The sequence below is a fragment of the Gastrolobium bilobum genome, unplaced genomic scaffold (assembly GCF_033153095.1).
Source record: "Gastrolobium bilobum isolate Gb01-03AN ecotype WA unplaced genomic scaffold, APGP_CSIRO_Gbil_v1 utg30012, whole genome shotgun sequence".
In the NCBI taxonomy this organism is placed as follows: Eukaryota; Viridiplantae; Streptophyta; class Magnoliopsida; order Fabales; family Fabaceae; genus Gastrolobium; species Gastrolobium bilobum.
In genome coordinates this window covers 5,458-76,967 of record NW_026899913.1, presented here as the reverse complement: position 1 = coordinate 76,967, position 71,510 = coordinate 5,458, and the positions used below count along the sequence as shown (strand labels likewise).

The 71,510-nt window shown below is 35.4% G+C and overlaps 1 protein-coding gene, 1 long non-coding RNA gene and 1 pseudogene across 2 annotated transcripts; 2 read left to right on the top strand and 1 right to left on the bottom strand.

The window, feature by feature from the left end:
* Window positions 1-18,909: 18,909 nt before the first annotated feature.
* LOC133294178 (uncharacterized) lies at window positions 18,910-20,285 on the top strand. The gene is made up of 3 exons (XM_061492824.1): window positions 18,910-19,171; window positions 19,265-19,960; window positions 20,056-20,285. The coding sequence occupies exons 1-3, from the start codon at window positions 18,910-18,912 to the stop codon at window positions 20,283-20,285; spliced, it is 1,188 nt and encodes a 395-aa protein (XP_061348808.1).
* Window positions 20,286-30,867: 10,582 nt separating this feature from the next.
* LOC133294177 (BRASSINOSTEROID INSENSITIVE 1-associated receptor kinase 1-like) lies at window positions 30,868-43,807 on the top strand (annotated as a pseudogene).
* A 19,478-nt stretch (window positions 43,808-63,285) lies between these two features.
* Window positions 63,286-67,753, bottom strand: LOC133294180 (uncharacterized). The gene is made up of 3 exons (XR_009749163.1): window positions 66,887-67,753; window positions 64,003-64,087; window positions 63,286-63,519 (listed from the first exon to the last, which is right to left on the bottom strand). It is a non-coding gene; the product is annotated as an uncharacterized LOC133294180 (long non-coding RNA).
* Between the last annotated feature and the right edge of the window lie 3,757 nt (window positions 67,754-71,510).

The following is a 71,510-nucleotide window of genomic DNA, read 5'->3' as shown; positions in this document are numbered from 1 at the left end:
GGGAGCTACAGAATCCTCACCATCAGGAGCCTCCTCAAAATGAGGACAAGTTTATAGCAGGCGAAAGCCTTCTCAAAGTGTGAATAACCCAGAGCCTCTACACTGCCAGGATTCTGAACCATGTTCTAGTTCCAGCACCCCAATACTTGAGTGTCATGGTGAAAATGATCTACACTTGCCCATTGCTCTCAAAAAAGGTACTCGATCTTGTACTACTCATCCTATTTCTAATCATATTTCATATGGAAAGTTGTCCCCAGGGTTCCGTGCTTTCAATACTATGTTGGATAGTACAAAGATACCGAGAAATATACATGAGGCTCTCAATGATAAAAAATGGAGGGATGTTGTCTTTGAAGAAATGAATGCTTTAGAAAGAAATGGAACTTGGGAGATAGTGACCCTACCCAAAGGAAAACAGGCAGTAGGATGCAAATGGGTGTTTACAATAAAATTCAATGCAGATAATAGCATCAACAGATACAAGGCAAGATTGGTTGCAAAGGGTTTCACTCAGACTCATGGGATAGATTATCATGAGACTTTTGCTCCGGTTGCTAAAGTCAATACCATCTGAGTTCTCTTATCTCTTGCTGCCAATCTAGATTGGCCTCTGCAACAGTTAGATGTGAAGAATGCATTCCTAAATGGTGACTTACATGAAGAAGTCTATATGGATCCTCCACCTGGTTTTGAAAAGGGAAATGAATCAGTGTGTAAACTAAAAAAGTCTCTATATGGATTGAAACAGTCTCCCAGAGAATGGTTCGACAAATTCACACAAGCAGTCAAAAGAAGAGGCTTCATTCAAACACAGACTAATCATACTCTCTTCCACAAACACTCTAAGGATGGTAAAATTGCTATTCTTAGTGTATATGTAGATGATATAATTCTTACAGGTGATGATATTGAGGAATTGAACACCTTGAAGAAATTTCTAGCAGCTCAATTTGAACTCAAAGACCTTGGCACTCTCAAATATTTCCTTGGTATGGAAGTTGCTAGGAGCAAAACAGGAATCACTCTAACACAAAAGAAATATGTTCTAGATCATTTGTTGGAAACAGGAATGTTAGGGTGTAAACCTGCTGAGACACCTGTGGAACCTAATACCAAGTTAGGTATTGAAGATGGGAATGAGGTGGATAAAGAACAATATCAACGATTGGTTGGTAAACTAATCTACTTATCTCATACGCATCCTGACATTGCCTTTGCGGTGAGTATGATTAGTCAATTCATGCACTCACCCAAGGAGAAGCATCTTAGTGCAGCCTATAGGATGCTTAGATACCTCAAGAACACTCCAGGAAGAGGATTATTCTTTAAAAAAGGGTATAAAAGGACAATTGAAATCTACAATGATGAAGATTGGGCAGGCTCATCAGTAGACAAGAGATCTACCTCAGGCTATTGCACCTATTTGTGGGGAAATCTTGTTACTTGGAGAAGCAAAAAAGCAAACAGTGGTTGCAAGAAGTAGTGCTGAAGCAGAATTTCGAGCTTTAGCTCATAGAGTTTGTGAAGGAATCTGGTTAAGAAGACTTCTTCAAGAGTTGAAGATTTCATATTCCCTACCAATAAAACTATATTGTGACAACAAGGCAGCTGTTAGCATTGCTTAAAATCCTGTGCATCATGATCGAACAAAGCACGTGGAAGTTGATCGTCACTTCATCAAAGAAAAAATAGATGATGGAAGTGTACGTTTGATATATGTTCCAACCAAAGAGCAAACGACATATATCCTTACCAAGGGCCTACACCGTCTAGCATTCAAAGACTTGATTGGCAAGTTGGGAATGATCAATATTTACCTCCCAACTTGAGGGGGAGTGTAGAAAATCAGAATTCAAACATGTTTCCGTTTTTATTTCCTATTAATTAGGATTGATTATGATTGATTCGGATTGATTGTGATTGATTAGAATTGATTGTGATTAGGATTGATTAGTCATCGCTTAGTCATTCTTAGCGATTCTTTCTTGTATAAATACTCACTCATGTAATTTATTCAATATCAATATACAGAAACTTCTTTTCAATAGCTTCAAGCCATACAACGCCTTCTTTAACCTGCAAATTTTATTATCTCCATTTGCAGAGTTAAATCCTGGTAGGATCTCCATGTAAACCTCCTCTTCTAATTCACCGCTGAGGAAGGTATTTTGCACATGAAATTATTTCAAATCCCAACTAAAATGAGCAGCGAGGGACAATAGAACTCTTACAGTGTTCATTTTGGTCACTGGAGCAAATGTTTCTTCGTAATCAATGCCATAGGTCTGTGTGTATTGCTTCGCTACTAGTTGACCTTTATACCTCTCAAGAGTTCCATCAGAATTATACTTCGGAGTATACACCTATCTGCACCCTACTGCCCTTTTTCCATTTGGCCTATCAACAACTTCTTATATATTATTCTTCTCCAATGCATTCATCTGGTCATGGATGACTTGAACCCAATTATCATCCTTTAATGCTTAATGTACTAATTTCGAGATTGAAATGAAGTCAAATCTGTAATAAAACTTCTATGCTGCATAGAGAGATTCTTAGAAGAGACAAAATGAGAAATAGGGTGTTGGGTAGAAGACTTTTTCCCTTTTCTTACAACAATGGGTAAGTCATCAGAATTATATCAGGCTTAGGAATAAAAGAAGTAGTGAATTTAGTACTTACCAGCAGTTCAGGCGATTGCAGTTCCTAGTGAGGTAGTGTGGGTTGTTTCTTCCTTTGGTACAATAGTTCGGGTGTCTCAACTTTGCGTACTTTATGTCTATCAATAGGAGGCATGTCACATGAGGAATCAAATGAATTTTCATCTTTAGCAACTAAGTCTTCCTTCTCATTGTCATGTAGTGTAACTATTGGGGTAGGAGACTCAGACTCGAAGAAAATAGATGAAGCTTCTATACCGTTCTCTCCCTAAAGATGAGGGTGTAGAAAGTAGGATTCGGATTCATGGAAACTAAGATCCATAGAGACAAAGAATTTACGACTTAGAGGATGGTAACATTTGTATCCTTTCTTGTTGGGAGCATAACCAAGGAAGACACACTTAAGGACTCTAGGCTCTAATTTGCTTTGATGTTGTTTATAGATATGGACGAAGGAAACACATCCAAAAACACAAGACTGAAGATTCTGCATAATTGGAATAGAAGGAAAAAAAGTGGTCATAAGATCAACAGGGCTTACATGGCTAAGGACTCTGGAAGGCATGCAGTTGATCAAATATGCTGCAATTAATACAGATTCTCCCCAGTAAGAGTTGGGTACAGATGTCTAAAATAATAATGCTCTGGTAACTTCAAGCAAATGTTGATTTTTTCTTTCAGCAACCTCATTATGTTGAGGAGTATCCACACGTGTGAGTTCATGAACCATTCCTTTGTCTTTAATAAAATGGGAAAGATGCTGATTAACATATTCTGCACCATTATCTGATCTCAAGTGTTTGATACTTTTACCAAACTGGGTTTAAATCATAAAATAAAACTGGATAAACAATTGTGTTACTTCTGCCTTATCTTTCATCAAGAAGATCCATGTTATCCGAGTATAATGATCAACAAAAGAGATAAACCACTTAGCACCAGAAACATTAGGGACCTTGGAAAGCCCCCAAACATCAGAATGAATAATGGTCAAAGGTTAAACATTTTTTATTTCACTAGAAGGAAAGGATACATGATGATGTTTTGTAAACTGACATACATCACAATTAAAAGACTCAACAGACTGCGACGCAAACAAAGACGAAAACATAGACTTAAGTAAACTAAAAGAAGGATGACCTAAGCGCTTGTGATGAAGCCAAATAAGAATCTGAAGTAGATTGACGAGTCATCAAAGTCTGATCCATGGTACCTTCACAACAAAATCTAGAACCAGATAATATAACCCACCCTGCTCCTTAGCAATTTGATGCTTTCCGGCAAGTATACCGATCGCACAAGTAATATAGAAAGTAAGTAAAGTATCGTCTCCACAGGGATTGGGTCGAATATCAATTAATATTCCTTTCAAGAATGGAAGAATTCAAAAGGGTTTGTTTGTGACAATTAATGTCGATTTGTGTGAAATTGAGAACTGAAATAAAGACTTATTTTTGTAATTTTTCTGTGATGAAGAATAAAAATAAGAACAATAAAATGAGAATTGATTTGTAAATGTGAGAAAAGCATTGTAGCCAGAGCACACTCACCTTATGATCCCCACTTATTACTTTGGATTGATTTAAAAATACTTATTTAAATAAATACTCAGATAATTATCATCTAGAATTAATTAGTTAAATTCCAATCCCTTGGCAATTTAACCCTTTAACCTCAATTGGAATCCTAATCCCTTAGTAACCCCTCATGAGAATTAAGTAATGAACACGATAATTCAAACATCCGCAATTAAATACACATCTATTCCTAGCATGAATAATGATTGTTATCTTACCCCCTTTCAAGATGAAAACCCCAATATTCCTATCTAGGGTTCTAACCCTCAAACTATCCTCAACTATTAGATTGATCAAGTCTAACAAAGAAAATAGAAAATACGCACAGGGTAAAGATAAAGATAAATTATATAAACGAGCAATTATAATTCAATCCGTCGTAACAAGGGTTCACATAGGGTTTGTGACCCTAACTACAATAAAAGGTACTAGCCAGACATAATCATGGCTAAAAATCCAATATTCGATAAAAGCATAAAATTAAAGAGAAAGGAGAAGAAGAACTTGATCTGCGGAATCCTCTCGGAGCACCACCGTCGTCTCTATTCAGTAGAATAGGTCTCCTTTTTTAATTCTGTCATAAGGATCCTGTTTATAAGCCTCTCTTCCTTCTTCCAAAAATACCCTTCGTACAGCACGGTATTATTTTCCCGCAACCCGGCGCCAGTCAGCGCCGTGCCTCTGTCTAAATTGAAAAACCGGACATCTTTCCTTGTAAAGTGGCGCCAGTTGGCGCCATAGTGGCGCAACTTGGCGCCATGCCACTGACAATTCTTCACAAGTTTGGCGTTAGGTGGCTTGGAGGGTGGTGCCACTTTTCTTCTTTTTTGGGCGCAAGATGGCGCCATGAATGTCTTCATTTTGGCGCCACTTGGCTCCATTTTGGCGCCAAGTGGCGCCATGCTATTGTGGCTTTTAATTCTTTCATGAATCCGGCGTTGGTTGCGCCATAGTGGCGCCAGTTGGCGCCACTTGCAAAGTACCGTTGTGAAATCTGAAAACTGGCGCGGGTGTGCGCCAGTGTGCCGCCATTCCGCGCCATGTTGCTGGAACTTGTACTCCTCTAAATTCGTGTAGAATTGCGTTAACAGGCTTTTTATAATTTTCACTTCTTTTTCCTGTAAAAACACAACCAATAGGTGAGAAATATTATTGAAAAGAAAGAATCAATATAATTAGCAAATATGAATTTAAGTTGCTCTTTTATGACTCAATTCTTATCAATTTTAACACAGAAAACTACACTTGCCAGAGGCACATCACAATTCCAACCGTCTTCCCCGTGGTGAGATCCTGAAAAATAGAATGAGTAGGGAAAAAGGATACAGTGCAATTCAAATTTGTAGTTTATGAGTCGAAAGAAGATTGGTAGAAAGTTGGGGAACATGAAGAACATTCTTGAAACACAAGGAGGGTTGGATTTTAATGTTACCAGAACCTGCTACTGATGTGTGTGATCCATCAGCTATGGCTATAATACGAATACCAACAGTAGGATTATGAGAAAGAAAAGGATCAGTGCAACAAGTCATAAGATCAGTAGCACCAGAATCCACAATCTATGAAGTTTTGAAATTAGTGCAAGAGGCAATAAAAGAATGAGTGTGTGAGTTCTTACCAGTCATAGCCAAAGTACTAGTACCTGAAGGCTTATTGAGAGATTCAGATACAGACCTAAGCCGTTCCAATTCCTCACGATGAATAATAGTAAACTCATCAGGCATCTGTGAGGTCTTATTCATAGGAGGAATGTCTGAGGGGGAAAAGAAGGATTGGCCACGTGAGGTCGACTAACCAAGCTTCTCCAAAACCTGTTGCTTTCCATGAAGACGGTAACAAACCTCTTTTGTGTGACCTGATCTTTTACAAGTTGTACTAATGCCCCTCTTTGCTGGGCTTAGAAGAAGAGGACCCCTGAGGTGGCTTAGCTGAGATCATAGCAGACTAGTCAGTGAGCTTAGAATAAGAAAGAGCTAGGCTTTAGATGAGAGCATGACAAATCCTTCGGATAACTTAGCATCCGTCATGATAGCCCTGCAACTTTCTTCAGCCTTGACAGTGTAAAAAATTTCAGAAAGAGAAGGTAATTTTTCCTTACCAAGAATTTGAACATGAATAGGGTCATATTTTGAGTAGAGGCCATAAAGAAAATCGAAGATCCGATTCCTTTCAACTAAGGTGGCCAGAGTAGTTGCATCTTTGCTACACTCCATATTTAAATTCTGGAACTGATCCAGCTCTGTCCATAATCCATACATAATGCCATAATATTCTGTCACAGAAAAGGAGCCCTGTTTGGTTGAAAAAAATCCTATTCCTCAGATCATAGCAATTGGCGGCATCTTGCTTCGTTGAGTAAGTCTGTCTGAGAACATCCCAGATCCCAAGAACAGTAGGTAAGAACATGAAATGTTGAATAACCTCAGGAGTCATAGAATTCCATAGCCACGTCATAATAAGAGAGTCTTCGTCATCCCAATAAGCAAATTTTGGATATGTTTTGGTAGGAACAGGTCCTTCAAGATGAGCAATCTTATGACGCTTTTTGAGAATCGTACGAACAAGCTGAGACCATTGCAAATGACTTTTTCCATTAAGACGATAATTCTGATGGAGAGCAGGCAAATAATTTGGACTCAGAGAAGCCATAGAGCATGTAGCCCATGATTGAATGGTTGAAGTGTCTTCAACGTCTGACATAAAGCTTGCTAAAACACAAAATGAACAGAACTGTCAGTAATCTTTTGAATCTGGTCTGAACAAACAAACCGGAGAGCAAAAATAATGCAAGTGGTTCGCAAAGGAAAAAGATAAAGAGAAAAAAAAGCTATTCTAATGTCGAATCAAACAAACGAGCACAGATCCAAAAAGGGTAAAAAGAGGCGATCGGAACCCAAGTGTTCCGCGACAGAAAGTCACCGTCACACGCCGGTGAAACTGTCAGCACGTGGGCGTCATTCGCAAAAGGATTGGTGGTGCGTGAGAGCGTGTCTGAGGTTCGCTGGAGCTGGGCTTTTCACGGCAAGGTCGTTCGGTGAGCGCGGACTTGTCTGTGGCTGGTGGGAGTCGAAGTCAAAAAGTCGTCGGAACAGTGTTGTTTGGCGTCGAAAAAGTGTTGTCTGGTCGTTATGGAGCTGCTTTGGTCATCTGGTGAAAGGGAAACTTCCGTAGAAAGATAGATCTGAGAAAACAGAATGAAACAGTAGTCCTCTTGGTCCAAAAGGTCCCAGAAAATTTTTCCAGTAGTGGCAAGAGGCAAATAGGGCTTCGCCTTTAAAGGAGGAGGTTTGCGAAAGCAGAGCCCTCAGAATCAAGAGCTCTGATACCAAATTGAAAATAAGGATTTGTATATTATTGAGTTATAAGAAGAACTGTACAAAAACTCTCTATTTAAAGAGACTAAAAAAACCTAATGGGCTAAGCCCAAATAAGTTTCTATAGTATTCAAACTATTACAAAATAATGATACAAAACAATAATCAAATAATTCTAATATTAACAATATATATCCTGGTCTTCCAATTTAAGTCAGCAACAAGTTATTATAGCGCAAACACTCACCACACATGCTACTTGACAATTGGTTGCTATCATGTCTTGTTACTCTTCTCTATCAGTAGTTTATTATCTGCAAACTAATTGAATTTGCTCCCTAAACTAGGCGCCTCAACAATAACAGCTTGTCTGGAAACATTCCTATGTCTTTGACCAATGTTACTACCCTGCTAATCCTGTGAGTTTCACTCATATATTTAGATTTTTCATGAACTACTCCAAATGTAGATACCTTGTTATAGTGATATAGTTTTATTTTTATGCATAACCTGACACCATGGTAATTGTGGAATATAGTGATTTAGCAAACAACAACTTATCAGGAGATGTCCCAGTCGGTGGTTTATTTTCAATGTTTACTCCAATCAGGTTGGTGCAAATGAAATTGTTTATATCATTATAATAAGAACTTTCAGAGAGCAACAACACAAAAGCTAGCCATTGTAGTGGGAGAACCCAAGCCCCATATAAACCTTTCATCAGAATCCCATAGACCCATACTTATGACGCGGGACTCGAGTCCCTTACCCTGCAATTGGATCCTAACACATTACTATTATTATTGAGGGATGAGATACCAAAATTTTTCTAATGCCTGTGTTCCTTTTTACAGTTTTGACAATAATCCTTTCTTGAAGAAGAAATCCCTTCTAGCTCCACCACTTGCTCCGCCACAACAAACTACGTCAGGTTTGTAAATATTTGTTTCTTTGTTGGTAATAAATTAAATTTGTAAAGAATAATTGACCTAAAAACATAAGCTCATAATGTAACTCTTAACATGCCCCTCATGTGAGAGTCCACAAGGCTTGAAACATGAAAAATACAGGCTTACCACTAATATTGAAAGCAAAATCAACTTTGTTACAAAATTGTAAGACTGAGGGCAACAATCAAACTCTACACCACTAGGTTAACTAAAAATTGGTACCATGTAAAAGAACCACTTGACCTAAAATTTTAAACCACTAAGATAAGAAAAGGCAAAATAATGGTGTTATAACTCATAAAATTAATACTAGGTAAAAGGTTTTCAATTTTTCTAGTAATTTGCTTTTGTTTCTGTTCAAGCTGCAGTCATTTGATTCCTTTTCTCCAAATGCTTATTCTGTAATTTTGGATGGCACCTATGACTGAACCTTTTCATTCTTAGGGTATCTCTGATGATGGAGATACCTTAAGCATAGCTTCTTATGCACGCTTAAATATATAGCTTCATTAGGTGGATGGTCAAATTCAAGAGAGGGAATTAATAATAGAGTTATACTTTACCATTTAATTCGTTTAATCCATGTAGGTAGCAGTGCCACTGGGGCTATTGCTGGAGGAGTTACCTGCAATTGCACTTACTTATTGCCTTAGAAGAAAGTCAAAGGACTATTTCTTTGATGTTCCTGGTTAGCTGACTATCATAAAATATGGTATACATACTAATTAAAGCTGAATATGATAACCGTTGCTGATTTTCCCTACATTTGTGTGTCTTTTACTGGCAGCTGAGCAGGATCCTGAAGTTCACCTTGGTCAGCTTATAAAGTTTTCACTGCGCGAACTGCAAGTTGCAACAGATTGCTTTGATAAGAAAAACCTTCTTCGTACAGGTGGATTTGGCAAAGTTTATAAAGGACGCTTAGCAAATGGTTCTCTTGTAGCAGTAAAAAGACTTAAAGAGGAACGCACCCAAGGTGGGGAGCTACAATTCCATACTGAAGTGGAAATGATCAGCATGGCTGTGCATCAAAATTTGCTTCGGCTGCTTGGTTTTTGCGCGACAATTACTGAGCGGTTACTTGTATATCCTTTCATGGTTAATGGAAGTGTAGCATCTTGTTTACGAGGTATCCTTATTAGTCTTTTGAAGTTGTTTTGGATCATTTTGAAGAAATGCATAGCTTTTATTAAAACGTGTTCATACTAAAAATGTTCTCACTGTAAAATTTTAAATCATGTGTTCATGCTAAAAATGTGTTTATATTGATTTTGTTGTTGTAGCGCGTTCAGAATCACAACCACCACTTGAGTGGTCAATAAGGAAGCATATTGTCGTGGGAGCTGCTAGGGGCCTTGCCTATTTGCATGATCATTGTAACCCGAAGATTATTCATCGTGATGTCAAAGCTGCTAATATATTGTTGGATGAGGAATTTGAAGCAGTTGTTGGAGATTTTGGTTTAGCAAAGCTTATGGATTACAATAAAACTCATGTTACCACTGCTGTATGTGGTACCCTTGGGCATATAGCGCCAGAGTACCTCTTAACTAGAAAGTCTTCAGAGAAGACTGACGTTTTTGGATATGGTGTTATGCTTCTTGAACTAATAACTGGAAAGAGGGCTTTTGATCTAGCACGCCTTGCCGAAAATGATGATATCATGTTTTGATTGATTGGGTAGGTATTCAGTTTATGAAAAATATGCCATTAGTACCTGTTTGATGTTATTTATTGTCGTATAAATATTTGGGAATAGATCCTCTCAATGTCTTCATTTTAATATAATCACATCATTTAAAAAATCTAAGCCATTAATTGATAGGTCAATAGACCATTTCTCGACACGATCATAATAAAATGAGACATGAAAGCATCTATTCCCATAACTATTCTTGTTATTTGTTGTGGTATAACTAGCCTTTGCTTTAAAAATACAATACAATATTGATTTGGTTGTTCCTATTTCTATGCCAGATTCTAGAATCTCATCTTCCTGGCTATTGTTTGGTTCATTGCTGTTACATTGGTTATATACACATATTTAACTCCAATGACTAACGGTGATTGTTGGCAACTGACATTATTTTGTGCCTAGGTTAAAGGACTTCTGAAAGACGAGATTGGAGACACTGGTGGATGCAGATTTACTGGGAAATTATGATGAGGAGGAGCTAGAACAGTTAATCCAATTGGCCTTGCTATGTACACAAGGCTCCGCTTTGGAAAGGCCCAAGATGTCTGAGGTTGTGAGAATGCTAAAGGGTGATGGTTTGCCAGAAAAATGGGATCAATGGCAGAAAGAGGAGATTATCCGCAAAGATTTCGACCAAACCCATCAGTATCACCTCACTGGTGATTTGATAATGGACTCAACTGCAAATATGCAACCAGATGAACTATCAGGTCCTAGATGATCTTCGAACAGTGTACACTATCCTGCCTAATGCAACACTCTCTGCTTGAAAGCTATATACATATACTACTTATTTGTGCATATGATTTTCATCTTCTGGGAAATATAATTGCAGAGGATAATAGAATAATGAGATGTTTCATTATGACCTTGTGATCATGACATTATCTGGTGTCAGTTGAAAATACAACCATTAATAAGAAGTAAAAAAATGAAATAAGGCAGTGACTAATCTTTAATTCTATTATATTATAGAAAGCTGTAAATCCAGGTAATCAATTTTCTCAAACGAAATAGCTGAGAGCAAACTAAATGACACCGTCCAAGTTGTAGCATAACAGCATTCTAGCCAAGCAAATGACTACAAAATAAAAGAGAACTACGTACTATTTAGTTTGATCTGCAAAACTTTTTAAATTTCAAGCGATGAATGTTTTTTATTCATAAATACATTGAGTTTTTGATATGAAGACAAAATTTGATATCTTTTTTTTGTAATCTAAGAGGGTTAACAACAACACCCCAAAGAGATCAATTCAATAAAATCGTTCTGAAATTACAAGATAAAGACAAATTAGCCTAATATAAAAGCCAAATACCAGGGGGAGGGTTTGAAAAAACCCAAAAATTATTCTCAACAGTATAGTCTAAAAGATATTTAGAAAGTCAATCTGCACAACTATTTCTTTCTCTAAAGACATGAACTAGGTGAACTTCCTAATTCTCTTGTAACCATGCTCGAATCCGAGTCACTAAGCGAGACTCTCGAGCTACTCTTCCACTGCTGGAGAGCAAAGTGATAACTGAGCTTGAATCACTTTCTAGGATGCAGCGTCTCCAACCTCTAATTCAAGACCCTTGAGGACGCCCCATAATTCTGCAACAAAAGCTGAACAATGGCCAATATAGTAAGCAAACCCTTCTTTCCAATAACCATTTTCATCTCTTATAATTCCTCCACAAGCAGCACCCCTACCATCACTCCTGGCTGCACCATCCGTGTTTAATTTCACCCAACCTCTGTTCGGAGATAACCATCTAATAGGAACAGAAATGTAATTCTTGGTCAGCTTTGTCCCCTTAGAAATTATCCAGGCTTGTGTATACTCACAAACCAGACTCTCTGCGGACTGCACCTTGTATGCTTTCCCGTTATTTTCCACACCATGCACCTGATTGTTTCTCCACTGCCAAGCTAACCAAATAGTAACAGCAAAAACCAACGACAAGGGGGCATCAAAGCACAAAATAGATACATTTTGAATATTCAAGGAAAGCCAAGAATCTAAATTAGTATCAAAGAAATTATTTATCAAATCTGGCCTCAAAAGATCAGACCAAACTTTCTTAATCTGGGGACAATCACGTGCCACATGAATAATGGATTCCTCATGAAAATTACAAATAGGACAGCTAGGAGGACACAATCTAAAGTTAGCCAGGAAGCTCCTAGTTGATAGGCGATGATGAGCAGTCTTCCAAAGGAACAAACTTATCCGATTGGGCCCTTTTAGATTCCAAATGGCTGACCAGAATTTTCTGTCAATACCATTAGAACTATTCTGATTTAGAAATGTAAAATAAAGATTTTTCACAGAAACTTCATCTGATCCAACTAAATTCCACCATTTTCTGTCCATACCATTAGATTCATAAGGAGGCAGCATGCTTCTAATAATTTGAACACAATCATAAGGAAGAAAATTAGATATATTCTCACAATCCCAAGTTCCATCATAAGTATCATAATCAATTACTCTTTTACCAGCCTCTGTTGGGAAAATTTGAACAATAGCTCTGTTTGCAAGTTTTTCCCCAATGTTCACCCAACAGTCCTCCCAAAATAGAACAGAAGATCCATCACCCACATCCCAAACCAGTTTGGGTTTAAGCTTATTCCAAACATCACACATAAATATCCAAAGACGAGAATTACCATTCTTCCAAGTTAAATCAGTCTGAGTATTAGATGAAAAGAAAAGTGATGATCCAAAAAAAATTGTGCTTAATAGGAATGATTTTTTATTCTATTATTTGTTGTGTTATCAAACGCAATTCTCATTCTCGGAATAAAAATAAAACATGTTATCAGACACATTTTTTTCTCAGAGTTTTTTCCAAGGCACAGAAATAAAAAAAAATTGTTTCTTTTCAGAAACAGTGCTAGGGAACAGAATGGTTGCCATGCACACCCTAAGATGCATATGTTTCTTCCTTTCTGTATCACCCCATATGAAGGCTCTTTGAAGCTATTCCAATTCATTACAGACAGCTTTAGGAATCATATTGCTTTGCATGAAGTAATACGACATAGTAGACAACACAGATTGAGAAAAAATCACTCTCCCCGCCTGAGAGAGAGACTGAGATTGCTAGCTAGATAATCTTTCTTTAACTCTCTCAACTATACCAGCAAATAAATTTTTAGTAACTCTACCATGATGTATAATTGCTCCAAGATATCTTCCTATATTTGTTACTCTTTTGAATCCACTCACAAAATTTGATATCTAATATTCTTAATTAACTGCAAAGTTTATCTAATTATCTTATCGCACAGTTTCTTTTTAGGGAATATTTTATAATTGAGAAAAGTTCAAAAAGCCTCTTTTGCTTTGAATCATTTAGATTTTTATATTTTTTTGAATCATTTATCCTCCTATGATTTTTTAAAGTCCTTTTTTTTTTGCTGTGAAACGTTAGAAATTAAATTAATCTATTTATTTTATCATTCTTAGAATAAGAGAATAGATTGACGATAAAAAAAAAAAAAGAAGAAGAAGAAATAGGACAAATATATTGGAAACTTGCAACACTTATAGAAAAGGGCTTTTTGACCCTTTCACCCTTCATTAATTAATTAATAACCATTTTGCCCTTTATCCAAAACTATCTACCAATCTTCCCCTCTTTAATCGATTAACTTGAAGATTTAATCGATTAAATGGTCAAAACTGACAAAAATGGTTGACTTGAAGATTTAATCGACTAAATATCCCTTTTAATAGATTAAATATCCCTCTTAATTGATTGAATCGATTAAAACTTATATTTAATCGATTAAATATCCCAAATGAGCGTGAAAACATTGATTGAATTTTGAATTTAATGTAATAGGAATTGATTGCGATTTGTATTTAATAGGAGCTGATTGTAATATTCAAAATAATAATAATAATAAATATTTTGACGCCACTAGCGCCAATGTTGGCGCTAATAGCGCCAATTGTTGGTGCAAAGAGCCAAATTAGCGTGAAATTGGAGCCAGTAGCGCCAATTCGCATCGATATGTATTTTTTTATCAGACGCCATTCGCGTCAACTTTTACGCAAAGTGCGTGAATACATATATATATGTTTACGTATATAATAATGATAATAATAAGAAATAAGTAATTAAATATTAAGATAAATTATATAAAATATAATATGTTAATAATTAAAATAAATAATAATAATATAGTAAATCAATAAAAATATATATGTATATCACAGAAATTAAATGAAACTTAGTACGTAAACGTGGAAGCAGCTGAGGACGGCTTACGAATATTATTCTAGAAACATATACGTTGGTGATTACGTGGTTGATTATTATCAGAAAACTAATGATTACTTAGTTACAATTTGGTTCAAATCTAACTAAAACGTAAGCAGTCTCTTATATATATATATATATATATATATATATATATATATATATATACGTCGAAGAAGAAAAGAAAGAAAGGAGGCCAGCGAAAGAGAAAGGGAGAGAGAACAGCGAGCATAAAAAGAGAAAAAGAAAAGAAGGAAAGCAACAGGACAGAAGGTAATATTGGGTGATGAAAAACGTTCTTTCATTTTTTAAGAAGATTTATTTATAATCTTGTGTCGTTTTTTCAAACTCTTCTCTCTATTTATTCTTCTGTAGTTCTAGTTTATTTGTTTATCGTAGTTGATTTTGTTCGGTGATTTCATTCCTTACAATACTTTTAGCTCCTTTTAATTTTTATTTCTTTTTACCTACTGAATTCATAGTGGAGTAATTAATTGGTACCAAATAATTACAAAGAAAATATGTGCATTTAACTGATGAAGACTGCTATGAACTGAACCACAAAGATTGGGTTCAGACGATTAGAGGGTAAGGGACGCCTTATCGTGGTTTGAGCTCCTCTACAATAAATCTTTCATATGCAGAAGACCACAAAGTTGGAAATTTATTTAGCTTCAGTTAAATATTACACAATGTATTATTTATTATATTATTTCATTTTATTAAATTATCTGAGAGAATGGTATTTTCCGTTATTACGGCTGGAAATGGTTATAGTTAGAAAACCTCAATATTGCTGAGATTTATCTCACGTGTGTTTGTTTTGTGCTAACCTTTCCAGAAAATCATAATGCCTACTCTAAGCCTAGCAGGTGAAGGATGGAGTATTAATATTTACTCTTATGAGGACCGCACGGAGTTTTATATCGTAGTAGGAAATCAAGGAGCTGCTTCCATATTCTATGCTGATAGCGTGGAGACTACACCTATAGGCTAGATTAGGATAAGACTTTTGTATTGTATAATTATGTGATGTAAGAAATAAACTGAAGTGATGTAATATTTAGTAGACTGTAGGACCTATGTAAAATAACTCCTTTTTGTATCTGACGTAACAATATATATATAAAGTGATGTCGGTGGATGTTTATATAAATTTCTTTACTGTTATTATTAATTTTAACTTATTTCCGTCTTATTTTCTCTCTGACGATGTATAAAGTGAAAACATCTATATGTAATAAAAACTTTTATTTCTTACTGGTTATCTGAACATAAAGTGATACTGATAATATATATATATATATATATATATATATATATATATATATATAAAAGAAATCATGTAATATTACTTATTAATGTTTACAGCAAGGGATGTTACATATATCAACCAAAACCTAATAGGTTGGCGTACTATATCAAAAGGAAAGTAACAAAATCAGTTCATGTAAATCAATCCAGTTTCCAAGAATCGTTTTTCTTTTGTTGGTTTCTTTGTTTGTTTGGTTATCTATGCTTGTTGATTTTCTTCATATGCATGGAATCTGCTTTTGTTTATGGAGGAGATTTGACCTTTGTTGCCTGTTGGGAGATTTAATCGATTAACTTGAAGATTTAATCGATTAAATCTTCAAGTCAACCATTTTTGCCAGTTTTGACCATTTAATCGATTAAATCTTCAAGTTAATCGATTAAAGAGGGGCAGATTGGTAGATAATTTTGAATAAGGGACAAAATAATTATTAATTAATTAATGAGGGGTAAAAGGGTCAAAAAAACCTATAGAAAGGACTAAAAAAACATAAATAGAAGAAAAAAAGATCAAATATGTTTAAATAAAAAAGAATAAAATAAATTAAGGATGGAAAAATAGAAGACAAAATAAGATCAAATATTTTTAAAACTTATAATTATAATAGAAAAGACTAAAATTAAAAAAAAATAGTCTAAATCAAAAAGAAGGAAATAGAAGAAATACAAAAAAGAAATAGAAAAAATAAGATCAAATATGTCTAAATAAAAAAATATAATGATGATAAAAAAAATAGAAGAAAAAATAAGACTAAATATGTTGAAAATTTACAACACTGACAAAAAATAAAAATATTTAAAAAAAATTAAAATAATCTAAATTAAAAAGAATAAAATAGACTGGAGACAAAAGAGAAATATAAGAAAAAGAAATCATTGCTATAAGTTTCCAACATATTTGATTTGAATTTTTTTTTATCTTCAGTGTATTTTCTTTTTCTTTTTTTTGACTTGATATGTTTGTTCTTTTTTTCTTCTATTTTTATTTTTTCACTTTTGTTAACAGAAATGGAAGAAAAAATAAGGCAAAAAAATAAAAATAAAAGAAAAAGAAGTACTGTTGTAAATTTTTAACATATTTGGTCTTATTTTTTCTTTTTTTTCTTTTGTGTTTAGTTTATTTATTATTAATATTTTTTTACTTTTTGTTTTTTTTGTTATTGTTGTAACTTTCCAACATATATAATCTTATTTTTTCTCCATAGTTTATTTTTATTTTCTTCTTTCTGATTTAGATATATTAGATTTTTTCTTCTATTTCTTTTTAGTTTTTTCTTTAAGTGTTATAAATTTTCAACATATTTGCCATTATTTCTTCTTTTATTGTTTTTGTCCTCAATCTATTTTTTTTTTGGTAAGCATCTATTTTCTTTTTCTAAAAAGGCTAAAATCTGCAGATAAATTTAATTTCTAACGGTGTTAAGGATTGATTTGAATGGCAAAAAAATCATTGGGAGCAAGTTTGAAAAAAAAATTATTGGATATAAATAATTCAAAGCAAAATTATAAGGGATTTTATAATATTTTCCTTTATTATCTTCAATTCTTTATCTATATTTCAATAAGAATTAGAGTAGAGTAAAGTAAGGACAAAATCTTACATAAAAAGTACAAGTAAACTTTTTTTATTGTAAATAGTATATCTTTCAGTTGTGCTAAATAATATGAGATTATATGTTGTAGGAAATAATTTTATCTCTAATACACACATAAAAATGTGTGAGGTCCATGTGAGAAGAAAAGAGAGAAAAAGAAAACATGGATCTTATATACTTTTATGTGTGTAAGAAATAAAATTATCTCATATAACATTAGAAATATTTATCCCAAATAATATAGGAAAAAATGTGTGTCATTTTAAAGGATGTAAAGTTGTGTCATTTTAAGAGAGAGAAAGAGATAGATAGATAAAGGAAGAGAGTGAGTTGTCATAAAAAATAAAGGTATGGGTCCCACCTCTTTATGAGAGTGAAAGGATATAAGTTGTGTCATTTGAAAGGGTAAACAATTTCCCAATAATATATGGGTTTAATATTTTTGTTTTTACTATAATTTTTTTTTCTCATATTCATATAAAAGTTAATAGGTTCCACTAATATTTTCTCTTTATAATAGAATTCACTTACTTTTATATGAGTATGAGAAAAAAATTGGAGCAAAAATATTTTTTCCATAATATATTATGGTTGAGCTTAGTGCAAAGGGTAGTTGGGATACAAATTTGCACTTTGATAATATTTGCTTCTTCTATTTTTGGTAAGAGATGATATTTGCTGTTTGTCAAAACTAAAAGCTCGAAAGAACTTTCTCATATTCATGGGAGGGGCAATAGGGAGACAGTTCCACGTCCAAAACCATACTCAAAACTAGGGTTGGCAAAACGGGCCAACCCGGCCTGGCCCGACCCAACCCGTATTCGACCCGAAAAAAACGAGTCGGGTTAGGGTTGGCTCGAAAAAAAAACGAGCCAGAAAACCCAATCCAACCCGATCCGAGTCGGGTCAGGGTTAGCTCGCGGGTTGGCTAAAAAATATGGCTCGTGGGTTGGCTTGAAAAAATAGCTCGCGAGTTGGCTCGAAAATTGGCTCGCGGGTTGGCTCGTTTTCAGCCTATTTAAATGACCATGTAGTATTAATACACCAACAAAAGGTTACAAAATGAAATGATTTGTGGGAATGATCGTTTTAATGCTAAATTTTTCATGATTTGTTGATAGTTAAAATTGTGTGCTTATAACCGATTAACTAAAGTATACTAGAGAAAAGAAAAAATTAAAAATTCAAAGGATGGAGAAAAGCTCTGAGAGTGGAAAAGGAAAATCATCGGAGGAGGAAGATCTGCTTCGTCGAAGTACCAAACGAAACAAGGAAGATGGAGATCAATTCTCACATAATGTCTCGATGGTGCCTAGAGTGGAGGACTGGATGGGGGATCAAGAGGATAGACCAAAATCATGGAGAGAAGTGCTTATGCGTCATAATGGAGAAGAAGATGAGTGGAAGAATGATGAGGGATTGGAGGATGAGATCCAAGATGAAGCGGCAGAGGAAGAAGATGTAAATTTTGGTGGCATAAGGATGTGGGATGAAGAAAATGGGAGGACTCAATTTCAGTTGTACTAGTAGGGCAAGAAAGCGAATGCATAAAGTTTGGGAGAAAACTCTGATCGTCAAGCTGTTAGGAAGAACAACTGGTGTTGCATTCATGAAAAAGAAACTTGAAACTTTATGGGCCATAAAGGGTAAAATCAACATTACTGATATTGGAAATGATTACTACGTAGTTCAGTTCAGTGAAGGAGATGATCTGAATTTTGCTCTAAACGGGGGACCTTGGGTTGTGTTAGGTAATTATTTGGCTTTACGTAAGTGGCAACCAGCGTTTAGACCACATGCTGAAGGTATCTCAAAAATAGCTGCGTGGGTTCGCCTTCCAGATATTCCATTGGAGTTTTATGATGAAGCTTTTTTCAGACGTGTGGGGAACTAGCTAGGGAAGTTAATCAAGATTGATAGAACTACTAATGCTCATGCAAGGGGACGTTTCGCCAGGATATGTGTTGAACTGGACCTTGCTAAACCTTTGAAGGGAGAATATGTCTTAGAAGGGATGACTAAACAGATTGAATATGAAGGTCTTGGACTCATTTGCTTCAAGTGTGGGAGGTATGGGCATTCCAAAGAATGTTGTGCAGAGCCCCAAATGAATACTGCTGCAATGGATGGAGATCATGCACGTGAGAAAGAAAATGAGGATGAAGCTTGTCCAATTCAGAATGGGTTAGGGCCTTGGATGGTGGTTAACCGCCAACGCCGTTTCAAAGGTCAGGGAACAACAATGGAGAATCAATCAGTGTTAACAACAAAGCGTAATCTGAGGCGTAATCAGGGGGAGCAAATTGTGCAATCCAAACGGACAGAAACGGATATGGCGGCATTAAATTCCAAATTTGAAGTTTTAATAGATGATGAGGAGAATCAGCATTATGAGCTGGAAAAGAATGCTGTGGGACCTGAGGCTAATCAGCATTTAAGGAATGTTAATTCCAAAGGAGTAAATCACGGTGCCAAATTGAAACAGAAAAGTATCTCTCTTGAAGAGCATGCAGATCGTTACACGCTGATAGGAGTTGACTCAGAATATGCTCCAGTTAATACAAAGAAGGATGAGCTAGCTAATTTTAAAATGGGTCCTAAAATTTCGGGGCAAACGTCATCTTCACAAAAAATATTCAGAATCAAAGTTTTTCCTCGAAAAAGATATTAACAAAGAATAATAAGGCAGATATGGTGGAAGGGGAAACAAGAATGGAAGTGGATCGAACAGTTTTTGTTCAAAGGGATGATGAAAATGGAGTAAATAATCCTAAAGCACCAGACCCGAATTTAGGAATGTTAAGTGAATATGTGTTGAAAGAAACACAGATGGAAGAAGATAATGCCTTAGAAGATGTTGAAATGGTGCAAGAAACTTTGTGGTCAGTAGGGAACCAGAAACCTACAACTCAGCCTTGATTTATGTCTATTCTATCTTGGAATTGTCGTGGGGCAGTCAAAAAACGTTTTGTTAGTACTTTAACTAGTATAACAAGGAGGCACATAGTGGATATTGTTGCTATCTTAGAACCACGTGTGAGTGGGATCAAGGCCAAAAAGATAATAAAAAGATTAGGTTTTAATGGTTGTATTATGGAAGAAGCACAAGGTTTTTCTGGAGGTATTTGGCTTCTGTGGAATAGGAATGTTTGTGAGATTACGGTGCTAGAACAAAATATGCAAATGATTTATACTAAGATTTGTTTTACCGAAAAGAGTGACTTTTTCTGCTCCTTCATTTATGCTAGTCCCAGAGAAGAGGTTAGACGAAATTTATGGCAAGATTTTCAGCGTATTTCTCTCTCTATGGAAGAACCTTAGTTAATGGTGGGGGACTTCAATGAGATTGCTTTTCCTTATGAAAAGCGAGGGGGTGCTCCTGTGGATGTTAATAAATGCAATAGATTTTCATCTTTGTTGTCTAAAATAAATATGATTGATTTGGATGGTACAGGTGCTAAATTTACTTGGAAGGGTCCTAAGTATCTCAACATGGAGAGAGTATACAAGAGATTGGATAGAGCTTGTAGCAATGCTTTTTGGAGGACAAGTTTTGAGGATGGTCAGGTTAAGATCCTTCCTAGGATTAACAGTGATCATAGTCCTTTACTGATAACTTTGTCTTTTGAAAATGATGTCTGAAAGGATAGGCCATTCAGGTTTCATTCTTTTTGGCAAGATCATATTCTTTTTAACAACTTCCTTAAGGATAATTGGTGTGGGGATGGGAAAATTTTGGAGAGCCTTAAAATGTTAACCCCTTGCATAAAAGAGTGGAATGTGAAGGTGTTTGGTGATATAAGGGTTAGGAAAAATAAAATTCTGAACAGATTAGAAGGTATTCAGAAAGCAATCTCAGACGAAAATAAGGAGTATTTGGAGAAGATTGAAAGGAAGCTTAAAGTAGAACTCGAGGAAGTGCTTGACCAAGAAGAAAAGTTATGGTTTGAGAAGTCAAGAGCTGAGTGGATCAATCAGGGAGATAGAAATACAAGTTATTATCATACTTAGACTATAATAAGAAGGAAGCATGGAAGAATCACTGAGCTAAAGGATACAAATGGAGCTATAGTAAAAGGTGATGTTGGTATGAAGAACTTATTTTTTAATTTTTTCAATAACCTGTTTCATGAGGATACCATCCAGCGTGAATGGATGAGCACTGATTGGCCGAGGAATCATATTGAAGCTAAGGAGGACTTGAGGAGACAGGTTACTAAAGAGGAAGTCAAGAAAGCTTTCTTTTCAATGAAAGGGGTCTAAAGCACCTGGGAAAGATGGTTATACGGCTGTGTTCTTTCAAAGAAATTGGGAGTTGATGGGGGATCAGGTTTGGAGTGCTTTTCAGTATTATTTGCAGAATCCTCTAGCCATTGAGGAGATAAATGGTACTTTGGTTGCTTTAATTCCCAAGATCCAAAAACCGAATTTGGTGTCTCAGTTTAGGCCTATATCCTTATGCAATGTGATTTATAAAGGGATGAGTAAAGTTATAGTTGGGAGACTGAAGGGGGTTATGGAAAATCTAATCTCAGTTAACCAAGCAAGTTTTGTGCCCAACAGGAATCTGCAAGATAACATAATAGTGGCAAAGGAAGTTATTCATACGATGGCCAAGCTTAAAGGAAGGAGGGGCAGTATGGCAATCAAGATTGATCTTGAGAAAGCTTATGATAAGCTTAGTTGGTCCTTCATTAATAAGGTCCTGGTAGAAATTGATCTTCCTGCTTGGATGATTGAGTTCGTAATGGCATCTATCACAACTAACAGATTTCAGATTCTTGTTAATGGAGGTATGACAGATACTATAACTCCAGGAAGAGGTATTCGACAAGGGGACCCTCTTTCCCCCTATATTTTTGTTTTATGTGTTGAAAAATTATCCCATCTTATTTCTCAAAGGGTACAATGGTGATTGGAAGCCAATAAAAGTCAGTAGAAAGAGTCCTATAATCTCACATCTTATGTTTGCAGATGATATTGTTTTATTTGTTGATGCATCGATGGAACAAGCTCTAATGATTAGAGATTGTTTGGATCAGTTTTGCAGGATGTCTGGACAAAGTATTAGTGTCCCAAAGTCTACCATTTACTTTTCTCCTAATACTAATGATAGAATTGCAGATTCTATTATTGGTGTCACTGGTTATATGAGAGTTAAAAGTATTGGTAGATATTTGGGCTCTTTTATTAGTCATGGTCGTGTATCAAAAAATAACTATGCAGCACTTATGGACAGAATCAGGAGCAAGTTTGATGGATGGAAAAATCAGTGCCTTTCCTTTGCAGGCAGAGTGACTTTAGCAAAATCTGTTATTGGTGCAACTTGCTTGGAAAATTTTAACTAAAAAGGATGACTTGTGGGTTAAAGTTTTAAGACCAAAATATGGTAGAGGCGCTGACTTGAGGCGTGAGATAATTTTCAAAAGCTATGACTCCAAGCTTTGGCGCGATCTGAGTAAATGTTGGAAGAATTTCCTTTCAGGTCTTCATTGGGAAGTTGGAAATAGAGAATCAGTTAGATTTTGGATGGATAATTGGCTGGGGATGGATGATACTCTTAGCTCTTTAGCTAAAACACTGGTGCCTGCAACAGATTTACATAAATCCATTGCTGATGTTGCTCCTCAGGGAATTTGGGATTCACAATATATCCATAATTTTTTGAATGATGATCTTGTAAACAAGATTCTTTGTTATCCTTATGTTGTTGTAAATGATAGTGAGGACAGATTGCTATGGTCGCAGAATCATACATCTGTTTCATTGGTTAAGACAACATATGTAAATTTGATGAATTTCCAAGCTTCCAATATAGATATTATTTGGAAGAAAATCTGGTCTTGGAAAGGCCCAGAACGGATGAAGATCACTTTTTGGCTGGCTTTACTGAACAGACTTCCGGTAAAATCCAGAACAAGTATTTGGAGTGGTGGATCAAATGCTTGTAGTAGTTGTCCAAATATTGAGGAGTCTGTTATCCATGTCCTGCGTGACTGTAACCATGCAAGGAACATATGGAGGGATGTTTTTGGTAATAATGTGCCTTACGAGTTTTTCAAAATAGAGAAGAAAGACTGGTTTAGGAGGAATATTTGTAGGGGTTGGAACAGAAACGGAGTTTCTGAATGGTTGGATATCTTCATCCCTACATGCTGGCATATCTGGTATTGGCGTAACCAGGAAGCTCATGACACAGATTTTCGAAGGCCATTTAGGGGAAAACTGGTCATTTATGATTACATATCACAGATTTGTGCAGCTAGAGGAAGAATGAAGACCAATAATGGTATTAGTCCAACTGATATGATTTTGGGGTGGCAAGCTCCTGAAGAAGGGTGGGTAAAGGTCAATACAGATGGGGCATATTCTTATATCAGAAAATCTGCTAGTTGTGGAGGCCTTGTTAGAGATCACAATGGTATGTTCCTTGGCGGTTTCAAACAAAATCTTGGTTGTAATAATCTTTGGATGCAGAGTTATGGGGAGTATTAAAGGGCTTGGAATTTGTTTGGAGTTCTGGTTTCATAAGGATTATAGTGGAGTGTGACTCCATGAATGCTATTTCTCTCATTTACAACAATGATCCTAATTCTAGAAGTCCTCAGGTTATAGACCGGATTCGCAAGTGGATGGCACAAGATTGGATTGTGCATTGCAAGCATATCAGCAGGGACAACAACTCATGTGCTCATTGGATTGCTTCTTTCACAAATGATGGAGATAGGAATTTTATTCAATTCTATAGGCCTCCTCCTTCTCTTAAGGAGCTCCTGTTAAGGGACGTCTCCACGTCTGTTTCTTTGTCTCTGATTGTTTAGTCTTTGTTTTTTTGGGGTTGTGCCCCTCTTTATTTACAAAAAAAAAAGGTTACAAAATGAGAAATAAAAGCAAAATATTTTAATTTTAAATTTTCATCACAACAAATTTGCATCAATATCAAGAAACAATCAGAACCACTTGCTACCAAGTGAGTAAGATATTTGAACCAAACAGAGCCAACACAGCCTAACAATATAAAAATGGCAGGGATGTGAGAAGATTAGAGACTTAGGTTTAGAGAAGGAAGAAAAATGATGATAACATGTGTGGATTTTGTCCATTTTTGTATATTATATTTTTTATTTTTCTATAAAAAAAAAAAAACTCAACCCGCGAGCTGACTCGTTTTTTCACGGGTTGAAACGAGCCGGGTTGGCAGCTCTTTTTGGCCAACCCAACTCGGCTTATTTTTGGCGGGTTACGAGCCAACCCGATGGGTTGGCTCGTTTTTGCCAACCCTACTCAAAACTTGTCTTCCTTTTTTAATTTTCAATTTCATCTGATTTTCACTTTCTCCTCACTCACTGTGTTTATATTTCATGTAAGTCATAAAAAATAAAAGAATAGAAAGAAGGTGAATTTTCTCAACAAAGGATGCAAGTGTAAAAATACAAATGTTACATACTATAATTTCATACTAAAGTAATACATGTGTATGTAAGTATTGATATGCAAATATTGTATACAAATTTAAATACTTAAATGACAAATTTTATAACAAATATCAATATATAAAGAATTATTCAAAGAGAATATTTTTGGCACTAGTATAATACCATTTGTTAAATTTATGCTGGCAAAAGGATTACACTGGTGCGTTTGGTTCGGGCTTCTTAAATATTCTCCCATGCATTTGACTTTGGCAAAATACATAGTCTATGTCTGGTAGAGAGATTTGAAACATTTCTCCAGATTTGGTATTTACATAACGTCTCATAAATACTTGTTAAAATTGAAGTCAAGTCACTGTTGAGAAAGACCACTTGTAGGTGGTATTTTGTATTTAACTAGATAAATATGGCAACACACATTCAAACTTTACACCAATGTCCAACACATTGCAATGTTACTTTACAGTAATTCACATTCAAAAACTTTAAAAATGGGGTATTTTAATATTTTTAATTAATTTTTCCATCAATATTCTACTTTCAACCAAACATACACTCATAAAATTTAATCCAATTTTCTCGGTAATATTTCAGCTTACTAAACAACTTTTTTCAAACTTTCCTACTAAAATCACTTTTCCATAATATTTCTAATAATTCTATTTCCCTAATAAAAATTTTTTTCTCCCGAACCAAACGCCCCAAGGTTTTGTGGTAGAGAACGGGTAAACTCAAACAATAGCCAATAATTTAAAAATTGTTCATAATATCATCCATGGAATTTCTTTCGCTTTTGGCATAGCAGGCTAACGAGAGACCCTTATTACCTTACTAACGGTCATGCAAAAATCGTGCAAGAATATGCGTTAACAAGTAATATATGATGTATTTAAAATCCATTGATCTTTTCCTCCAAGATCATGGCGTTTAATATGTAGTGTTTTGTAATTGCTAAGAAAATTAAAATAAAAACTAAACAGATACCTATATTACTGAGTTAGTTAAGATTTTTTGAAATTTTTTGATGACTTACACTAATAAAAACAAGTTATAATCCAGAGAACTGAGTTGAATAAAAAGAACTGTGAAATAAATTGTGAACTAAATAAAATTGATTTTTGAAATCCGGAAGATAGAAAGCAATTAGATGATGCAAATTGATTAAAAATTTACTTCAAGTGAAGAAAAACAGGCTGAGTTTCTAGTTCCCCTTCTTCCTTATATTTTTAATCTGCAAAACACCTGACTTATGATTTTTTTCATGATTATCCCAGTGTGACAAGAACCAAATGCTTCTTCTATTTTTCAATAGATGAATTATATGATATCTTCATGACTTATTTCTTAGCATATGTCTATGCAAGGAATAAGACGAAGAACTAATTAACACAAGTTCTTATAGTTTCATGTGTTTTCCTTGTTATGTCTGAGCAAGAAAACTGCTTGAATAATGTTTTATTAAAAGAACACATGTTTAACTTCTGCTTTTTAACAGAGCACCTTTCTGCCATTTCTACTGCTTGGCCAAATGCAAAATAAATAAATAAATATACATACATATATATATATATATATATATATATATATATATATATAACAACATCAAATAATTAAACATACTGGAAAATCAATTTTGCAATTTAAAACAAAATTAAACAGGAAATACTTTAAGAAAAGTATTATCTCCTATCCAAACAATAAATAAAAAACAGAAAGAGAATAAATTCTTACGGGACAATTTAAAAAATATGAATGTAAAAGATAATATTTTTCTCATGCAAAATAAAAAAAAAATATAACCCAAATTAAAAATGAGACAAGATATTTATCCTATCAATTTTTTTTTTGTTATCACTCTAATCATCATTGGATTTGAGAAAAAATTGAATAAAAACAAAAACTTTTGAATCCAACATAACTAAAATAGTAATGGAATGATAATAGAAAAAATTAATAATATCAATATCCAATCACATTAAAAATGTAAGAAAGGTTGGGGTAAAAGGTTTAAGTCTTCAACCCAATCCAAGAGTAGTCTGAATTGGATCAGTTTTGGAAGTAAAGATCATCTGATTCATTTTCTTCGATTTGATTATGTAATCATCCATTCGGTTTGAATTTTTTTTTCAAATCTGATCCGATCCGATCCAATCCAATTTTTTTCGGTTTGGATTGGATCGGTTTTCAGTTTTTTGAAAATCCTAAAATTTGTTTTATGATTATTGTGCAAATAACATCTTTTGTATATATTGGCTTTGTATATTTATTATTTTTGAAATACAAAAACATCAGTAAATGATAATATAATTTTTTTTTTTGCAACGAGATATGAAGCTCTACACGGATGAAATTTTATTGATGAGATGTGAATAGACTTTTTCTTGGAATCAGTTGATAGGTTGACGAGTCTTGGATTTAAAATTTTTTGAGATATGATTGGGGAAAGGCCCAAGTAGGTAAATGAAAATTAATTTATTGGATCGGTTTAGATTGGATCGATTTTCATCAACCAATCCGAAAACCGATCCAATCAAATTAAAATTTGCAATTTTTTTTTTATTTTTGATTTTTCAATTTTCGATTTATTCGGTTATCTATTTTTCGATTCGGTCACCGCGATTTGAATCGATTGATGAACACCCCGCCTAAAAATAGTTTAGCTCGTTCCCATTTGGGGGGTTGAGCATCAAAACAATAACAATACTTAAATTTACAGAACCACATAACAAAATATAGCCTAATGCAGCGGCAACATCTCAAGATGTGCTCGACTAATACAAGAACAAAGAAATAAACGTAACCAGAAACATTAAAAGTATCAAGACCAATCTTCAAATCGTTCACACCCACAAATTTCCTTGCATGCACAAACGCGCAACTATGTTGTACTTTGAAATGATGAGAGTGGGGTTCTTTTTCTTTCTTTATTTTTCTGATTTTTTAAAGAAAATGGGTCGAATAATAGAGTGGGGGTTTAGAATATCTTTGCTAAAGAGGGGTTTGGGTGAGAATATGGTATGTTGTGAGAGGAGATTTGCAATGGATTACGGTTTGGTATGGGTACAGTACAGTGAGAAGGAGGGATAAGAACAGAGTTAGGGTTTGGTGTTTTCTGACGGCCCGATGAAATGCAACACCATCTAAGGCTCCCTCTTCTTTTCTATTTTTCTTTCCATTAATTCCTGCCCTCTCTTTTCTTGCATAATCCTTGTTATGACATTGGGTTATAAACTTTTTTTAAAAAAATAAAAATATTATTGCGTTATAAACTTTGGCTCTGAACTAATAATACATTTGGGACCAGACCTGTTATCAAAGAGACTTGGGCCTTGGGCCTGAACTTGCTTGCTCCTTTTTTTTCTTTTTTTTTGGTGAAAAGCTTGCTCCTTTTACAATTGCAATTCCAAACCTTGAGTGATGGGCTTTAATTAAGGTATAACTCAAAGAACATGTCGTATATTCTCCGGTGTTAGTATATAACTCATGTTTTATGCAAATATCTTCATTTCACACATTAATAATGCATAAATTATTATTTTTTATATTCACAGTTTCAAAGTCTCCTGCATTGTACCTAGTGAAGGATTCCTTTATTGGGAGTAGCATAATAAGAGGTTCCAGTATTGTTCAGTCCGGATTACTGTATAGATATGCGTTTATATATATATCCATAAGAGAGATATCGTATTGGCTCAAATCCAATGTACCAATCGCTGTGCATTGACAATAGACGAATAGCTAAGACATAAGTGTGTGCACATTATTGACAGCAATAAAGAATAAGTTAAAAAGTATGTACCTGAGAGGCTTTAACCCTTTATTTATAAAAGGGGTTACGTGTAAAATCCTATAAGAATGTGATTCCTTGATCCTCTGTTAGCTAGGATATTGTTTGGATAGGCCTTAATCCTTTGTTGGATAAGTTGTTGAGATATGGATCCAGGGCATAACAAGTATCAATTCCCAAGGGCATAACAAGTATCAATTCCCAATCATCTTGGGTATCTAACATGTGCAAACAATGATCTTTTTTAATAGAAAGAAGTAGCAATGCCTCATTTGAAGCTACAATTGTGGTGTTCTCATTATCATCCTTCCTCTGGCTACTACATTCATTTTACTCTCTTTTTCAAATCACATAATTCCTCTTCATATGTCCGTTAATGTTGCGATGGTAAAACTTGACTATTTTCCTAGGTTTTGATCTATTTTGTGACTTTCCATGATTCTTGCCTTAATCACAACCTTTATAAACTTTCTCCTTATTCTTTTCCCTGTTCTTCATGACAAGTGCTTGTGCATTGTTGGAATCTATGGAGTTTCTTCTTGTCTTTTCATTCAATAGTGCACTAGTAACCATACTCATTAACAATTTATCCTCTGGATCAAAATTACTAATAGATACCATCAAGGTCTCCCAAGAACCTCGTAAGGAGCTCATCAACAATAAAACTTGCAATTTATCTTCAAGTGTTAACTTTATTGTGGTCAACTAGCTAATCATTCTTTGATACTACTTAAGATGCTTACTGATAATAATATTATCATTATACTTCAAGTTTACAAGATTTCTCATAAATAATACTTGGTTCACAACTATTTTTCTCTCGTAGAGTTAACAAATTTTTTCAAAGTTCTTTAACTGATGTCTTATTTGCAACATGATGAAAAACACTTATATCCAACCACCGCCTAATTATGCCAATTATTTTCTCTATTCAATTTTTCCTATTTTGCATCTCACATATCTATTAGTCACTTAACATTACCTTCAATAAGTTTGTATAAGTCTTTGTAGAATAAATAATCCTCTATCATAAACTTCCAAATCAACTAATTTGATCCATTGAGTTTAAGCATGGTGCTCGAGATGCCTTTCATATCAATTTACACAACAAACGCTCATACCACTTTGTTCGGCCAAACAGATAGATCAAAGAAAATTGAAGTAAACAACTCAAAAATAATATCAAGATTAACATCAACAATAATTGGCACACAAGACTTTTATTGTGGAAAACCCGTGCGAGAAAAATCATAAGTTTTTATTGCAATCCACTCAAATTTTCATACTAAATAATAATAATGGATACAAATACTCAATACTATCTCTTTGTGTAACAATGAGGAATCAAATAATATCATCTAAAATATAAAAATCAAGAGTGAAAGTAAAAAAGAGAAACTGATAATGCTTAAAAAAAAAAATACATATATGTCACTCTAGAAATATTTAAATCACAAAGTGACCGTTGAACATGAGCTACTAAATATCATATAAACACTTTTTTAAAATTTGAGTTCATTCATATAAATAATCCTCTTGAAAGAAGTGTTTTTTGTGTCTTGCTTATTTTAGAAGTGTTTTTTTATAAAAGCTAAAACTATTTAGGTTTTGAAAAAATATTTGACTTTTGACTTCTGTTTTTTTTTTTTTAAAATTTAATTTCTAAAAAAACCATATTTTTTAATTTTTTTTGTGGCTTATATTTTTTTTAGAAATAAATATCCAAACGGACCTGACAGTAAAAGTAATATCCCCCCACCCCCCAACAGCTTTTGACTATTAGAACAAGTGTTCTCTCTTTTCTCTTCCTTTTTCTTTTTCTTTACGCGACTTTTTTCTTATAATTTTTCTATTGTAAAATTAGGTTATTCGAAGTAATGTCCATAGGCCATATAAATAAAGGTCACGACCTTACAAAAGTAAATTATAGAGAAATAAAAAATCAAAATAAAAAGAAAACAATAAAAGGTAACACCCAATTTTCACGTATACGGATAAAAGCGTTTATAATTGGAATGATAGTAAGAGTTGCAGTAATGTTGAGTATTCTGTCGGTGAAAAGTTAGTAATGCAACGTTCATGGACTTGTCTCTGTCTGGAGTCTCCCCCAACGTTCACACCTACTTCGTTTGGTCAACGAGGTCAACTTTCTTCTGAGCTTGATGGGTATGATGGAGATTAATTAGTATTAAGAAGGTTTGTGCATGAGGAATTAAAGTTGAACTGCACGTGCATGACTATGAATCTATCTCATGGAATTTTGTTGAAGAGGAATGGAAACATGACGTCATCTTTCATGGGTTCGTTTCTTCTTTGGTCACTCTTGTTGCTTCATTTGGTGCTTAAGGTTTCTGGCAATCCAGAAGGTAAGTAAGTGGTGACCTTTTGTGCTTACTCTATGGTGTTTTAATTGTTGCATAAATATCTGTTCCCATTAAATGAGCAGGGTTAAGAAAATAACTCAATTATGCCTTTTTTATTTTATTTTATTTTTATTTTTCTATTTTTATTCTGTTTGTGGCTTTTTTCAGAACTGGCTCATATGTTTGAATGACAAAAAAAAGGAGGAGTTAGTAATAGGATTTTATGTAATTGGCGTGGCTTTTGAAATACTTCACCTCAATTTCTGCCGCTATTTTTTTTTTTAAATAGAATATGATAAGAGAATTGAATATTTTAATAATTTTCATGATGTGCTGGTATTCTGTATCATTTGCTCGGATTGTTTGTTAATTGTAAATAGAAAAATGTTTAATTTTATGCTTAGGGAGCTCACCCTAACTCCCTAAGGCCTAATTGTTGATTGCAATACGTTTTGAGATGAGTTTTCTCACAAAGGATCGAATCTCTCACAACTCATATCTTAACCAATAATCTAAAGCATTATATGTAGGATTTTATGGAGCAACGTAAGTGTTGACACTTGTTTGATTCTTTACTCTGAATGATTTAATATTATGAATATTTGCAATTGCACCTGAATATTGCTTCTATGACAGTTGATGCCCTGATTGCATTGAAGAACAGTTTGCTTAATCCGAAGGGGGTTCTTGAAAGCTGGAATGCTACCCAAGCCAATCCATGCACATGGTTTCATATTAAATGCAACCTCGATAATAGTGTGACCCGTGTGTAAGTTATTTATGTCATCTTTACCACTAGTTTTATGAACTTTACTGCATTTAGTGAAAAATTAATTTGTGTTTGGCTAGTGATCTTCGAAATTCAAACCTGACGGGACAACTGGTTCCCCAGCTTGGTCAGCTCCCAAATTTGCAATACTTGTAAGTTGTGAAACAGATATCATAATTTTGGGTAAATTTGTCTATTTTTGTGTGTGCGCAGATTCTGCTTGGCTAGTTTTCTTGATTGTTATTCAGTTTTTGTTCTTTCTGTTGCTTTCTTTAAACATGATCTTATGAACAGTTGCACTATATTGATTGGCCAGGCATCAGACTAATTTCTTTGTTCACTACCTCAATGCTCCAAACTTATGTGAACTCCATTTCCTGATAGGAGAAGGGACTTAGATCTCCTCTTAATATTGTATATTTTGTTTGACAATACATTTTCTCCCTAGCCACTCCCAAACAAGGTAGATAAGTTGCTCTTCATTGACAATATGTTTCTCATTTTTCATAGAGTTCTTGTTTGTTTGTCTGTCTTTCCTTCTGACAAAAAAGCCGTGTTGTTTCCTTTGACCATTTGGGAAGTGAGGGGAGGAACAGATTTAATTATGGTATTTACATGATTTCTTTTCTTTTTTGTTGAACAACTTTTTTATCAAGAAATCACTTGTTGTATACATGATTCTCAAATAAAATAACCTTCTCAGGGCTAGTATACTTACCTTTTAAATCTGCAGAACTCATCTACTTGGTTCATATCATAAAAATATTTGTGTACATTATTTATTATAGTGATCCTACTATGGTATCAAATAAAAGATTTTCCAATTGCATTATTTTTTGATTTTCCTTCTCAATCAAAATGTCAAAATTTGAAGGTTTCTTGCCCTACCTCTGTTGGTTGTAGTAGAGAGTCTGAATCTAAGCAAGGGTTGTCCTCCTCACACATATTTTCTTGTTGAACAATCAATTCTCTTGAGCAACAGTTGCTTTATTAATTTTTGGTGTCTTCCTAAGCTTGGCATTAGCCAGTCTATAGAGATTGTTTATAAATTGCTGAAGAAAAGGTTACACATTGAATACTATACAAGAAATCAATATATATTTGTGTGGTTCAATTTTCACCATACCAACTTCTATTAGATTTTGACCCTTTTCATAGCACTAAAGAAAACGTGTCATTGGACTTTATTACTTGCTCAAATCTAAATATATTTTTCTTTTCCCTGACAGGGAACTTTTCAGTAATAACATAACTGGGAAAATCCCAAACGAGCTTGGAAATTTGGCAAACTTGGTGAGCTTGGAAATTTACCTGAACAAGTTAACTGGTCCCATTCCGGACACATTGGCTAACCTTCAAAAATTCCTGTATGACATGCTTTCCTTGATCTCTTATCTTTAATCTGCAAAACTTATTTAAAAATGTTTCAATTTTGTTTCTTCATTTACTTTTTAACCTTCATAATTTTTGCTTTCCCACATAAAATGGTTGCAGATTATGCAGCCTACAATATGACAATTTCAGTTCCAACAGAGCCTGTAATAAACTTCGAACACATGCCTAAAAAAAGAATCATTCGACCTAATCACATGAAATAGATGACGATTGATGATAGTGCTCAGATTGGTCGGTCTAGTAAAAAATATAACTTCACACTATTTAGCTGGATGGAAGAGTTGGGTCACAAGTTTGGTGACAAATTCTTATGTGCAACTAATCCAGGAGTTTTTTCTGCTTAAATATTTATGAAAGAAATGTTAAGTGTGTTTGTTACTTGTGTATATTGACCAATTCATCCTCTCTATATATTAAGGTACAAAAGTCAATGTAATCATTGTTCATGGTGGTGGTGATGGTGGTCTCGAGGTGCCATTGCCACCTTGGCTGCCTGAATTTTCTTCAAGTGCTTGGTGTGACCTGTGTGTTATGTTCCTTAATTTACTTTTACCACGGCTGAACTTACCTTTTTTTTCAATTAATTAATCGTGATTAGCTCTGAGGTTCCATTGCCTCCCACATTTTAATAATTAAGGCGTTAACTTGATTATATTATAATGGATTTTAGCTCTGCTTGTTTTCTTGGTTTTTTGCTGCACATTTATTTTCATGGAAGGGAGTTTTAATTATTGTGTTAGAGGTGAGGGGAGGAGCATTTTGACCACTTTATACGTAAACTTCCAAAAGGGAATGGCATTAGTCATGCCTGGATTTAGACATTTTTTAATTTTGGCCAATTCACAGTGCCTTGTAGAACACTTTGTTATATACCGTGGTCTTCTAATTTAGGTCAACAAGAAGTTATTATAGCCAAACACTCACCACACATGCTACTTGATAATTTTTTGCTATCATGTCTTGTTACTCTTCTGTATCAGTATTTTATTATCTGCAAACTAATTGAATTTGCTCCTTGGTCTAGGCGCCTCAGCAATAACAGCTTGTCAGGAAACATTCGTATGTCTTTGACCACTATTACTACCCTGCAAGTCGTGTGAGTTTCACTCATATAGTGACATATTTTTGTTTTTAAGCATATCCTGATACCATGGTCATTGTGGAATACAGTGATTTAGCAAACAAAAATTTATCAGGAGATGTCCCAGTCAACGATTCATTTTCATCGTTTACTGCCTTCAGGTTGGTGACTTGGTGCAAATGAAATTATTTATATCATTATGATAAAAACCTTGGGAGAACCACACCACAAAAGCTTTCCATTAGAGGGGAAGAACCCAAACCCATATAAACCCCACATCAAAATCCCATACTTATAACGTGGACTCAAGTCCCGTATCATGCAATTGGGTCCTAACACATTACTATTATTGAGGGATGAGATACCAAAATTTTGCTAATGCTTGTGTTCCCCTTTACAGTTTTAGCAATAATCCTCTCTTGAATTACACATCCTTTCGAGCTTTACAACTTGCTCCACCACAACAAACTACGTTAGGTTTGTTAATTTTTTTTTTTTAACAAAGGATTAAATTTTTAAAGAATAATTGTCCTAAAAACATAAGCTGAGAATCTAACTCTTAACATACCCCTCATGTGAGAGTCCACTAGGCTTGAAACATGAAATATACAGGCTTACGACTGCAATTGAAAGCAAAATCAACCTTGTTTTGAAATTGTAAGACTGAGGTCAACAATCAAACTCTACACCACTAGGTCAACTAGAATTTGATAACATGTAAAAGATTCACTTGACCTAAAATTTTAAACCACTATGATAAGCAAAGGCAAAATAATGGTGTTTTATAACTCATAAAATTAATGCTATGTAAAAGGTTTTCAATTTTTCTAGTAATTGAGTTTTCTTTCTGTACAAGCTGCAGCCACTCCATTCCTTTCCTTATTAACAATCTTTCATCCACCCTTTGCCTTCGAAGGACAAGGAGAAATGTAAGCGTTTATAATTAATAAGCTACATAGTTTTTCTATAAATGTTTATTCTGTAATTTTGTATGGTACCTGTGATCGAACTATTTCATCCTTAAAATTTCAAGTTTATTGAAAAGGATGAACTGATTGTCGTTGAGCAGTGATCTTTGATGATGGAGATACCTTAAGCATAGCTTTTTCCGCATGCTTAAATGAATAGCTTCTTTAGGTGGATGGTCAAATTCAAGAGAGGGAATTAATAATAGAGTTATACTTAATTTACCATTTAATTCTTTTAATCCATGTAGTTAGCAGTGCCACTGGGGCTATTGCTGGAGGAGTTGCTGCGGGTGCTGCGCTGTTGTTTGTATCCCCTGCAATTGTACTTGCTTATTGGCTTAGAAGAAAGCCAAAGGATTATTTCATTGATGTTCCTGGTTAGTTGACTATCAGAAAAGATGGTATACATACTGATTAAAGCTGAATATGATAACCATTACTGATTTTCCTACATTTGTGTGTCTTTTAGTGGCAGCTGAGGAGGATCCTGAAGTTCACCATGGTCAGCTTATTAGGTTTTCACTGTACGAACTGCAAGTTGCAACAGATAGCTTTAATAACGAAAAACTTCTTGGTAAAGGTGGATTTGGCAAAGTTTATAAAGGACGCTTAGCAAATGGTTCTCTTGTAGCAGTAAAAAGACTTAAAGAGGAACACGCCCAAGGTGGGAAGCTACAATTCGAAGCTGAAATGGAAATGATCAGCATGGCTGTGCATCGAAATTTGCTTCGGCTGTGTGGTTTTTGCATGACACCTACTGAGCGGTTACTTGTATATCCTTTCATGGTTAATGGAAGTGTAGCATCTTGTTTACAAGGTATCCTTATTAATCTTTTTGTTGGAAATCGACAATCACACACAAATCGAAAAATAAAAGAGAAAAGGAAGAGAGAATTTGACACGGCGATCTACCACCTGATTCACCCAATGTAGGCTACGTCCAGCTTGTCTTCTGTACTATATTCACTTCACCACTACTACGCCACTCGTTACAAGTCACTCGGTTTACAAGGAGAATATAAATAGGATTAGAGAAACCTTACAGCAGCTATTCACGGCTCAAGCCCAAACTATTAAGAAAAGGAAAAATTACAATAAATTAGAGATTCGCAATAGTACCTAGCTTCTATGGGTCCGGGGGCGCTGCCTCCCGGACCCCCACCGGCTCACCTGGGAGTGGGACCCCAGTTGCCTTTCTGCTAACCCCGGCAACAAGGCCAGCATACAAAGTATGAGTCATATCCAACACTTTTTGAAGTTGTTTTGGATTATTATGAAGAAATGCATAGCTTTTATTAAAACATGTGTTCATATTAAAAATGCTCTCACTCTAAAAATTAAATCATGTGTTCATGCTAAAAATGTGTTTATATTGATTTTGTTCTTGTAGACCGTCCGGAATCACAACCACCACTAGAGTGGTCAATAAGGAAGCGTATTGCCCTGGGGTCTGCTAGGGGGCTTGCCCATTTGCATGATCATTGTAACCCGAAGATTATTCATCGTGATGTCAAAGCTGCTAATATATTGTTGGATGAGGAATTTGAAGCAGTTGTTGGAGATTTTGGTTTAGCAAAGTTTATAGATTACAATAAAACTCATGTCACCACTGCTGTATGTGGTACCATTGGGCATATAGCACCAGATCGAGTACATCTCAACTGGAAAGTGTTCAGAGAAAAATGACGTTTTTGGATATGGTGTTATGCTTCTTGAGCTAATAACTGGAAAGAGGGCTTTTGATCTAGCACGACTTGCCAATGATGATGATATCACGATGCTTGATTGGGTAGGTATTCAGTTTATGAAGAATATGCCATTAGTACCTGTTTGATGTTATTTATTGTCTAAATATGTGCCATTAATTGATAGGTCAATAGACCATTTCTCATATGACACGATCATAACAAAATGAGACATGAAAGCATATATTCCCATAACTAACTATTCTGGTTATTTGTTGTGCTATAACTAGCCTTTGCTTTAAAAATACAATACAATGTTGATTTGGTTGTTCCTATCTCTCTGTTCCAGATTCTAGAATCTCATCTTCCTTAAAGTTGTTTAGTTCATTGTTTACACATTATTTTGAGCCCAGGTTAAAGGACTTCTGAAAGACAAGAGATTGGAGACACTGGTGGATGCAGATTTAAAGGGAAATTATGATGAGGAGGAGGTAGAAGAGCTAATCCAAGTGGCGTTGCTATGCACACAAGGCTCCCCTTTGGAAAGGCCCAAGATGTCTGAGGTGGTGAGAATGCTAGATAGAGGGTGATGGTTTGCCAGAAAAATGGGATCAATGCCAGAATGAGATCTTGCGCAAAAATTTCAACCACACCCATCAGTGTCACCACACTGGTAATTTGATATTAGACTCAACTTCAAATATCTCACCGGATGAACTATCAGGTCCTTGCTGATCTTTGAACATTCTACACGATCCTGCCTGATAATTTTCTTTTAATTTATAAAATTAGGAGGAAAAAAAAAGTAGAGGAGAGAGAATGTAAAAACACTCAAAAAAGACTTAGTTTCGATGAAAATGACACAAAATTGTATCACTTAAAATATGACAAACACTTGTACCCAAAAAAAATAAAAAATTATAACAAACACTTTCCCCTTATATTACAATATAGAAAGCTGTAAATCCAGCTAATCAATTTTCTCAAACGAAATAGCTGAGAGAGCAAAACTAAATGACACTGTGCAAGTTGTTGCATAACAGCATTCTAGCCAAGCAAATGACTACAAAATAAAAGAGAGCTGCTATTTAGTTTGATCTGCAAAACTTTTTACATTTTAAGCGATAAATGTTTTTTATTCATAAATACATCGAGTTTTTCATATGAAGACAAAATTTGATATCTAATATTCTTAATTAACTGCAAAATTCATCCAATTATGCCGTTGTACACTTTCTTTTTTTGGTAAGCTTCACCGCACACTTTTTTTATTTTTTGGTAAGCTCGAGCACACTTTTTTTGAGGGAATATTTTATGAATTTAATGTTTCTATCTGATACATTCGTTCCCAAAACGATATTATTTTGGGTTGAAAAATTTAAAAATTATAATTAAAAAAATTATTATAACCATAAACTTAATTATAATTACAAAAATACCTTAATTTTTGCCTCAAAATAACGTCATTTTGAGCTCAATAAAGATAAGTTAAGCGAATCCTTATTTTATTATTGAGAAAAGTTCAAAAAGTCTCTTGGGATTTTGTTTTGAATCATTTAGATATTTTTATTTTTTTAATCACGTATTCCCCTACAATTGTTTTATCCAAACTCATCCTTATTTTTGTTGGAAATTAATTTTAATCTGTCTATTTTACCATCCTTAGATTAAGATAATAGATTGACAATAAAAAAATATTACAAAGAAGAAGAAGAAATAGGACATATATATTGGAAACTTGCAACACTTACGGGAAATACTACAAAAAAAAAAAGAAAAAATAGAAGAAAAAAAGATTAAATATGTCTAAATCAAAAAAATAAAAATATGTTGAAAATGTACAATAATAATAAAAAAGTCTAAAATTAAAAATAGTCTAACTAAAAAAGAAGAAAATAGAAGAAAGACAAAAAGAAATAGAAAAAATCAAATCAAATATGTCTAAGTAAAAATAAAAAAAAATATGATGATAAAAAAATAGAAGAAAAATAAGACTAAATATGTTGGATACTTGCAACGTTGACAGAAAAGGCAAATATTTGCAAAAAAAAAAATAATTAAAACAATTTAATTAAAAAGAAGAAAATAGACCGAAGACAAAAGAGAAATATAAGGAAAAATAAATAAATTTCCAACATATTTGATTTCATTTTTTCTTCTATTTTTCCTTTTCTATCTTTAGTGTGTTTTTGTTTTTTTGATTTGATATGTTTGGTATTTTTTTCTTTAATTTTTATTTTTTCACTTTTGAAATGGAAGAAAAAGAAAAGAAAAAGAAGTTAGTGTTGTAAATTTTTAATATATTTGATTTTTTTTTTTTAGTTTTCTATAAGTGTTATAAATTTTTAACATATTTAGTATTACTTCTCCTGTTATTTTTTTTGTCCTCAATCTATTTTCTTTTTCTAAAAGGTGTAAATTAGACAGATAAATTTAATTTATAACGGTATTAAGGATTGATTTGAATAGAAAAAATCACAGGGAGCAAGTTTCAAAAAAAATAATTGGGATGTAAGTAATTCAAGGAAAATCTTAAGAGAGATTATAACATTTCCCTTTATTAAATTCAATTCTTTATCTATATTTCAATAAGAATTAGAGTACAATAAAGCAATGACAAAATCTATCAAAATTATAGGTAAATTTTTTTTACTGTAAGTATATCTTTCATTTGTGCTAAATAATATGAGATTAATGTTTCTTTAGCAAGATACCACCAAGGTCTCCCAAGAATCTTGTAAGGAGATCATCAACAATAAAACTTGTAGTTCATTTTCTAGTGTCAACTTCATTGTGGTCAACTGGTTAATCATACTTTGACACTCATTAAGATGCTTACCTATGATGCACGGACACTGACACGGGATACGACACGACACGCCGACACGTTAATTCTAAAAAATGGCATATTTTGACACGTTAGGACAGGTTTTGATATTAAATAATATTTTTAATATATATAATATAATTTATATTTAATACATATAATAGTTCATATTAAGTCATATAACCAATCAAATATTTGTAACGCTCGGCCGCTTCAAGAATCAACGACTATCTACACATACTAACACGAGACTTTTCAGTGTGCTTTTTCCTCACTCGCACACTTCCCGGGAAAACTTCCCAGGAGGTCACCTATCCCAGAATTGCTACAAGTCAAGCACGCTTAACTATGCAGTTCTTCCGTTTCGGGCTACCGAAAAGAAGATGCATCTTGTTAGTATAGGAAGTACCAATTAATTCTTATAAGCTATTCCAAACTGTGCAGTCGCATACCTGCACAGTCTTTGAAATTCCTCTCTTTCGAGTGTCGATTCGATTCATTCATGCATGTAACCCCCCGCTGGAAGCCTGTCAAGAGCCGCTCTTTGTCCGTGCCTCTTTGCACTGCGATCACTCCCCGCCCTCGTCAATGCTCGGGATGTTACATGCCCACCAGCTTCTGTCTGGTTCATCCTCGAACCACACTGTACTGGAAGAGAGACCCTGCTCTGACACCAGCTACGGTGCTCAAATCGAAGCACCGTAGCTCAAGTCATGGGTAAAATATCAAAGTATGGTGAAATCTCCAGAACCGTGGCCCTCTGAGCGCCAAGTTGGCGCTGTCGGTGCCGTAGGGTGCGAAAATGGCAGCAAGGTTGACGCTCACAGCGCGGGTTTGGCGCTCTCAGTGCGGGACCCTTGTGAAATTCAGCAGTTGTTCTTCAAAAATTCATAACTTGAGCTATGGTGCTCCGATTTGAGCGCGGTTTGAACCCACGCGTAGCTAATGAAGAATTCTATAACATATTGGAAGATGGAGACTATAAAATTAGTATATGAATTTCTTAAATAAATAAAGAGTGGAGATGTTTAGTGTTTAATAACAATAAAAATGAGTTTATAAGCCTTGTTGGTCTAAGAGGACTACTTGGCACACTAGGGTAGCAACGTATGGTTTAAATAAAATTACATTAGGTGTTCCTCACATAGTTTAAGTTATGATTACAACTATTGGAATTGTTTTAATTACGGATTTGATTTTAAATATAAACATTCACTAACGAAAAAAGGTAAAAAGTTTATCCGTACTTTAATTCAATTATTGTGATTGTAACTGCGCCTAATGCCATACGTGATGTTAAAAAACCAGTTCTAGAACGGGGTGTTACAATTTTCAAATTTCATAACATAAGTATAAAAAAAAATATTTTCATGTCAAATTTTATAACAGAAAAAAATTGATTTATAAATGATTTTTTTATTTTTAGTTAATAAAATAATATTAAGACTAAAAAAAAATTATGTCGGAGCGTTGATCACGTGTCGGAAAAAGTTGACTGCGTGTCAGAAAAAATGTGTCGGAGAGTTGACTACGCGTCCTAAAAATGTTGACCGCGTGTCGGAACGTGTCCGACAAGTGTCCAACACGCATTTTTTTGAAAAATGGCGTGTCCGGGTATCTGAGGTGCTTACTGATAATAATATTATCCTTATGCTTCAAGTTTATAAGATTTCTGCTTCAAGTTTATAAGATTTCTCATTAAGAATACTTGGTTCACAACTATTTTTCTCTCATGGAGAGTTGCCAAGTTTTTTCAAAGTTCTTTAGCTGATGTCTCATTTGCAACATGACGAAAAACATTTATATCCAATCACTGCCTAATTACACCAATTATTTTTCTATTCAATTTTACTTATTTTGCATCTCACATATTTGTTGGTCACTTAACGTTACCTTCAACAAGTTTGTATAAGTATTTGTAGAATAAATAATCCTCTATCATAGACTTCCAAATCAACTAATTTGATATATTGAGTTTAAGCTTGGTGCTTGTAATGTCCCACATCGGTTGGAGAGGGGAACGAAGCATGCCTTAAATAAGGGTGTGGATACATTTCCTTGTAGGAGGCCTTTTGGGGGTAACCCGAAACGTAAAATCGTGAGCTCGACGGTGCTTGTGCGCGGGGCAAAGCGGACAATATCCTGCTACAGGGTTTGGGGCTGTTACATTTTATGGTATCAGAGCAACGGTTCTAGGGAAAAGCCTGTATGTATTGCAATGATTAGGATGTTTGGTTGTGTCTGTTTTGTGTGTTTGCTCGGTCGAGTATTATTATGACAATGCATATGTGACCATATTGCGTGGGCCTGATCAACTCATAATTTGTGCAACTTGTGCAGAGTCATGGTAAGACCCGGGAGAAACCGCGAGACTTCGGAGGATCGGCCCGATCCTGTCCTGGCTGCATTGGCTGAGATGCAGGCGGCCCGACTAGCCGACCAGGAGGCTATGAGAATGGCAAACCAGGCCATGCTGGACGCCGTCAAAGAGGCGAACTGGAAGGCCACTGAGGACGTGTTGGAGGCCAACCGTCTGCGAACATGTCGATGTTTAGAGTCATGTTGGAGGAGATGAGGAAATGGCCCTGATGTTGGTCATGCCCCACCGCCACCACCACCTCCACCGCCACCACCTCCACCCAGTCTTCAGGATGACTCTCAGAGTCAGATGGGAGATGGCAGTCATCTTACGGGGTCCATGCAGACCGTCCCTGTTTTGGTTGAGGATCGTGATGAGATCGATCGCCGGCTGAATGCTTTCCGTAAGCATAAGCCACCTGCCTTCGATGGATCCTTTGATCCTGTTGCTGCGGCACGTTGGCTTCAGGCGTTGGACAAGATATTTCGGGTCATGCAGTGCACGGATCCGCAGAAGTTGATGTTCGCTACTTATATGCTGGAGGACGATGCCTATGAGTGGTGGACAAACCCTTCTCATGTCTACGAGATGCAGGGTCATGTGATGACTTGGCCTATGTTCGAGGATTTCTTCTTGGGTCAGTACTTTCCTTATGACGCTCAGGAGAGGAAGCAGGGGGAGTTTGACAGATTGGTTCAAGGCTCGTTGTCTGTTGACGAGTACCTGGCCAAGTTCAACCAGTTGGTGAAGTTTGCACACTTCAGGATGGCGATGCCTACTCCTACATTTCTGGCTGTTAAGTTTTGCAGGGGACTTAGTAAGGATATTGCTGGTTACCTAGCTGGTTTTGCCTCTAGAGATTTTGGGACACTGGTTCAGCAGTGTCGTGATATTGAAGATTACTACAGCTCGAGTAAGGCCAAGAAGGCCAAGGTTGCTGAGGCGACGAAGGTTACAGCTGGTAGTTCCACTTCTTGGCGAGACAGGAAGTTTGGGAACAAGGGCAAGGGTAAACAGTTGGCAGCTTGGCAGGCGCCGAGTCAGTTCAAGAGGACTTCTGGTCAGGGGAGTGCAGCGAGACCTCCTGCTCTCAGGTGTTTGGGATGCGGGAAGACTCATTTTGGGTCGTGCTCTACCGGCCAGTTGATTTGCTTTCAGTGTGGCAAGGAGGGCAATTTCTCCAGAGACTGTCCGTCGGCGACCGGCAGTGCCACCATCTTCTGGGAGAGTTTATACTCTGGATCGTCAGCAGTCGGACCGAGCTCCGAACCTTGTGAGAGGTACTGTTACGATTTGTATATCAGCTGTTGATGTGTTGTTTGACTTTGGGGCTAAGCATTCTTTTGTTGCTACCCCGATTGTTGTGGGGCTTGAGTTGCCCATGTCTGTGCTTTCTCCACCGCTGCGGGTAACCACCGCCACTGGAGAAAGATGTGATGCTACCACTGTTCATCGCGATGTGGCGTTTCAGTGGGATGGCCGTGAGTTCTCGGTGAATCTGATAGGATTGTCGATGGCCAACCTGGAGGTTATTCTGGGCATGGATTGGCTGTCCAGAAATTGTGTGATGATTGACTGTTGTGCCAAGCGTGTAGTGTTGTCCCCGTGTGATTCCACAGCCAGTTGCTCGCCGTTCATTTCATTGCTGCAGGCTAGGAGAACCTTGAGAGCAGGGGCATTTGGTTATGTCATGTTGGGAGGTTTGGTGAGTGGTACACAGGAGGACATCACCGGCATTCCTGTGGTGAGGGAGTTCCTCGAGGTGTTTCCTGAGGAGATTCCTGAGTTTCCGCCACAGAGGAAGATAGAGTTCTCCATAGATCTGTTGCCTGGTGTGGGGCCGATTTCTTTAGCTCCATACCGGATGTCGCCACCGGAGTTGGCGGGGCTGAAGAAGCATATTGAGGATCTTTCAGCGAAAGATTTCATTAGACCGAGTGTGTCTCCTTGGGGAGCACCGGTTATCTTTGTGAAGAAGAAGGACGGGACAATGCGATTGTGCACCGACTACAGGCAGCTGAACAAGGTGACAATCAAGAACAAGTATCCCCTTCCTCGGATTGATGATCTGTTGGATCAGCTCAGGGGTGCTTGTGTGTATTCCAAGATTGATCTCCGGTCCGGATACCATCAGATTCGGGTGAATCCGGAGGATGTCCCGAAGACCGCATTTCGCTCGAGATATGGTCATTTTGAGTACTTGGTGATTCCGTTCGGTCTCACCAATGCACCTGCTGTGTTCATGGATTACATGAACCAGATTTTCCAGCCGTACCTGGATCAGTTTATGATCGTCTTCATTGACGACATTTTGATTTACTCCAAGACGGAGGAAGAGCATGTGGAGCATTTGAGAACTGTTCTGCAAGTGCTGAAGGAGAAGAAGCTGTATGCGAAGCCTTCCAAATCTGAGTTCTGGCTCAAGTCTATGATGTTTCTTGGGCATGTTATTTCTGCTGAGGGAGTTGCAGTGGATCCGAACAAGATTGAGGCCGTACTGGTTTGGGAGAGACCCAAGACAGTTACGGAAGTGAGGAGTTTTCTGGGTTTGGCAGGTTACTACCGGAGGTTCATCAAGGGATTCTCCATCTTGGTTTTGCCATTGACTCGCCTTACTCGGAAGGAAACTCCATTTGTATGGATTCACGAGTGTGAAGTCTGTTTTCAGGAGTTGAAGGAGAAACTGACTACTGCTCCTGTGTTGGTCCTTCCTGATCCTGCGCTTGAGATTGAGCTTTACACCGACGCCTCCGGGAATGTGTGAGGAATTTGTTCATTGACTCAAGAAACCCAGTTTTTTGACCATGCACATATCTAGATTACTTTTGATAAGGAATCTTATAAACTCTTTACGCAGACAAACATGTGGATAGCCAAAAAGATCCTACAAAAAGAAATTGTACGTTATGACATACCATTATTGAAATTTGACATTACAATGAAAGTAAGAACAATTACATTTTTACAGTTAGTCTAAAAAAATAATATAAGTTATAAGAAATTTTATTGTGCAAAATTTATGGTGATAATTTAAATAAAAAATAAAGACGTAACATATCAATAAAATGAACATGCAAACAAGAAAATAAACAATTAAATAATACAAGTACGATATTTATTACATATATGGCATTATTCACACATATGTTGCTATGCACATAAACGATAATTATAAATTGCAAAATTCTAAATTTGCTTATGTTTGATCATTTTCAGTACTATCTTTGGGAGGAGTTTAAAGCTTTAATCTTGAACCCGTCCCGAACAGGATTATCTCCAGTGAAGGATACTCGTTATTTATCCCAAAAAAGAGAGAATATATATACATAAATATATACTTATAATATGTAATAACATAAATTGCAGAAAATTAAATTAATGAAATATAAATTACTGAATTATAAATCAATAGATATATATTTACGTATATAATTATAAAGTGCGAAAATATAAATCGCTAAAATATAAATTACAAAAATATAAATTGCTGTAATATAAATTGTCAAAATATTAAATGCAAAATTATAAATTGCTGAAATAAATAAATAAAGTAAATTGGAACGCGGTATCCCATCGGGACCGGTTAGGAGAAGAAGAGGAGGAGTAAAATAAATAATAAAATAACATTTCAATGGAGTTTATAATTTAGAAGAAAAAAAGAAGTTATCCTAACCATAGTTATTAAAATCGGACCGACCCGGGAACCCGTAAACCGGTCATATAACCAGTCCGGTTGATGCAACGGACCGGCCATGCATCAGAACCGGTGCGACCCGGCCGGTTTCCATAAAAACCGGTGACCCGGCCCGGTACCAAAAAAATAAAATTCTAAATTTTTGTTTTTTCAAAAAAAATCATAATAGCCATATTTGAATATTTTTTTGCTTATTGACTTACATAAGTTATGTACCTACAACACTAATATTATCTCAATTATGTACTATGCATAAAATTTTGAATTAATTTATAGTTAGAGATGTCGTTTTCTGAACCTAAAGCCCCGTATCATTATCATTATATTTTTGTTTGATTTTTTATTTGATAATAATATGTGATTTATTATTTTTTATATTAAAATATTTGAAATTTTTATCATTTTTTTAGATATTTGAGTATGTTTATAATTTTTTAATATAATTATAAAATTGCATATAATCACCGGGGCATGCGGTTGAACCAGTGACCCACTGATTGAACCAGTGACCCAGTACCTCGACCGGGTCAATGACCGAGCCGGTTTTAATAACATTGATCCTAACCCTTGGTATTTACTTTTATCTTCTTATTATAAATCTTCCTCACTCTAAAAATTCTTTCTTTTTCTCTCCCCATTTCTTAGTAGAGTTTTCTCTAAATTTTTCAGTATCCTTCACTCCTTGATTTATCTCAACTTTGAAGCAATGGGTATTAGTTCATCAAGCCTTTATTTATAAGAAAAATACTAACATACCAACAGTAAAAATAAACATGGTAATAGAAAAATATTACTTACCTAATAATCATTACAGAAAAAATTCCCATGTGGAATCTCTTGGAATTTTTATTATTGTTTATAATAAATTTTTGATTGACTTACATATTTTTTGAGTGTAATTTATAATAATTTGTGGTTTATTTATATATTTTTGGAATGTTGTTTAAACAATTTATAATTGATTTATATATTTGTGGAGTGTAGTTTATGATAATTTATGATTGATTTATATATTTTTTGAATGTTGTTTATAGTAATTCGTGATTGAAGTATATATTTTGGAGTGTTTATTATTATTATTATTATTTTATTTTATTTATATTTTAAAAAAAGAAAATATACTTTATTTGAATAACAATAATATTTTAAGTGACAGGCATATTCTGTAATGCCCTAATTAATGGGGACTTGTTACACTAGAAAGAAATACAAACAAATTGAAATATGTACACGCACCAATACAAGGCTGGAATTCATCAAATAAATATCTCCACAATTTAAGTATAATGTGTCACAAATCACCAGAACATATAAAAAACCTTCACAAGATTTCTCTAATACAATACAATCCTAATTTCCTAATTCAAGCCATTGTGTACAGTCCAGAACGTCAATACATAGAAAACCAAAAATTTCATCATCCGTGGCACATAAGTTCAAGCATTATTTGGCCCAATACTTTTGTCTTGTGAGAACAGCAAAGAAGAACATGAGGGAAAATGATGAAATCCATATCAGAGAAGGAGAAGAGATCAGAAGATGAATAACATGCAATGCTTTCTTAGAATCAATACATTCTCGATTACACAGTACACAAGGTATATATACAAGGGTAGTTAACCGACTAACTAACTTGACTAATACAAATGTTGACACATCATCTAAGTAATGACACATCATCTAATCTTCATTATCTCTCTGATTACACCCTCCCGCAAGCTGGACGATGAAGTGGCTTTGTAAAAAGGTCAGCTAGTTGATCCTTTGTGGAAACAGGAAGCAACTTAAGAAGACCAGCTTGTAGCTTCTCTCTGATAATGTGACAATCAAGCTCAATGTGTTTGGATCTTTCATGGAAGGCTGGATTGTTAGCCAGATATATGGCAGACTTGTTATCACAATAAAGTGTAGCAGGAACTGATGTGTCGACTTGGAGATCAATAAGAAGAAATGATAGCCATTGTATTTCACAAGTTATAGAGGCCAAAGCTCTATACTCAGCTTCAGTGGATGACCTGGAGATGGTATTTTGCTTCTTGGCACGCCAGGAAATAAGAGCAGGTCCAAGAAATAAACATTGGCCAGTAATGGATCTTCTAGTGTCAAGACAAGACCCCCAATCAGCATCTGCAAATCCAGATAAATGAAGATCATTGACTCTTGGAAAGAACAGTCCCTGAGCAGGTGAAGATTTGAGATATCGCAGCACTCTTGTGGCTGCCTGAAAATGGAGTGTCATAGGATTTGCAACAAATTGAGAGAGTTGTTGAACAGACAAGGTGATATCCGGGCGAGTTGTTGTAAGATAAAGCAATCGACCAATGAGACGCCTATAGGATGCAGGATCAGAATAAGCTTCTCCTTGCACACGTTGAAGTTTCAAAGAGGGGTCCATTGGTGTACGGACAGCCTTAGAAGCTAAAAGACCAGCATCTTGTAATAGTTCTAAAGTGTATTTCCTTTGATTAAGAACCAATCCTTCAGGGGAAGTGCTGACCTCAAGTCCCAAGAAGAATTTCAAAGTACCTAAGTCTTTTATCCTGAATTCAGTATCAAGAGAGTGTTTAACATTGACAATCTCTTGAGAGTTGTTGCCAGTAATGACTATGTCATCAACATAGACTAGGATTGCTGTAAAAGATGATCCATTGTGTCTTGTAAATAATGAATAATCGGCATGAGATTGCTTATAACCAAGAGAACCAAGAAAAGAGGACAATCTGGCATACCATTGCCGACTAGCCTGTTTCAAGCCATATATGGATTTGTGAAGTTTACAAATCTTTCCAGAAGCAACAGCAGGTGAACCTGGAGGTGGTAACATATAGACATCTTCATGTAACTCTCCATGAAGGAAAGCATTATTTACGTCTAATTGTATAAGATTCCAACCTCGAGCTGCAGCAATGGAAAGAAGCACTCTCACTGTAGTCATCTTTGCTACTGGTGAAAAAGTATCAAAGAAATCGATTCCTTCCATTTGATTGTATCCTTTAGCAACCAACCTTGCCTTATATCTTTCTATTGATCCATCAGCTTTGAGTTTTATTTTGTATACCCATTTACATCCAATGGGTTTAATACCAACAGGAACATCCACTAAAGACCAAGTGTGATTAAAATCCAAAGCATTGAGTTCCTTTTCCATAGCATCAATCCAACACTGATGTTGTGCAGCCTGTTTATAATTTGTAGGTTCTACTAGAGAACTTAAGGTAAGGCAATAATGTTTATAATGAGAGGAGCAGTTATCAAAAGTATACACCTTGGAAAGAGGATGCATGACAGATAACTTACCTGGAATAGAAGATTCAACTTTGGCAGTAGAGAGACTCCAATGATAATCATCCAAATATTTGGGTGGTTGTGTATGTCTAGAAGATCTTCTAGGATAATGAGGAAGGTCTGATGGAATTTGGATGTCACTGTTTTCTGTTTGGTTTGGTGATGCTGAAGCAGTATCAGATGTAGGAATATGTGTCTGATTGAGGTTTGGTGTGATGGTTTGTATTGGTTCAGGTGTGGGAATAGAAGGTGGATGTGATGTGGGATTCTGTTTTTGGTTATCAAAGTCATAATCGACAATTATATCATGTGATGGATAGGGTCTAACATAATTGGTGTCTGGTAATGAAGAATGAAGGAGAGGAAAACAGTCTTCAAAAAATTGTACATGTCGAGAAACAAATATAGACCCTGCAATAAGGTCATACAGAATGTATCCTTTCATCCCAGGTTTATGACCAAGAAAGATGCATTTTCTTGCCCTTTTTGAAAATTTTGATCTATGAGACATAAGTGTAGAAGCATAAGAGAGACAGCCAAACACTCTTAGATCATTTAAATCAGGTGCTGTTCCAAAAAGTTTTTCAAATGGTGAGAGAAATTGAAGTAAAGGAGTGGGAATTCGATTGATTATGTGGACAGAATGAGATATAGCATAGGACCATAATTTGGGATGAATGTTTGCCTGAAAAGCAAGAGATCTAGCAACATTTAGGATATGCTTGTGTTTTCTTTCTACAATCCCATTCTGTTGGGGTGTTTCCACACAAGACTTTTGATGAAGAATTCCCTTTTTATGGAAGAAAGAAGGCATGTTGAACTCAGGACCATTGTCAGTCCGAAGGATTTTTAGAAAAGCTTGAAATTGGTTTTCCATATAAGAAATAAAACCTGCCAAATGATGAGCAGTCTCTGATTTATGTTTCATGAGTATAACCCAAGTATATCGTGTGTAATCATCAACAAGAGTAAGAAAATATTGATGACCATGTACTGATTTTATAGCATAGGGACCCCAAATATCAGCATGTAACAACTCAAGAAATTTGCTAGATTTAGATATGCTAATTGGAAAGGGCAATTTGTGTTGCTTAGAAAACTGACAAACATCACATGGAACAACATGCTTATTTGGAATGAAACTATATTGAGAAGACAAAGTTTTTAAAACTGTATGAGAAATATGGCCAAGCCTATAATGCCAAAGTACATGTTCTGTATCAGAACCATTACAATAGAAAGAATTCCTATGACATGTGGTAGATGCTAAAATTGATGGTGTGGTCTTCGAGATGATTAGCACATAGAGCCCTCTTCTGAGTTCAGCTGAACCAATCAGTTCCTTGGTATATTTCTGTACAATGGCACAATCTGTGTTAGAAAAGGTAAGGGAATAAGGTGAGGTTTTTAGAAGCTGTGGAACAGAAATCAAATTGACTTTGAACTCAGGCACATATAACACATTTATCAAACTGAGTTTGTCAGTTACATGAATAATTCCACTGAACTTAGCTGTAATTTGATGACCATTTGGTAAGCTAATGGATATAGGAGAAATTTCATGCAAAGATGAAAAGCTGGATTGTTGGAAGCATATGTGGTCTGTGGCACCTGTATCCAAAATCCAGTCATGAAATTGTTTACCTGCTGAGTAAGGTGTTTCTGCACTCATGGCAGAAGCTTGAACCAAATTGGTCGAATGCTGAATTGGCTGTGTGTTGGAATTTAGCAATCTCAGCAATTGTTGATGTTGCTCAGCAGTGAAAGGTGTGTTAGAATCCATTGGAAGACTGATCTCTGATGTAACAGCCAGATTTGAACTCCTTTTATTCTTGTAGCCAGGAGGGAATCCATGCTTGAAGTAGCAACTTTCAATGGTATGATTTGTCATTTTGCAATGAGTGCAATATTTCCCTCTGCCTCTGCCATTGGTATTGCCTCTGTTATCAATTGGTTTTCCTCTTCCCATGTTAGGAATATTCTTGAATGCAGAAGCATGAGTGAAAACATGAGATGTGTCTGTTACATCATTATGAACTATGGAACTCAACTTCCTTTCTTGTTGGATGATAATGGAAAAAGCTTTGTTAACAGTAGGAAGAGGATCATTAAGCATGACCTGTGAACTGATATGTTCATATTGACTGTTTAATCCCTTGAGAAATCTAATGACTCTATCTCTATCTCTGATTTTTCGCATGCTAGTGTAACCACCACAAGAACATTGTACCTGACACATGCATTTTGGTAGAGGAATCAGGTTGTCAACTTCATCCCAAAGAATCTTCAACTCAGTATAATATGCAGCCACTGTTCTATCTCCTTGCTCTAATTTGCAAATATCATCTTGCAAATCTGAGATACGAAACACATCAGCCTGAGAAAAACGATCCTTAAGATCATTCCAAGCATCTTCAGCATAATCAATCCATAAAATCGATTGTGCAATAGATTTATCAACTGATCTCTGGATCCAGCCTAGAACAGTGTGGTTGCATCTTTCCCAATCTGAGAAAGTTTCATCAGATCTTGAAGGAATTCGCATAGATCCATCTATAAAGCACAATTTATTCTTGGAACTGAGAGCCATTCGCATAGCTCGTGACCAGGAGTGATAGTTCGATCCATGCAGAGATGGTGAAACAAGTATGGTGGATGGATTTTCACTAGGATGAAGGTAGAGAGGATTTCTTGGATTATTGAAAAAATCAGAAAATTGAATCTGATCCTTTTTTGGATTGTTTACCTCATTGAGGTTCTGGTTTGGATCTTGGTTATTGAGGTTTTGGTTTGGGTTTTGGTTATTGAGGTTTTGGTTTGGGTTTTGGTTTTCTGTTTGGTTTAAATTCTCCATGGTTAGATGCGATGCATCCATGGAAGAAGAACTTGAATCAAAAGTAGCGGAAAATGATGGATACCAGAGCTTCAAGCTCTGATACCATGAGAACAGCAAAGAAGAACATGAGGGAAAATGATGAAATCCATATCAGAGAAGGAGAAGAGACCAGAAGATGAATAACATGCAACGCTTTCTTAGAATCAATACATTCTCGATTACACAGTACACAAGGTATATATACAAGGGTAGTTAACCGACTAACTAACTTGACTAATACAAATGTTGACACATCATCTAAGTAATGACACATCATCTAATCTTCATTATCTCTCTGATTACATCTTGTTTTCCTGAGATGAAATCCCAACAAGGTGAGATGTGAATCCTAGAAAATTATAAAACTACGAATCATGCTCTATCGTAATTTGAGAATATGTCATGGTTAGTGTTATGTCATAGTAACTAGCCCTGCTATTGGTTTCATGAAGAAAGAAACATGCATATATAAATACATATAGAAGGTTTACTAGTCGTTTATAGCTATTGTATGGTCTTGAAGACCCTGGATAACTCTACTGTATGTGCCTCTCACTCATTGACCTGTCTATGTATTGAGCTCAAACAAGTGAGGCATCTCTCACAAGTTGTTAATCAGTGTACCTTAGAATCTCTTATGTACCGTACCAAGCTTTATAACATACTATTGAAATCTTTGAAAGTAAAACATTGTACATTGATCATAACAAATATTAAGTGAAATGAAAAGATGCAAGACCTCATAAATAAATATAATTTATATAGATATCCTCGTTAGGTTGCTTGCTGCAGTGAGCAAGACCAGTGAGGGAGACCAGAAAAAGCAGTTTTCATGCAACTACACTCTAGAGCAAGGAAGGCCAAGAGGGCATTCCTCTCAGGTGACTACTCACTCCAGTGAGCAACATCAGAATGCAGATTTTGACATCTGCAACTCACTAGGAGTTTCTAAGTCCGAACACTAGCACACCATACTACGCCTCTAAGGTCTAGAAAAACATGCATGCATCCTATACTAAAACAAATTTCCAAAATCAATGCATTGTTCATTTGTCATATTATATGATCATGCATAAGTAGAAGTCCCAAATCAATAACAACTCACATTGTTATCTTCCTTTTTCCAATAAAAGATTACCCATACACAATCAGAAAACATGCATGTATCCCTCGATGCATAATTTTGAATTCCACAATAGAGTATGCAAGGGTTTATTCTATAACTTACCTAATGGTGATGATTCCCTCAGGATTCTTGGTTCCTTATCCAGCTCTATTTGGCCTCCATCTCCATCTTTTGGTAAAATCTGAGAATGAAGTATAATCCCAAGGAGAAAATAATCTTCCTATTCACAACAATTTTAGCTTAAGCTTTCAGAATTTCACTCTAACCTTGGTTGCTAAAGATTTCTCCTTCTCTATCTTTAGGACTTTAGTTAAAAGTGACAAAGTTAGTGCTTGAAGGAATGAGAAAATCGAGGATGGAGAAGGAGAGGAAATCTCGATTGGGTGGTCAACCTTTTAAGACTATGCGGATGAAGATCTGAGGAGAGAAATGTGTTGGTGATGGTGGTCCAATGTGGGTTTCTCACAGCTGAGAAGAAAAAGTGAAATAATAGAGTGAGCTTTTGCATGTAATAGTGTGTGTGATCCTTGGTTAATTTGAGAGAAACAAGAAAGGTAAAATTTTGCATGTAATGCTATTAGGAAAGGTGGGTTACAGTGAAGGAGGAAAAGAAAGAGTGTTAAAAAAAGAAAATGATGAAAGGAAAAAGGTAGCTTCATATGGTGGTTGGAATGTGGGGTCAAAGGAAGGTGTGTGGTGTTACATATTCAAATAGAATTATAGCAAAGGCTCTCCGCCAAAAATAAAGCGATGTGAACTTAATACATACTATTAGTCACAATGTTTTAATCAAGTGTTTTCCCAAAAACAATTCATAATCATAGGCCATAACATATAAAAAATAAAACCTTCAATCAATACTTTTTATGTCATCAAATTTCCAAATCATAAGTAAGCATTGCGTCAAATACGTGATAATTTATATTACCTTGTCTTTAAAATAAAATAAATAACATTATAATTTTATATTTCATAACTTTGTCATAAAAAAAATTGTTCATAATTTCCAAAGTACTCATTTGATCTTCTGAAGGCCTCGCCACTGCCATGATCTCTCTTTGCCATAGTCCCTCCTCCGCAAGGTAGTCTTTCTATTTCTGCATCCTTTTTCTTATCTTCCTGTAACCTCACTACACACTCTCTTCACTTTGCTAAAAATCTCAATCTTCCCCTTTCAATTTCCATTAATTAACTTTTTTTTTCTCAATTTAGGTGTTTGTTTTTTTATATTTGAATGTTTCTTCGATCCTTCACTTTGGAAAAGATCTTATTTTTCACGTTGTTTTCTTTCAAATCCCTTGTTAATAAACCCTCTTGTGTTGTTACTTGATCTGGTTCTGAACCACTTTTTTCTAGATTACCTGATGAAAGAAGGAAAGAAAAATCATGTTGGTAACTTGTTGATTTCTTGAATCTGTGGTTGAATTGATGATTATGTTTATTCCCTGTGTGGTCCGGCATCGCAACTTAGAATGTTTCAATGATCTCCTTTGAATGATGAGGCACGTTTAAATATGTTATAGGATGCTGATTAGTGAAAGTACATTTGAATTATTTGAGATTTCAGTAATAATTAAGTAATTGTAAAAGTTGTGTTTTCAGAGACAGGTTTGCTAATCTCTAAGTGGCAATGCATGGGGAAAAATCTCTAAAATACTCACTTGCCCACCATGCCACTAAGATTATCAAACTTTACTATTTGATGAAACAATTCTTTAGCATTTAGATATGTTGGTTCTTGTTCATTTAAAATTTATATGTCTTGACCATTTCATTTGTTAAAGTGTTTTTTGTATTGTAGTTGGTTTAAAATTTTTATAAATACCTATCAAACATGATTATAACACATATAATTGGAACATCAATCACTAGCACCATTTGTTTATTTATTCATTTTTGGTTAAAAATATATTGTCGGTTGTATACTTATATGGTTAGAGTCTCTTTGTTTTTTGTCCGTTAGAAAATTCAATGGTCTTTTAAGTTTGATGTAACGGCCATGTGCTGCACTAAAGTTGTTTGATGAGTCTTAACGGTATCATAATGGGTCAGTTTTGGGTAGTATAATGAGTCATTAAGTTAGAGTTTATTTGGGTGTAATGTGTCTCTTAATGTTATGTTTTTCAGTTTTAGTTTCTGGTTTATATATTAAGTTTGAGTCAGTTTATGAAATTTGTATTCCCTCTTCAAATATTGTGAGTTATATTTCTGCATCTTAATTTTTCTCTATCATATATTTCATAAGATTAGCTATCTATTATATTTTAAGCCTGATATTTTATTCTGGCTCCGATGTGGCATTAAATTCCACGAGGCACTAAAATAAATGATTATGGGTTATAAGTAGGAAGCTTATGATTTAAAAGAAGTGAAGAGATACATGATCTGCTTTATGCATTTTTTCTTTCGCAGTGTTTATTATGTGTGAAAAAGTTTGTTTCTTCATATTATTCTAAAACAAGAGGTATATGATATATAATGCATGCACTTTTCTTTCACATTGATTGTTGTTGTTTTTCTTCTCCTTTCACCTTGTCTCGTTATTCTTCTTTTCCCGAAAACTTTTCTCTATGAACCATCTTGTTAAGTCCCATGATTCTAAATAGTAAAATGAAAATAAGAAGAAAAGCTAGTCTAAAATCACATTGGACCTGGGATATTTATTCTTCCAGAAACTACCTTTATCTCAAAATTTTGTTGTCATATAAAATTATTCTCATTTCCTGAACAATAGGAAATGACTAAGTTCTAGAAAGATTTTCCTTAGTGTAAAGAACCTTGGGATACACCACCCCAAAAGCTAGCTCAAAGGGTGGGAGTGCCCAAGACCTTATAAACTCCACATTAGTTGCACATACAACCAATGTGGGACTATATATCTCAACACGCCCCCTCACACGAGAGCCCATTGGGCTTGAAGAGTGGACAATGCAACAGGCCCAGCCTACCTGTGCTAAGAAACACCACAAGAGAAAGTGGGGGGCGGCGAGGCTCTGATACCATGTAAAAACCTTAGGATACACCACCTCAAAAGCTAGCTCAAAGGGTGGGAGTGCCCAAAGCTTTATAAACTCCACATTAGTTGCACATACAACCAATGTGAGACTATATATCTCAACACTTAGTAGTGTCTATTCCACCCTGTTATTAACCAATCTCCTACACCTCTATTATAAATTACTCCACTCTTTCTAACTGATGGGTCACCCAAATCCATGATATGGAGCCAAGGACTTGATAAGTGTAACACCCCGTGTATACCCGGTAATGTTATCATGCTATCGTATTAAGCTGCGCTTAATTAAAAATGCGAAAAATCTTTTTCTTTTCAATTATGACGTCATTATACTTAGCCAAGTTGATTACTTAATCAATTTCATAAAATCATGCCTGTATGTATATTGCAAAAAACAGCTAACTGAATACCTCATAATATAATAAAGTGAGTATCTAAGTCATAGATCTACTACCCGTAGTCCGGACAATAATTCTGATACATTATTACAACTCCAACTAAAACAAGACATAAACGAGTCTATGTGGCATGGACAATCCCCATGCTCACCAAATCAACGACATAATCAACCAAGTCTCAACATAATAATCCATAAACTGAAGCTAAAAGCATAAGACATTAAACAGGATCCAGCATCAAACATAGCAGCATAAACATGCAACATCTATCAGCTAAGCTCTGGCCTCCTGCCACTAGAGGTCTCAACCCCCGCATTACCTGAACCTGAAATAAGCATTCCCTAAACGTGGGGTGAGATCTTAAAACCAGAAATCTCAGTAAGACAAGGGGTCCTCAAGGATCTTCCACCCCAAGCTCACTTACATGTGCAATATAAGTTCTAAAAGTAGTAACTCAGTATAAGTTCCAAAACTCAATGCAGTGTAACAGATAATCATGTCATGTGTGTTTAAACTATTCTACTGGCCAGAGAAATGCAGGGATATGTCTATCACCCACATGTAGTACAAGGAACACCGTTTGCACCTCACCCACAGCCTCACCATATCGTATGTGCTACATACTCAGGCTTACCGTATAGGTGGAACACCACATGCATATCCAAAAGGCACTAGTATATAACAGCTCAATAGCATTTCCAAAACACCAAAAGCATGTAACACAGCATGCATATAACCATACCCCCATGGGACATGGTGGAACCACAACATGGCTAAATCGAGGACATGAAAGCTTACCTTGCAAGCTCACTATCCAATGCCAAGAGTCCACACAGCTCAAGTCCCACACACAGCAGATCACAATCTGATTAGGACCAGCAAGCATATCAACAACAAAGCTCAAAAGCATGAACATAAAGACTACATTTTTCCTCTTACGATTTACGTATTAAGGCTCACACAAAGCCACAAGCCTTTAATCACTTGATTCTGACTTAGCTCAATTAAAACAGAAGTTCAACTTCAACACTCTAGGGTCCACAAACCCTCAATAGCCTACTGTATGAACAGTGCAGCTACTGTTCTTCGAAATCCCAGAATATCCGGATATTCCTCGAGGACATATCCGGATAAGCAATATCCGGATATCTCTCTGGAAATATTCGGATATCAGTATCCGGATATCAATATCCGGATACCCATATCCGGATATCAATATCCGGATATTAACAACCAAATATCCGAATATTTCGCGACAGAACCCAGATTCTTTATTTCGCAAAAATATCCTTCCAAGGTTCCATTTTTAACACTTCCAGAAGCTTAAACATGCATCTTAAGGTCCATTTAGGTTCATATGACAGTTGGTTACTTGCTTAACTCATTTACATGCAAAGACACCTCTTTTAAGCATTAAAACTTAGGATCAAAGGTGGAACAACTCACCCAAGGCTTCAAACTCAGAATGGAAGACTCTTGGAGCTCACCAACAGCTCCTCAAACTCAGACCAAGAAGGAGTACAAAAATGGACCAACAAAGTTTGGTTCTTGCACCCAAAGATCACTCATTGGTGCACCAAGTGCCATGACAATGGCTCCAACAACCCCAAACAGCAAGGTCAGCAACTAAACACTACAAGAACAACTCTCTAGACCCAGAACAAGGCCATCAACACACTCACTACTAGAAAAATCCTGTATAGCGAGGGAATTGCTATGAAAATTCTGTCGCTAATTTCATCCTCGCTACTACTTTCCCTCGTAAAATCGTTTGCGAGGGAATTTGCGAGGGAAAGTAGTAGCGAGGATGAAATTAGCGACGGAATTTGCATAGCAATTCCCTCGATATATAGGATTTTTCTAGTAGTGACTCCCAAAGGTGATTCTCACTCACACCAAGTGTTTAGATGAAGGGAATGGAAGAAAAGGCTTCAAAGCTCAAGAATTAAAGAAGAAGAGCAATGGAACAGTGTTTGAAGACCCTCAACCGCCCAAAGTCACGTAGGAAAAGAGAGTCTACGGTTTTGTGCCCAAAGAATGAGTATATATAGCCACTTAACCATAAAACACACAGTAATAACTTTAATTGCTACGCTTAGCATTTTAATCCCAAACTTATGATTCTTAACCTACTCAATTTTACAAGAATTATCATATTTTTATTATATTTTTCGGAGCACCTTTCCAGTACGTGCTTTTCATAGCCAGTATCAGTTTCTGACACCAGTTCTCATCATTTTAACTTGAAACTCGTTTCACAAGTCAAATATATTATTCTAGGAATTATCATGCACTTATTATAATTTTTTGGGATACTTTTTTGGTACGCATTTGTACCGACTAGCAGAACTGGTATCTGCACTTTTCTTCCGAAAAGCGACTTTCAGCATTCGTAATCAGAGCAAGCTTCAAGTGCATGAACTGAGATGTAAAAACAAGTAAGAAAAAATGATAAAAAGGAAGAAAATATCAGAGAAGTAAAAGATGCGCTCTGCCCTATGGCTTCAGCCACCCCCTGATTACTCAAATGATTCATCTCTTCTTCTCTTTTACACTTTATGTTTCTATTTTTCTTTTGTTCTTTAGTTTCTTGAATGTTCCTTCCATCTGAATTTTGTTTACTCTATTAGTTGATTTTAGTTTTTCTATCTTTAAGTGATACTCTCATCATACACAGGGCCAAAGCATCTTTGCCCGGATTTAAGGTTCTTCACTTCCGAAAATTTGTATGTTGAGGGCTTGTAATAACTAACAAATTCAACCCCAAAAGAATACGTATGTTATTGTAATATTTTCAGGTAGAAAAAACTAACTTTCTGGTCGTCTGAAGCAACTAATGAAAACCATATAGGATTTTTTTTTTCGATGGAGAGAAGAAAAAGAAAAAGAGACAGGAAATGTGTTAGAAGAAGAAAACAATTTTTATAAGGAAAGACGCTGAATAAAAATCATTCGGTGAAGAGCAGTCACGAACGTGTGCTGGGACTTGGGAGAGAAGTAAACGACATGTGTTTGGGGTTTCACAAGAAAGACTTAACAGGATTGGATTTTTTTTTACGGAGATACTTATTGTTTAAATTGTATAATATATTTAGGTTAATTGTCTTAATTAAAACGAAAGGGTGATTTTCTGAACAGGAATCAAAGTTCAGGGTGCTAAATTGTAATTTAGCCTAAATTGTTTTTAGTAAAGATGAGATATATTTTATAATTAATTAGAAATGTAAGGAGTTATTTTAGTGGCTGCATTACCAAGAATGCAAGCACATGTACTAAGAAAGAAACATATCTTATTTACGGCTTATATTTTAGTGTTTTTATATCATTAAGTTGAATACTATTTTTTTATGTTAAGTTGAAGTTTTCTTTTCTTTTCTTTTCTTAGGGATTATATCCCTCATGTTATAAGAACTAATTTTTTTTATGATGTTAAGAAAAAGACAAGTTATATAATATTAAAAAAAGTGAGAGGGCACATTATTTAATGAATTGGTCTTGTCCTTTTTTAACATGACAAAAAATTTGGTTCATGTAACATGAGGGATATAAATCCGTCCTTGTTTATATTCTTTTATTTTTTAATGCGTTTAAAACTTTGTTTAATAAAATATTTTCGGGAGGCGCTGCGCCCGAACCTCTGAACCTCCGCACAAAATGTGCATACATAAATAAAATTTTCTGGGTCCACCACTTTGTCAGGGGCTATTATGATAACGGCTGTAATCAATTTCTGTTTTAATTCTTCAAAAGCTTTCAAGCATGCGTCATCAAATCTAAAAGGAACATTCAATTCCAACAGGTGACTTAGAGGTTTAGAAATTTTTGAAAAATCTTTTATGAACCTTCTATAAAAACCTTCATGTCCAAGGAAACTCTTAATTCCTTTTACATTTGATAGAGGCGGAAATTTCTCAATCAATTCTACCTTAGCCTTGTCTACTTCCATCCTATCTTTGCAGACTTTTTAGCCAAGGACTATACCCTCTTTAACCATAAAGTGATATTTTTCCCAATTCAAAACTAAATTGGTTGGCTCACATCTCTTTAGCACTTTCTTCTAAGTTGCCTAGGCAATCCTCATAAGAGTATCCAAACAGACTAAAATTATCCATGAAAAATTCAAAAATCTTTCAACCATGTCAGTTAAAATAGCCATCATGCACCTTTGAAAAGGTGGCTGGTGCATTGGACAGCCCAAAAGACATTCTCCTAAAGGCAAAAGTGCCATAATGGCATGTAAAGGTGATTTTTGGCTGATCTTCAAGTGCTAAGGCTATTTGGTTATGACCTGAATAGCTATTGAGAAAACAATAATACCTTCTTTCAGCCAACCTATCTAACATCTGATCTATGAAGGGGAGAGAAAAATGGTCCTTCCTAGTGGCTTTATTGAGTTTCCTATAATCCATACAAATCCTCAAACCAGTGACAGTCCAAGTGAGGATTATCTCCTTGTTCTCATTCTCAATTACAGTGATCCAACCTTTCTTTGGTACACATTGAATTGGGATTACCCAGTTACTGCCAAAAATGAGATAATGCATCCAGCCACTTTATAATCTCCTCTTTCGCCGCCTTATTCATTATGGGGTTCATTCTTCTTTGCTGCTTAAAGGACCTGTTGTTTGGGTCATTCAATAAAATTTTATGCATGCAATAAGGTGGACTTATTCCCTTAACATCTGCCAAAGTCTAACCTATGGCCTTTCTGAATTTTTTTAAAACAACTAGCAGTTGTTTTTCCTCTAAATTAGTAAGGAAATTAGACACAATGACAAATAATGTGTCTTTTTCTCCTAAATAAGCATGCCTAAGACGATTAGGCATAGGCTTAAGCTCTAAGATAAGAGGTTCATCAATTGAAGGCTTTGGAAGTCTAAATCCCCTCTTGGACAGTTCTAAGGAATCAAAAAAATTTCCTCTCTAACTAGGACAGGTTCGGTGTTCAGCCAATTTTTACATTCCTCTACATTTGCATTATCTTCCTCATAATCCTTAATGGTAGTATTTGTTAATGGGTCCTTTAATTCTTCCTCTTTAAATTTTTCTTTAACAGGACAATCAATCACATCAATCCAAGAACAATCTTATACCTCCCTTGGGTATTTCATAGCTTTTAAGACAATAAACTTCATCTTTTCACCATTCACATTCATGGACAACTCACATTCTTTTACATCAATTATGGCTCCTCCAATGGCCAAAAAGGGTCTTCCTAAAATTATAGGGACCTCCTTATAATCCAAAATAATAAAATCAGCAAGCAATATGTGTTAGATATAGGTGTCTAAGAGATAATCTGAGAGTCAAAAGGACTCATGTACTTCTTTATTGTTATGAATAAATTTTATGAATAAAAGCATTCTTTATCTTGTTTCATATTGTATGTCTCAAATATTGAATATGAGTAACTGGATAAAGCCCTTGGAATGGAACAGGTGTCACATTGAGGATCTGTGATAGGGATAACGATCATGAGGGCTCAATGACACCACACGTCCATTGCCAGAAATATGTTCCTAGTCTAGAGATATCGATAATGGGCATTGGTGTTCCTAGGTAGGACTGGCACGACTCAGCTACTTGCAAGGTGATGAAAGGTAGAGTCCTCGTGAGATACAAGCATGGAGATGTCTTAGTTGACTCGTGGGTGGACCTATTGAAGAATAGCTCGCACTGAACTGACCCACAAAGAGACACTACAAGAAAATCTCACAGATAATATCAATAGGTAATGTCTCTTATTGTTTGGGTGCGCCTTTCCTTAGACTTGACATTATCACATAGACCTATGCTCTGGAAGGCTTGCTTTGATTGTATACCTTCTCTGCCTGAAACATGCAAACTAGTAGGTATACTCTTGGGCATGCCCTAAGAACTCAAGGCTAGTGTGACAAGCTGAAGGAATTCGTCAATCTCTATGAGAGATTAGGTTATCCATAGACCGGTGAAACTGGGATGACATTTACGGGACTCAGGAATTTATGCATAGTAAAGGAGTCATGAGATGGCCCGCTTTTTAGAGTCTGTAAATGAAGATTTCTTGTTTCGGCAAAAGTTAATCTTAGACCGCAAGGGTTGATATATTTTCCTTGACCAAGGTCAATGGAACAGATAACCGAGACGAAAGGACAATTCACACGGTAACCAAATAGGTATAATAGGTTGATCATTCGATGAACTCAACTAGCTCTGAGACAACAAAGCTTGCTAGTGCTTTGTGTTGTCATTAGATGGATTGGGCTTAATGGGTCCAAGTCCATTTATGTCAGTGGCTATGTTGGGCCTGATGGGTCACACACAAACACCTTAAGTTGTCTTGAATTCTAGCATATGTGATTTTGGCCCAATAAGGGATAATGGGCCTAAGTTGGTAAAGCCCATATATTGGGCCAAGAGATGGTAGGAGGTGTAACACCCCGTAGTACTCCGGTTGTTAACATACATGATATTTGGCATACACAGCGAAAGACTTTATTTTAAAAGAATAATAAAGCGTTTTACAAAAATACAAGTAAGCTTTTTCCAAAACCTTTTATGAAAACATTTCTAAAAACGTTCACGTGAGATACTGCAAAAGCGTAAATCTAAACATACATCTCCTAATTAACCCCATGAGCCAGTATTAGTGGCCATTGACCATCAAGATATGACATCAAGTGTCATTCCTGATGGAGTCTCACAGATAGCATAACAGCTGTATTTCAGAAAACTAGGAACATGGTCCCGCACATACAGGTCACCTAATTGATACAATAATTTAAACAGATAGCTTGCAAGTCCCACACGGACTGCAATCCCCTCAATCGGTCAATACAAATAATAAGGCTCCATGCCTAAATTAACTGAATACATGCATCAAGTCTATATTAATTCAAAGTATAAAAGCATCAGTAAATAATCCATGGCTCTAACAATACAATCATGAGCCTAAATAAATACATACAATAATCTCCCTAAAATAATTAAGCATATTAACAAGTCTACATGCCAACATCAAATCTAAACATAATATAAAAACATTAGCTGCATCATCAACTACTCCAATGCGGGGGGCCTTGCCCCTAAAAGCATCACCACTACTCTGGGTACCTGAAATTATGTCCCCAAACGGGGTGAGATAACAACATCTCAGTAAGCTCAAGGTTCATAGAGGATCCTCTAACCCCTGAGCCCACTTCCTGCATGACAAGTCAGATATAAAGCATATAATACAGACATACAGCATAAACATAGCATCATCATATCATCCTTGTGTAACCCCAGGGTCAAAGTCATAGACAATTACACATGTGTGACTTCCAGGGTCAAGCCATAGACAGTCAACACAACCTCAGTATGAAATAGCTCCCAGAGTCAAGTCATAGGCAGCCTACATACCATGATCACTGGCCAGGATCCTCATAACATATATCATTAGTGCATCATCATAACATCAAGATCATATAACATCTATATGAATGTGAATGAATGCACATATACATCATACCATATACTTTCATACAATACAACCATAATGCCCACCATCATGGTGGGGCCATAAGAGAGAGGAGTCAACTAGAACTAGGAGCTTACCTTAGGGAGCTTAGCACAAGCCCACACTCCAATATAATACGTATGCTCTAACACAGTCCTCAAGTGCACGGTTCTCTAGGCACACCTAGAGTAGGAACCATTCACATCATTAATTACATATTAATTAATCAAGTCATATCCACGACTTAATCATTTAATGATTCCACTTTTCATACTCATAAGCCAATAATATGCCCATTACAAGTCTAGACCAATTATTACTTATTACATATTTTAATGCATTATTACAAGCCACTTTAATCTTCAATTACTTACATAGCTTAGAATCACATGCAAGGCTCACTTAGGTAAATTAGATTATTTTCAACTCATCCAAGCCATATTTATGATTATTATAAGTTACTAAGGATTCTCATAAGCCCACTTAGCTTAAATATCACTTTTACGGTTTTTCCATAACTGTACATGCTTCTGTTTTCTAGTTACTGGGTGCGACTAACTTGTTATAAAATTCTTATCTTTTAGTATGCTAATATAGACTCAATTACCTTTCCATAAAGGTATCACATGCCTCATTTGGAGTTTCCTAGCTCCGGTTATCACCATTTGAAGTTGAAAAAGCGAAGCTGTTTGCCAACTCCGAACAGGGCCCTAAACATCATTTACCATTTCTGTGATTCTGGAAAATATACTAAACCAATTGCTCTAAAATTTTTATGTAGATACCTAGACACCTTTATCTTTAATGCTAAATATTATGAGCCTAATTTGAGTAAGCACAGAGGGAGAAAAAATTTGTGGAAGTTGAAGCCATGTACAGCACCCCTGCACATGGCCTCCATGTGCAGTCCTCACTCAAACGAACATACAGAATGGAATACATCTTCAATTGATACCAAATTTTGACACCAAATATATAACATCTCAAGCTTCAATTTGATATAAGGCACATCCCTATATGACCTCTGTGGAGGGAGATATTCTCTCCCCAATTTTGCTTAAAAACTGGTTACTTAGCTTTAAATGTGTTTACTTAACAAACCTTGTCGCAACCGTATCGCGACGTGACGGCGAAAGAATATTGAATGGTTAAAACAATGGAGTCGCCACCAAAGTTTATTTAGGAAAACATTGGAAAAAACCTTTTTTAAAGACAACTGGTCTTTGAATACAAAAGAAATGGATTCGGGAGTCGATTACGAGTAGGGAAGGTATTAGCACCCTACACCGTCCGTTAAAAAACGGTTACCTTATATTAATTGTGCAAATTATTGATAATATTTTAAATATTTATTTCACCCTAAATAAAATTGATCGTTGGAAAAGACAACTAATTTTGAAATTTTATTTTTGTGCTTGACGGGAAGAGTCCCGCTCCGACGTATCCCTCGGTACAATAGGGAACTCAAAGCTACGTCGTTCTGTAGAAAATATTTGTGTGTTGATTGGTTTTAATTTTTTGAAAGTAGTTTTACTTTGAAAGTTTTGGATTTGATGGTTTCGGACTATCAAACTGTCGCAGCTAAAATAATCCGAAATGATAATTGTAGGATTAACAAGCTGTCTCAACTCAGCTAATCCTTTTTTAGAAGAATAATAATATTCATATTATTAATTTTTGTTATCGTAAATTTTATGATAAATTTGATTTAATTTTGAATCACCAAGCCGTCTCGGCAAAAATGAGTCAAAAGCAAAATGTGTGGGGTTAACAAGCCGTCACGACTTCAATTGGTAACAAATTGATCTTTTATTTATTTATTATTATTTTTTAATTAACCCAAAAATTAAATAGTTTTAAATAAAACTTTGATTTTTTTGTTTATTATTACTAAATAGTCTAAAATCATCGGACAGTCACAGTCGAAATGATTCTAAAGAATTAACAAGCTGTCACAACTCAGCTAATCCTTTTAACATATATTTCATGTTATTTTATGATAACCTTAAATGAATTTTGAATCACCAGGCCGTCTCGGCCAAAATGATCCAAAACCAAATCTATGGGATTAACAAACCGTCACGGTTAAATTACCCATGTAAATTTAATATGATAATTTTTATTTAGAAATATTGATAAAATCTAAATGGGTTTTACGTCATTATTAGTATAACGTAAAGAAGAGATGAATTGAGAAATTTGCAATGTTCTTTCATGAATGTGCAGACCAAAAAGATGAAGCTAATGTATATTATTAAAATATTCCAATCATGTTATAATAAGACAAAGTACCATGTTATCACTACTATTATAATTTGAAAAAAATATGAATTGAAGAAAAGAGGCAAAGTTGTTTCGTAAGATGCAAACCAAAAAGATGAAGCTAATGTATATTATTAAAATATTTCAATGTTACTTTCAATAGAATGGATGATGCCCCACTTGTACATATTTTTTAATAAAACAAAATGGCTAATCGACAAATATGCTTTGTGGGAATTGTGAATGCACAGAGACATAAACCAAGTAACATGATGCGTGCTATTCTACGGTATAGAAATGTTTCTTTCCTGATGATCAAAGGTGGATATCACATTAAAATATTAAAATATTAAATCTTTGGAGCATGTGATATTTTCTAACAATATTATTTTAATCTATCATACATCACAAAGACAACAACTAATATAGGACAAAAAACTCATGGACCCAAGTTAACACATGGCTTCCTAATGATACATGCAACAAATAAAATAGACAAAAATTCATGACCGCACATCACACATGGCTGAGATCTAAAGATAACAAATTGACATAATATGTTTCAACCTTCTCCCTCAACGTTTCAACTAAGCTCCAGTGTATGTTTAGGTTCCATCATTAAATGAGATCACAATCTTTCTCCATATTATATCCTTAGAGATTTCTAGATCAGTCAACAAAAGGGCAATAATATTTTAACACGAAAAAACAACAACTCACAAGTCCTTAATCAAGTTAAGGTCCTCACGATGGTGAGGGAGAAACTTGCAGCAGTTGACGACGTGGGTGTAGTAGAGATTGCGTGAGCTTTGGACGATGTAGCACGGTGATGGACAATCTTCCAAAGTGACCGTGGCAGGGGATGAAACCTTGGGATTTTGGTATTTCACGTCTTTTAGAAGATTGTGATGAAGGAGGTTGTGGAGTTGGCTTCCAGTGACCGGCTGATGGCGTGAGGAAAGCAGCAAATTTGGTGCAGTGTGAAGGATCTTCTAGCAACCTTACGGGAGGGCGCAGAGGGTTGAGTTGATGGTGGCTTCTTTAATTGGCTTGGTCATGAGTTTTCTCTCACAGTGTGCACATATGAGTTTCTATCTTTTCTATTAATTTGTTGGTTCTCTTTTAAAACCTTCACCCCCCTTCGTTCTGTATGTCCTTGGTATTTATAGAGGGCTATATCATGAGATTTCTTCGCACGAGGGTTTCCAGCCACTCCACCTTGCAGGCTTTTTGATGCAACAGTCGGCGCCTCTGCTGTCCTATAGCTATTCTTCCACCGCCCCAAACTCTACTTTCTATAGCCTTATCCTTTCTTTCCTTTTTTATTATTTTTTTCTACGACGTAACCCAACAATTTGGCTGTTAGAGATGGATAACAAGTGGGTTTATTGAAATGTAAAGATGAGAGATGGGTGAGAGGCATTATCAACATTTCCTTTTCATTAAGAAACATACCTTACTATTACTTTATTTTTATTAATATTTTTTATTCTCTATTTTCCTTTATTTCCTTTTTTTTATAAAACAAAAATAATGATAATAGAAGGTTCACATTTTTCTTTATTATTGTTTTTACTGTTTATTATGTGGGAGGACAAAAATGAGTGATTACAAACCTTAATTACTTTTGATTATAAATCCTAATTCATATTAATTCTTGGATTTTTATATTATTAAGTCACGTTATGAAATATCATTAGTTTCATTATGTCATGATACTTAAATTTTACTAATTTCTGAATTAGTGCACCTAAATCCTACTTTGGTCCAATTTTAGAGTTTAATCCTTAATTAGTGTATTATGCAAATTAAGTCCACTTCACTTAACCACTAAATTAATATCCTAATTAGGTCTTAATATTAATTTTAACATAGTGACCCTACCTTAAGCCTACATGGCTGAATTGTTTAGGTGTTTATTTTAGTATTTTTAAGCCTATTTCTTAGTCATCTCATTAGTTAATTAAGTCCTACACTTAATTAGTCCACTAATCCATCATTTAATTAAATTTTAAACATAAAACCCTAATCATACTATTTAGGGAAGATTTGATTAAGTGGTATTCTTAGGGTTCAAATCCATTCCTTAGTCATAATTAATGTTCTTAAGATTAAAGGTTGCATTTTTAACCTTTCCCTTGGTTCCACCTATGATTATCCACACTTTAGAACATCAAGAACCCATTTTTACCAAATTAAAACATCAATCCCATAGAAAAATCATGATGGCTGAATCATATAGGTGGATGGGAAATAATTTTGGTCAACATTTCTCCAAGTAATCATGCTTGCTTCTTCAAGTTAGTTCCAAGGCTTCAAGCTTCCACTTTTCTCAAGCAAGGATGCATCTTTTCCACAAAGAACACACCTTTAAGAAAGACTCAAAGTTAGAACTCAAGAACACAACTCAAAGGTGGGATTTTTCAAGAAAAAGATTCAAGATGCTTACACTAAAACTCAAGTAAACAAGAACCAAAAGAGTGTTCTTCAAAGAGAACTCAAAACATCATCTCTAAGGCTTGAACTTGTCAACACCATGGCTGTATGCAAGGAGAGTCACCATGAAATTTTGGTTTCTAGCAACAAAAATGGTATATTCTTGAAGAGGATGATGAGAGGAACAACTTTGATGAAGAAGGTTTGGTGATTTGGTGAGGTTTTGAAGATGAAATCTTAGAGAGAAGTGAGAGCAAAGTTGGAAGTTTGAATTTTAGAGAGAGAAGTGAGAAGGGGCTGCTGAAATCTGACCAGAAAATGGAGGGGGTGGTGCCCTAATGAGGGGTGCCATGTCACTAAGTGACCATTCGTCCTTTAGTGAGACCCGGTGGAATTTTTAACTGATCCGTCATCAAATTTTTACCCAGAAACTCCCAAGACTCTAACTTTAAGTACTTAACATTAATTTTGTCTAATTATCATGTTCATAACTTAAAAATTTGATTACTAGATCAAAGATCCACTAACAGTTGTTTAATTGCACTGTAGACTTTATCGGTGTTCTTAACTGTACCCGGATTTCATAATCATCTTAACTTTAACATTTTTGGTCTAATTATGACTTTTTAGACATATATTGGTCTTTATTTCCATTTTCTCATCTTTTTCCCGTTCCGGGATTCTACCGGCTGCTGCTACAATGGGTATCAATCTTCATCAAATCATATCCTAACCTCATTCATGATGTTTATATCATTAGATTATCTCTCTAACTATAATTTTCTGACTTGGAGCTATTCTACTGATTGTCACTGCGTCAACCGTCAAAATTTAACTGATGAAAATTCATCTGTGCAAAATACCCTCAATATGGGTATCAAAAATCTTAGAATTTCATCATCATTCTATTTATGACCATAAGGTCCTCATTATAACCCTCTAATTTAAAATTCATTTAATTAGGGTTATTATATTCACCGCACCTTTTTAAAAGATTTTGTCCTCACAATCGGATCATACCTGATATCAAATTCGGGATAACGCCGGAAAATATCATCCTCCCGCTCCCATGTGGCGTTGTCAGGTGTCAATCCTTCCCATTGAATCTTGATCATGGGAATGACTCTATTTCGAAGCCTTTTCTTATCTCGAGCAAGAACCTTAAAAGGTCCAACAACGAACTTAAAATCATTCATAACCTCTATGTCATCGGGTTGTACAATATGTGAATCATCAGATATATATCTGCGGAGCTGACTCACATGGAAGACGTCATGTAAATTTGCCAAGTTGGGAGGTAGAGCAAGTTGATACGCCACCAGTCTGACCCTCTTTATTATCTGGTAGGGCCCAATGAATTGTGGACTCAACTTGCTCACTCCCAAGGCACGTCCAACACCTGTAGTGGGTGATAATCGAATGAATACATGATCCCCTTCAGAAAACTCAAGGGGTCTGTGCTTGGCATCATAGTAACTTTTCTGACGGCTTTGGGCTTTCTTCAGCCTATCTCTAATCATCTCAATATGCTCTGTGGTCTCTTGGACCAAGTCTGGCCCCATTAATTGTCTCTCTCCAATATCCGTCCAACAAGTAGGTGCTCTACACCTACGGACATACAAGGCCTCATAAGGGGCCATGCCCAAACTGGCATGATAACTGTTGTTGTAGGAGAACTCAACCAGTGGCAGGTACTTGTCCCAAGCATTACCCTGCTCTAACACACATGCTCTCAACATGTCCTTTAATGTCTGAATGGACCTCTCTATCTGAACATGCTTGAGGGTGGGCAAATGGTGCCTCTACCACACAATTTTTTTTTTTTAATTTTTCCCTCCTTTATGTTCATGTCCTACAAGAGGCGACTTTCAATAAGAACTTATCTACCTTGACTATAACATTTTCTATTTTTCCTTCGGGTTGGGCTAAGGATCTATCAGCCAATTGTAAAGTTACAGTGGCGAGTCTGGCTTCCCCTACCTCTAGCTTCCTAAACACACTCTTTGGAATCAAATTGATTCTAGCTCCTAAGTCACACAATGCCCTTCCTATGTAGTGGTCACCTATGGTACAAGGAATTGTAAAACTACATGGATCCTCTAATTTTGGAGGTAACTTGCTCAACAAGTATTTGCTTCTTTCTTGAGTAAGAGTAATAGTCTCGAATTCTTCAGGCCTCTTTTTCCTAAAGAGGATCTCTTTTATAAATTTAACATAAGTGGGCATTTGTTATAAGTCTTCTACCAATGGGATATTGATATGGAGTTATTTTAGGAGGTCTAAAAACTTCCTCAACTAAGCATCTTGCTTTTGTTTTTTAATCATTTAGGGAAAGGATTGAGGAGGTCTATTAGAAATATTTGTTGTTATAACAATGGGCTAAGAGGGATGATTACTTGCTACAGCCTTTGCCCTCGGGTTAATTCTAAATTTTCATCAACTTGAACTTGAATTTTAGGTTCAACCAGAATTGCAGAAGTGACGTCATCTTCTGTCTCCTTGTTATTAGCTTGTTGAGAACTTGTTGATGCAGATCCATCTTGGTATTGTCGCTCCTTGTCCTTTTCTTGTTGCACTGCTTCTGCCATTTTCAATTTTGAGGGTCTAATGACAGCTTTAGGCTGATTTACCAGCCTCCCATTTCTCTATTCAATCATCTTTCAGTGCTCATTCTTATATCTCTGAGGATCTTCAGTGTTACTCGGAAAATTACCTAGAGGTCTTTTGTTTATTGCAATAGTTAATTGACCTAGTTGAGTCTCTAAGCTTCTAAAAGAAGCAACTATACTCTGAACAACAGCCTGTAAATTATTTTTCTTAGCTCCATTCTTGACCAAATAGTCTCTAAGCAAAGACTCAAGAGATGAGGAAGGTATGTCCACTTTCTAATTTTGAGAATTCTGAGAAG

Coding starts and splice junctions, on each gene's coding strand:
- LOC133294178 (XM_061492824.1), top strand. CDS start 18,910: ATGCATAAAGTTTGGGAGAAAACTCTGATCGTCAAGCTGTTAGGAAGA. Junction 19,172..19,264: donor GTTTAGACCACATGCTGAAG/GTATCTCAAAAA, acceptor GGAACTAGCTAG/GGAAGTTAATCAAGATTGAT. Junction 19,961..20,055: donor GCTAGCTAATTTTAAAATGG/GTCCTAAAATTT, acceptor ATAATAAGGCAG/ATATGGTGGAAGGGGAAACA.